The sequence below is a fragment of the Neoarius graeffei genome, chromosome 13 (assembly GCF_027579695.1).
Source record: "Neoarius graeffei isolate fNeoGra1 chromosome 13, fNeoGra1.pri, whole genome shotgun sequence".
Lineage (NCBI taxonomy): Eukaryota > Metazoa > Chordata > Actinopteri > Siluriformes > Ariidae > Neoarius > Neoarius graeffei.
The window spans coordinates 45,169,553-45,230,500 of record NC_083581.1 but is presented as its reverse complement, the minus strand read 5'-3'; the positions used below and the strand labels follow the sequence as shown (position 1 = coordinate 45,230,500).

Here is a 60,948-nt window from a genome sequence, read left to right as displayed (position 1 = left end):
ATATATCAAGTGTTGAAACTGAGAAATTTTATTGCTTTTTTTTTTAAAAATACAGTATATGCTCATTTTGAATTTGATGTCAGCAACACGTTTCAGAAAAGTTGGGACAGGGGCATGTTTACCACTGTGTTGCATCACCTCTACTTTTAACAACACTCTGTAAACGTTTGGGAGCTGAGGAGACCAATTGTTGTAGATCTGAAAGAGAAATGTTGTCCCATTCTTTGCTGATATACAATTTCAGCTGCTCAACAGTTTGGGGTCTCCTTTGTTGTATTTTGCACTTCATAATGCGCCAAACGTTTTAACTGGTAGACAGGTCTGGACTGCAGCAGGCCAGTTTAGCACCCGGACTCTTTTACTACAGAGCCATGCAGTTGTAATATGTGCAGAAAGCAGTTTGTTGTTATCTTGCTGAAAGAAGGAAGGCCTTCCCTGAAAAACATTTAGTCTGGATGGCAGCATATTGCTCTGAAACATGTTTATATCATTCAGCATTAATGATGCCTTCCCAGATGTACAAACTACCCATGTCATGTGCACTACAGTAATGTCCCCTCATACCATCACAGATGCTGCTTTTGAACTGTGCACTGATAACAAGCCGGATGGTCCCTCTCCTCTTTAGCCTGGAGGTCGTGGTGTCCATGATTTCTAAAAAGAATTTCTACTTTTGATTCGTCAGACCTCGGGACAGTTTTCCACTTTGCCTCAGTCCATCATAAAAGAGCTGTGGCCCAGAGAAGGGGGCGGTGTTTCTGGATATTGTTTATATCTGGTTTTAACTTGCATTTGTGGATGCAGGAATGAAGTGTTTTCACAGATGATGGTTTTCTGAAGTGTTCCTGAGCCCATACAGTGATTTCCACTACAGACACATGTCTGCTTTTAATGCAGTGTCTCCTGAGGGCCTGAAGATCACAGGCATCCAGTGTCAGTTTTCAGCCTTGTCTCTTGCATACAGAGATTTCTCCAGATTCTCTGAATCTTTTAATGATATTATGGACCATAGATGATGTGATCCACAAATTCTTTGTGGTTTAACATTGAGGAACATTATTCTTAAATTGTTGCGCTGTTTGCCCATGCAGTCTTTCACAGAGCGTGAACCCCACCCCATCTTTACTTCTGAGAGACTCCGCCTCTCTGGGATCCTTTTTTTATACGCAATCATCTTACTGACCTGTTGCCAATTAACCAAATTATTATTTTTTTTTACCATTATGCAACTTTTTCAGTCTTTTGTTGCCCCTGTCCCAACTTATTTGAAACTTGTTGCTGATATCAAATTCAAAATGAGCATATATTTTTTTCAAAAAACAAAATTTCTCAGTTTCAACATTTGATATGTTGTCTTTGTACTATTTTCAAAGAAATATAGAGTTTCCATGATTTGTAGATTATCTCATTCTGTTTTTATTCATGCTTTACACAGCATCCCAACTTTTTTGGAATTGGGGTTGTACAAACACATTTGATGGAGCAATTATAGGTTTTACAAAAAGTTAAGAACAGTGTTTGCAAATTGTCACAGTCGCTCGCTAGCGTGGAAGTTTCACATGCAATACGTATCTTATGGCATTTTCAATTCACTGCGACAGTTTACTGTGGGTGCCACCGGCAAACAAAGAAATCCTTCCGTGCAACGCGCAGTAGAAACTCTCTCATTGGATATTTGCATCAGCTCCAACATATGTCATGTTGCCTTGACAACCATGCAATATCGTAAACCATATTCAACGGTTATTGTCCATTTGGTAGAGTTACATAATACATGCAGAATAAGCCATATAACAATATTGAATGCTATAAAACCCAAACGAATAAAACACACTAGAAGGGAATAGAATACATTTTTATTCCATCGAAAAAGTGTCCTGTATGTATAATAATTGTTACAAAGGGCTGACCTGTGCCAGAGTACCTATTCTATTAATATTATTATTAGCCAATCAGAGAGTGCCTCCTCCCGCGCAGGCATGTGAAGGACGCCTGCCACTTTAATATTCCAGAAAAAGTTCGGGGTGAGGTCGCCATTTTAGACTGATGAGTCAGCAGTGTTTCTAGGTTTACTTAGTGCCTTGATTTATGCCATTGGTTTCTTGTGTGCATTCAGAAATAACAACCACACACACACACCCCACAAACTAATTAATGTCATTATTGAGTTCTTATTAATAAATCCCCAAGAACCTTATCTTCCACATCTTCAATTGTGCATTCTTACCGATGCCCCTCAGTGGCCACAACTTTCCGCAAAGAACATATCATTCACCAAAACAAATTGGAGGCCCCAGCGAGGATTGAGTGGTCATTGTGGATTTATTGAAGATGTTCCCAGATCAGAGAAGGAGCCCTCCGCCTGCAGATGTGCGTCCCCGCCGTGCAGTGCGGCAGCCAGCCTGGCTGGAGGACTATGCCGTCTCTCTTCCAGCCCTGCAGCGGTCCAACTACCCCCCTCATGATGCAGCTTACTTACCCGGACAACAGCGCTATCATAGCATGGAGGGAGCTTCAGAGAGATACGCCAGGATGACGCCTCTCACACCTCCAGCTCTGGGGGAAGAGCGTGGTGCAGCACAGGTAGCAGGAATTCAGTACTCAGTCTACTTACCTGAACCTGTCGCCCCCCTTTACCAGAGCACACCTGCTGTGCCACGAAGTAAGCCCATCACTGAAGCTGCGCCTGATGTCATGGCTGTTCTGCATAGGATAGTGGAGGATAACCAGAGAATGCAACAACAGATGTTAGACCTGCACAGGCGACTCGACACTAACGCTGCACTGCCACACTCACCGTCTCAACCGCCATCTGCCCCTCCTCCTTCTCTTCATATGCCTGCACCATATCCACAACTGCATCCTATTAAGCAGGAAAGGGAGTGGTCCCAGTCCTTTGGACCGCCACCGCCACCATCTGCTCAACCCAGTGCATACATGTTGCCTCCAGGAGATGACGGTGACTGGCCACTGCCTCCACCTCCCGTAGCAGAGGAAGCGGAGCAGCCAGCCTCTCTGGTAAAGGACTTAATGGAAGAGCTTACAGCATGCCTGAGGGCATTGCACCCAGTTCAGCCGCGCCCAGTGCTGCCTCAACCTCCACCGCCAGTACCCAGGGTACTAACACCAGAGTATTGTCTACCATACACGCCATCAGCGTCAGAGTTTGGTGAGCCAATATCTGCCCCCCAGAGGGAGAGAGTGTATCGTGGGCCCAAGGCAAAAATCCCTCCATTCACCAAAGGAGATCCAAGGGAGTTCGCGAGGCTGAAGGATGCACTGGAGAATCTGCTGCCAAGGGACGCAACAGAGCGCTTTAAGTTCCAGATACTGGTCGATCACCTAAAGTATGAAGACGCTCTGCTCATCGCCGATTCATACACCAACTCCCCTCAGCCCTACACCGATACAATGGCCAGCCTTACAGAGCACTACGGACAGCCACACCAGCTGGCACTCAGGTACATCGCGGACCTGATGGACGCCCAGAGCGTTGCACATGGCGACACTAAAGGTTTCAAGAGGTTCGCACTCCAAGTAAGATCACTGGTGGGCCTACTGAATCAGCTTGGGATGAGTGGACAGACCGAACTCTGTTGTGGCTCACACGTATCCCGGCTCTTGTCTAAGTTGCCCCAGGACATGAGGGCAGAGTTCAAGAGGTTCCTGTACCCACAGCGAGTCACCATACCTACCCTTCTGCACTTCTCTGACTGGCTCAATTACGAGTTGAAGATGCAGCAGTCTATGTGTGACCCTCGGGACCATGATGAGAAGAGCAAGGCAAAGTCTAGGACTGACCGTCGCCAAGACAGCAAGAGTGCCAAAGTCACTAGCATTTTGCACACTACGGATCAGCCTGAAAGTGCCCCAGTAGCAGCTACGCCACCCTCCAATGCCAAGCAGGTGGAGAAAACCTCATATTGCCCCTACTGCAACAACAACCAGCACTTCCTTGATCACTGTGCTAACTTTAAGCTGCTCACTGTGGAACAGAAGACGGCGTGGATCAAGACCAACAGAAGATGCTGGCGTTGTGGCAGACTGCACCAGGCCGCCCAGTGTCGTCTGAAGATGCTGTGCCAAAGGTGTAAAGGCAAACATCTGCATGCCTTACATGATGTGAATGCCAAGTCTGAAACCGAGACAAAGAACCTAGCCTGCTTTGTTAGCACACCCAGTGTCAATGACGTCTTGTACTTGGACAGGCGGTCAGGCTGCAATCAGGTACTCCTGAAAGTGAGTCGAGTGTTACTGCGGAATGGCCCTCACACCCTGGAGACATGTGCCATTCTCGATGATGGTTCAGAGAGGACCATTCTACTCCCAGCAGCTGCCCACAGCCTTAAGCCCACAGGCCAGCCTGAGGACCTGGCCTTGAGGACAGTCCGCCAAGATCTCAGAGTCCTACATGGCACTACCGTGTCGTTCTCCATCTCGCCAGTGGACCAGCCAAAGCAGTCCTTCAAGATACAGCGGGCCTTTACAGCTGAGCAGTTGAGTCTGGCAGAGCATTCATACCCGGTGAAGGCTCTTCAACGAAAGCACAAGCACCTGAGAGGTATCCCGTTCAAGGCTCTAGATGGAGTGCACCCGCTGCTTCTAATTGGGTCCGACCACCCTCACCTCGTCACTCCAGTGGAACCAGTGCGCCTGGGACCACCCGGAACTCCAGCAGCAGTGAAGACGAGGTTAGGCTGGACACTACAAGGGCCAGTTCTGCAGAGGAAGCCACAGCCGTCTGAACAGAGCTGCATGCATCTGTCAACCTTCTCCCCCACTGCTGAGCTCCTGCATAGTGTCGAGAGATTGTGGCAGTTGGATGTTCTCCCTTACAGGAGTGAGAAGCTGGTCACCCGCTCCAGGCAGGATCAGGATGCTATCCACCTGTTGGAAGAGAAGACCACACGCATCGATGTAGATGGTATCCAACGATACGCTGCTCCACTCCTACGGGTGAAGAATATGCCACAGCTGCATGCACCCAAAGAGGCCGTGCTGGCTAACCTCCGCAGCACAGAAAGGCGCCTACTGAAAGACACAGAGCGCGCAGTGGCATACTGTGCAGAGATCGCCAAGCTGGAGACAGCCGGCTACGCAGTCAAGGTGCCAGAAGAGGACCTCAAGAGTGCAGCAGAATCGTGGTACGTGCCGCACCACATGGTGTCCCACAACGGCAAGAACAGGATTGTCTTTAACTGTTCATTCGTGTACAAGGGAGACAACCTGAATGAGCTGCTGCTGCCAGGGCCCACTCTAAGCTCCAGCCTAATTGGTATCCTACGGCGCTTCCGAGAGCATGCCGTTGTAGTCAGCAGCGATATCAAGGGCATGTTTCATCAGGTGAGGCTACTCCCCAAAGACAAGCCCTTGCTTCGCTTTCTGTGGCGCAACCTGGAAACAGAGAAACCACCGAACACCTATGTCTGGCAAGTCTTGCCCTTCAGCACAACATGTAGCCCCTGCTGTGCTACCTTCGCACTGCAGAAGCACGTCCTTGACCACAGCCAGCAAGACGATGATGTTCGGGTGGCCATAGAGAGGTCATTCTATGTGGATAACTGCCTCCAGAGTATTGCCTCTGTGGACGAAGCTCAACAGTTCGTGAACAAGATCACCTCACTGCTGGCTTCTGGAGGATTCGAGCTGCGTCAATGGGCTAGTAACGTCCCTGACTTGATCAGCCACTTGCCAAGGGAAGCCAGGTTGGAGAGCAGCGAGCTATGGCTCAATGAGTCCAGTGCCGACCCGCAGGAGCTAGCTCTAGGGCTCCGTTGGCTCTGCAACTCGGACACCTTGAGGTACAAGTACCGGATGCCAGACCATCCCATACCCACGATGCGGAACATCTACAGAGTCCTGGCCCACTTGTATGATCCCTTGGGATTCATTGTCCCTTTCACAACACGAGCCAAAGTCCTAGTGCAGCACTTGTGGGACAAGCGAAGGGAGTGGGATGATCCCTCACTTCCGGAGGATGTGCTGCAACCCTGGCTAGCATGGGAAGAGGAGCTGCAGCATCTCTCAGAGATCTCCCTACCCCGTTGTTACGTGAGCCGTGAGCTGGACATCTCAAGCTGCCAAAGAGACCTGCATGTCTTTGTCGATGCGTCCGAAAGGGCCTACGGTTCTGTAGCCTACCTGAGAATGAAGAGTCCTGATGGCCATGTGGAGGTGTCCTTCTTGTCTGCAAGATCGCGAGTAGCCCCAAAGAAACAGCTGTCGATGCCCAGGCTCGAGTTGTGTGCTGCACTGACAGCAGCTCAGTTGGCTTCACTTCTGCAGCGAGAGCTCACATTGCCCATCAATGAAGTTGTGCTGTGGACCGATTCCACCACAGTCCTTACCTGGCTCCGTTCTGACTCCTGCCGCTACAAAGTGTTTGTGGGGACGCGGGTAGCCGAGATCCAGGACCTGACTGATGTCCATGTGTGGAGGTATGTGGACTCGGCCAATAACCCAGCTGATGACATCACGCGAGGCAAGACGCTGCTAGAGCTGAGCGGCAACAACAGATGGAGCGAAGGCCCAGGTTTCCTACAGCAGTCGGCTGACTTCTGGCCTACAACACCTGCCACAGCAGAGCTGGAAGACACTGCTGAGCTGCGGAAACCTACAGTCTGCTGCCTCAACACAACTACTCAGAGCTCATTGCCTCCGGCCGCTCGGTTCTCCTCCTTCAAAGACATGGTCGAAACTGTTGTGCGATCCTGCCATGAGGCAGCCACTGACCAGGCCAATGTCTTGGCTGAGGACTACAGGGATGCGGAGCGAGAAGTCCTGAGACAAGCCCAGCAGGAGAGCTTCCCGGAGGAGTTCGACCTACTATGTGCTGGCAAGCCAGTGTCTATGACCAGTCGGCTACGTACTCTAGCCCCAGAGTACGATGACACCGTGTGTCTCATTCGGGTTGGAGGGAGGCTTCGCCGCAGTGACCAGCTGGACCTGGATGCCATCCACCCAGTGGTCCTCGACCCCCAGCATGAAGTCACCCGCCTCATCATTCAAGACACAGACAGGAGACTGCACCACCCTGGATCAGAGCGCTTGTTTGCAGAGCTGCGTCGCAAATACTGGATCCTACAAGGCCGTGAAGCTGTCAAGCGTCATCAGCATGCCTGCACAGATTGCCAGCAGTGGAGAGCTACGCCCTCTGTGCCCAAAATGGTGGACCTCCCACCAGCAAGGCTGCGACTGATGAAGCCCCCATTCTTCTCGACGGGAATGGACTGCTTTGGCCCCTTTACAGTGAAGATGGGCCGCCGTCATGAAAAGAGGTAGGGTATCCTGTTTAAGTGCCTCACAACCCGGGCAGTACACCTGGACATCCTGTCCAGCCTCGACACAGACTCCTTCCTAATGGCCCTCCGCAGGTTCATTGCACGGAGAGGCAAGCCTGCAGAACTCCTATCGGATCAGGGGACAAACTTCCGTGGTGGGGATCGAGAGCTGCAAGAAGCCTTCAGAGCCATGCATGCCACTCTTCAAGATCACCTGAGGAAGTACCAGATCCAGTTCCAGTTCAATCCTCCCAGCGCTCCACATCTCGGAGGTGTTTGGGAGCGGGAAGTGAGATCCGTCAAGGCAGCACTATACTCCACTATTCAGCTTCAGCCTGTCCCTGAAGAGGTTCTTAGGACAGTGCTGATAGAAGTGGAGGGGGTATTGAATTCGAAGCCTCTAGGCTATGTTTCCACAGACGTAGCTGATGTGGACCCCGTGACACCCAATCTGCTCCTCATGGGGTGGCTGGATCCCTCACTCCCCCAAGCAGTCTACACAGAGTCTGATCTGCTGAGCTGCCGCCGCTGGAAGCATGCTCAGGTGTTAGCAGATCAGTTCTGGACCCACTTCATCCAGCGTTACCTCCCGTCACTGCAGACCAGGTCTAAGTGGCACAGGGACCCATTGCAGCTGCAGCCAGGAACTGTTGTGATGGTGGTGGACCCCCAACTGCCAAGGGCCCTGTGGCCTGTGGGTCGTGTCACCAGCGTCATCCCAGGCATAGACGGACAAGTCCGCACTGCTGTCGTCCAGGTGAAGGAGAAGACCTACACCAGGCCCGTGGCACGCCTCATCGCCCTCCCTGAACTTCAGGACATGGACCCTGTCAGCCCTTCCGCAAGTGACAAATTTGATGGGACAAATTTGGGGGCGGCTGTTACAAAGGGCTGACCTGTGCCAGAGTACCTATTCTATTAATATTATTATTAGCCAATCAGAGAGCGCCTCCTCCCGCACAGGCATGTGAAGGACGCCTGCCACTTTAATATTCCAGAAAAAGTTCGGGGTGAGGTCGCCATTTTAGACTGATGAGTCAGCAGTGTTTCTAGGTTTACTTAGTGCCTTGATTTATGCCATTGGTTTCTTGTGCGCGTTCAGAAATAACAACCACACACACACACCCCACAAACTAATTGTCATTATTGAGTTCTTATTAATAAATCCCCAAGAACCTTATCTTCCACATCTTCAATTGTGCATTCTTACTGATGCCCCTCAGTGGCCACAACTTTCCGCAAAGAACATATTCACCAAAACAATAATAATGAGTAATGTTGCAGTGTAGTATAGTCTCATGTGTAGTGTTGTGAAGTATTATGTATTGCTTTATAGTATTGTATTGTCCAGTGTATGTAGAATTGTAAGTGCTGTATAGTTCCTGTGTTTATTATTATGCATAGCTGTTTATTAGTATGAGGTGTTTATTTTTGCAAAGCTGCACAATTTGCAAAGTTTGCATAATTGGGGAAATATCTGCATCATCAAAAACAGTGTGACATTACCGTATGACAAAATCAGTCTGTATTCACAGCTACATAGAAAAATAGTTTATTATTTTACAGTCATAACAGGCAAAATAAACAATATTAAACTTTTACATACAGTATTAATGCAAAAGATACACACTGAAAGTAAATAAAATACAGTACGTGTTAATAAACATAAGCAGTCCTTCAGTAAGGTCAGTAAACATGCTCTCTGTGGTGATGCTAACAGCATGCAGCTGAGCCACAAACTCATAAAACAAACATCCTTCATTAAAAATAATTTATTTGCTTCTTCACCATATAGAGTCTTTAAAGCACTTAGGCACACACACACATGTACCCTCTCGGTCTGTAAAATACTGCTGTGTGTGAGCCTGAGCTGTAACATTCTATCCCAAGTGTGAAGTGTGTGCGCGTGCGCACACAAGCGTGTATCATTCGTCTCGGGTCGGCTGCACTTTGGAGTACGAGTCGCAGGGCGTAGTTAGGCAAGAAGTGGGCAGAGTAAATGGCCAGCAGAACTTGCAGGGCACCACGGAGCGAACGTTCCTTTCTAGAAAGCTAAAGCACCACCTCCACCACACATGAGAGAGATAATTCTGAGGGGAATCTCTTAGAGACTGGAGGAGAGGGAGAGAGACAGAGTTAATAATAATAATAATAATAATAATAAATGTTTTGAACGCATGCGAACTATTGAATCTGATACTGAGGGTCTTTCTATCTATTTCAATGCATTAAATATCCAATTCAACTGACCTGGCTCATTCACTGGCTAGTTCTTCAATTTTCAGTTGTTTTAGTTAAACACAGGCAAGAACAATGACAAATTCTTAAATGAATTACACCAACATTGTGTAGACAAAACACAACCACTGATTCAGGTGGATCTGCAAACTAATTTGCATGATTCATTAAAAAGCATCAGTCAAACCATGATTTGTTTACATCTGACACCAGTCATTGATTTTTAATGTGATTTCAGATAATGTCAGATGAAGTTGAGGATGGTGTAAATGTGTTAAGGATTTAATTTGAGGTTTTCACTTTTACTTGTGTTCTGTTTGTTTACAACATCGCACAGTCCCACATTGTCAAACAAGAGATTCAGATACAAATTTGACAAAAGACCTGACTGGTTTATACATGATGAAAGCTTATTTTTACAGTAATTCCCATGTTATGAACTAAAAGGACTAAGGTTTATAGTTTTAATGCTTCCTGGTTGTTAGACAGGATGTGGTACTAAAGCACAGTGGCACTCAGTTTTTTTCCCTGATATGTCTCATTCACATTGTACTGTGCTGTCAGTGTTTACCTGGTTGTTGGCCATGGTGTGGTACCAGTAGAAGAGGCGTGATGTAACGAAATACGCCACCACCACGTCCACACTGTAGTGCTCATGAGCTACAAGGATAAAGACCACACCCACTAAACTCAGCAACCAGCAGATCAGATGATACCACCACATCCAGCGGGGGGAGTCTGCAACAGAAAATAGAACAGTGCTGAGGATCAAAAACACAACATGTGCAGCTGATTAATCATAAACATGAATAACCAAGAAACCCATATCTATGAATATACACAAATATGCAAATTAGACATGAAAAACATTTTCATGGTTTTCCTGCCATTCCTTAATAGCTTCAATAACATAAGCTAATGTGAGGCACAGGTGAAACAAATGGGAATTTTCATCCTCTTGGATTATTTACCAGTCCTAAAATAAAACATTATCATGACAAACACCATTTGTTCCTTTCTAAAGGTAGCTAGCTGTTAGCTAGTTAACCTCCTCTCTGTCCAGCTCACATTAATTACAAGTGGACACATGTTCACGATCATAATTTTGATTTACATCTTCATTTCCTCTGAACAAAACACTGTCCAAAACACAACATTCACCATTTGTTGTTGTCTAGAATTAACTAGCCAGCTATCTTGGGTAATGAGATACTAGTTCACATTAAAATCACAGGTGATGATTTCAATATCAGTTTTGATTTACATCTTTTTCTTCTCTGAACATACCATTGTCCAAATATAACATTACCATGACGACCATCACTTGTTCAACGGTTAAATTAATGAGCTCTAAAGTTAGCTATCTAGCCTAGCATGCAGGTTCTATGACAGGAAATTTCTAGCCACAGCTTAGTCCTTACAATTTTGCATAACCAGTGTAATTGGCTTAACTGTTGGAACCCATGGATGCGATTTCAGAAGTCTCTCCAGTCTAATCACGGGCGCCAAAGAGGTCGACAGCCTGTTGCAACAGCTCTCTCCCTGCTCTGCTCTTTTCCTATGGATTTTGTCTGCATTTTATTTAGTTATTGTCATGTACTGCATGTTTTTTGCTGCAACATTTTAGTTGCAGTGTTTCTTCCTGTGCTTTTCTTTCATTTTATTTTGGACAATGATCACTTACACCCGCGACGAGCTCTTGTTATACTGGCATGGAACCAGTGTCCCCTCTGCTCACATACCTGAGGTGATATAGACACACCCCCATGGGTGGGTGAAGGTCTGGGAGAGGATTGAGAGGGATAGTAGAGACCCCCCCAAAAGCAGAATTCTGACCCCAGGGGACAGCCCCCCCACCCATCAGCCCCTTCCAAACCAAGATTACCATAACAGTAGACCAGGACACTCCACCACTCCTCCCATAACTACTCATCCACAAGCTAGGAACTCACAGCTCCCTGCAACCCCCCTTACCACCACTCAGGTACAGCAGAAACTCTCTAGGCTTCAGAGGAGCAAAGCCAGTAGACCTCATGACATCAACCCAAAAATGCTGAAAAAGTGTGTGCTGGGCAGCTCCTCTACAACACCTCTTCAATCCCTCTCCAAAATTGAAGAAGGTGCCCACACTCTGGAAGACCTTTTGCATTTTTCTGGTGCCAAAGAGGAACCGTCACAGCAGTCTTAATGACTATAGACCCATGGCTCCAACATCACACTTCATGAGGACCTTTGAGAGACTGGTTTTTATTATATTTGGAGCCATCCAAAACAAATCCCTCTCACCCTCCTCCATGGGGAACTGCAACAAACGGAGCGCTTCAGACACTCATTTGTGCCCACTGCCATCAGACTGTATAACAGCGGAGAACATACACTGCCATCAAACTGACCAGTGACACCCCCACCCCCCAATCAATCAATAAATAAAAATCACCCACACTTTCTCCTGCACTGAACTCGTGGAATATTGCAAAATATATCCTGTATATTTTTGTCCTTTTTCTCTATCGCCATAGTAGTATTTTTTAAGGTGCACCATTATGTATCTTATGTTGCACTATTATTATTTATAGTTCCACTACTTACATTTCAGAATACCTACCACTACCGCACTTCACTGCATCACTTTATATGGCTCTACACCACTAGTCGATGTACTGCCACTACCAATTCTTGTTGTTTGTTGCGGTCTTTTGTGAGCAATATTGTCCTTATTTAGCTCCATTTTTATTCTATTCTTTTTAACTTGGTTTACATTTATTTATATTTTACCCTGTACTTCAGCATTTCCCCCCATGGGGATTAATAAAGGAATAACTTGCCTTTATCTTAGTTTCAGCTAGGTAGTCAACTAGAATTAGCCAGGTTAAAAGAAAAGGACCATGGAAGAAAAGAAAACTAGAATGCTCAATTTGTACCCAACTGTGTGCTATAATTGTTTTAGCTGTAACAAGTGCAGAAGTGATGATGGACACACTTACATTCACTGATAAATAGATAGGTGAGTGTGAGGATGACTGTGTGACCACTGTACAGGAAATCACCACACATCATGTGTGAGCCCGTGATGGACAAACCTCCTCCTGAGACAAGCTGGAAGACACGATACACTTTCCCCACTGAGTCACCATACAACTGGAGAGACAGACAGTGAGAGAGAGATAACGAACTCAGGGCTAACTCATTACACATGAGAAAAAAGCAAAAGAAGACACACAGACACACACCAACCTTGGGAGCACAGTTCATGTGTGTACTGGGGACAGGCAATGTGGTGATGTACATGGTGATGATGCGATACAAATATAGCATCCCCATGAGAAAGAAGAACCTGCGGCCTATGATCGATCTGAAACACACACACTTTACCATTTACAATCTCATCAGCGGACAAATGCTGACCATGTGGCAGACACACAAACATTGCTCCTCTCTGTATGGACCTCAGTGGAAGTGGTGAGCATGAGGATTTATACCATGGTTTTGGAGAATACTTGTTTTTAATTGGTTGGCAGAGAGAGAGTGTGAGAGTGAGTGTGTGTCAGTGGTGGCTCATCCATCAGGGCAGGTTTTGCAGAGCCCCAGCAACTAATACCAATTTCCATGAAGACCTCATTCACAACTATATACATTTTAAATTCTGCTGAAGCATAAAGTACCACTTTTGAGTGACCAAAGATTTTAAAATGTCACTATCTGACAGATATAAGCCAATGTTCCACTGATTTCTCACATGGATGTCACCCAATCACCAAGTTGCTCACTGCTTCAATGAGCTCCAGAATTATTAGTTCGCCTAGTGGCAAAACATGGGAACTGCAACAAGCACAAACAAAAGCCCACTGGGGTAGAAATCACTCTGTATCAAGCTCATAGAGGAGTGAACAGGATGGCTAATGACAGGATTGCCAGATTGAGATATTTTGGCATCTTCTAAGAACTTGTTTTATTGCAAATCAGAAAGAAATCTAATAAGTTTTCACAAAATATAGTACAAGTGAAAATAACGTTCCTTAGTGCAACTCCCTTTTCCAGTACCTGCATATTCTGGGCTAGTTTCAGGTCTTTTGTGTGGTTTTTGTGCATTAGCATTTGTTGAAAAGCTGATATAAATTGTGGACACTCTAGATGACTGCGTGATGTTGAGTCTCAGCTGCCTATTAAAAGGGTTACTGTATAAATTCAATAGATAGTAGCTTAAAGCATGAATCAAGTGTGATAGCCTCTCCCCTTCATTTAGTCTGTGGCTACGTCGACCCTCGAGCCACTGTAGGTGTGCTATAATATATACACATGTAGGTCAGCTTTACTCTGACGTTACCATTTTACACTCTGTTGCAGTGTTCATTATTACATAAAAATGCTAATTCAAATCCAAATTCTGCACTTCAATTTGAATTAGGTCTCAAATAATGAGCACTGGGTGGCACGGTGGTGTAGTGGTTAGCGCTGTCGCCTCAGAGCAAGAAGGTCCAGGTTCGAGCCCTGTGGCCGGCAAGGGCCTTTCTGTGCGGAGTTTGCATGTTCTCCCCATGTCCGCGTGGGTTTCCTCCGGGTGCTCCGGTTTCCCCCACAGTCCAAAGATATGCAGGTTAGGTTAACTGGTGATTCTAAATTGACCGTAGGTGTGAATGAGAGTGTGAATGGTTGTCTGTGTCTGTGTGTTGGCCCTGTGATGACCTGGCGACTTGTCCAGGGTGTACCCCGCCTTTCGCCCATAGTCAGCTGGGATAGGCTCCAGCTTGCCTGCGACCCTGTAGAACAGGATAAAGCGGCTAGAGATAATGAGATGAGATGAGATAATGAACACTCACACAGGAAAATGTACCTGGAGGTACTGCACATGTATACATCTAATTAGCATAAAATTTTAATATTTAAGCACAGTTCTAATGCTGCAGTAGGTAACAATGAGAACAATTATGAATAACAAAGTTCACGTTTCACTAACATGGCTAAACAAGGAGATACAGAAGGAGACAGACACTGACAAATGACAAAGAAAAGACAAAGAAAAAAGTAAACATACATACTTTACAGACAGCCAGAGAAAGTCAGTGAGAAAGACAGCCAGGCAGAGAGAGCGAGAGAGACAGACAGACAGACAGACAGACAGAGAGAGAAAGTCAGCCAGGCAAAGAGAGAGACAAAAGAGAGAAAAAAAAAACCCCTCAGACAATCAGAAACGTAAATAAATTTGCTGACTTGTGTTTAAGAAAGAGCCACTGAGTGGTCCAGACGATCGTCAGTACGATGCCGTTGACTTCAGTGACAGTAAATGCCCACTCCACACGCGGTACATAATCGAAGAACTTATCAGGCAGTGGTGGATTCTCCGCCTTCTCCGGGACACGCTCATGCACCACCGTGATCATGACAGTGGTGCAGAAGAGCATAATCCCCGCCCACAGAAAAGACACACCTGTTTTCCACCACTCAGCCGGTAGACGGTCAACATGCAAGTGCTGAAGGCGTGTCTCAACCATGCTGATGCGGATGTAGTCCTGGTTCTTTCTCAGCAAATGTGCAAAACCTCGTGATAGACGAGACTTGGGTGTGGCATTGTCTGTGGTGTGGTCTGCAGCTCCACCATCTGTTGTAATGGCTGGGGTTAGTTCTGTGGATGGAGTCTGAGGGTTTGGGGGAGTGTCTGGAACTAATACTTCGATATGGTCAACGTTTTCACCTTCTTGCTGCAATGATTCAGGGAGCTCAGTCACTGCCATCATTAATGTACACACACCTACACACTGACACACCCTGTGTTTTGTGAATGGAAAACAAACAAACGATCTTCAGAGAAACTGAATCAAACCACAGGCTGCTGAATTTCTGCCGTTTCTTGTGTGAGTGGAGACCTGAGAGAGAGAGAGAGAGAGAGAGAGAGAGAGAGACTATTAACACTATTAGAAATGTATGTGTTTTTATACTAGAATTAAACATTGTGTCAATCTTTGGAAAAATAAAATATTACACAACTGATGTTCAAACAGGACACAAGTATCAGACCTGTGCTCAAGAGTAAGGAATTGTGGTGGATGAATTTATTATACACGAAATTGTGATTAAAGTTTTCTTTGGCTTTTCTGTTGACTTTATGCCAATTTAGTATAATAATGCATAAAAGTTATCAAGTTACATGATTACTGTAATAATTATGAGGATTACTTCCATTCCCTGAGCCCTGTCTCTAGATCCTGATAAAATTTCATCCACATGCTCTTACACTCGTAGTGAAAGATCACTGGATACTGCATCACATCCAACATGGAAATGACCTCATGACGGTGAGTAACTTCCTGTGTCTTTCCTTGGTTCAAGTTGCTTTATGCAAAAGACTGTGGCTGGATCTCAAGCCTTCATTTTGCATGCCATTCCTAATTTCTTCAAAAAGTACCCATTTTTCAGACAATCCTGAAAGTTGGCTTTGTTTAGTGTTTAAAAGGTGCAGTCTGTTATACTGACGTGTTTTTATGCCTGTAATTATCAAAATAAGTAAAAACTGCCACAGTATTCATAAGATCTGACTTGAGATTTTTCTGGCTCTGAAATGAGCCCCACTAATTGTTGGCTTGACCCTTTTTCCTTAAAAGGCAACTCACAAGATGATGTATAATTTGAACAGAGAAAGTGTGCGGGGTGTGAAGAATAAACAGAATAAAAAAGTATGATGTAGGATGAAAAATATTGCAATTGAAAAATTGCTAACATAAGAGGTATCACTTATGCTGATATCAGAAAATAATCAACTTGAGAGTGGTAACAGCAACTCTGCTTTATCACATCACCCCAGTGTTTTTTTTCCTATAATAGCATGACACAGTGCTTTATTCATTATATTGTTGTGTTGTAATAAGTGAGGGAGTCCAAGTAGTTCAAGGTTGTGTTCTCAGATTGTACATGCTGCACATTTCACTCGTTGCTTTGGTACACTAAGAACTTTAAACTGTTGTTACATTAAATCTTGATTCTACAGTGACCAGCTCTCTCTCTCTCGCTCACGCACGTACACATGCAATAAATTTATCCAGGCATCTATGACAAGGCAATTGTTTATTACCCTCCTCAAAAAAATTACACTTTAAAAATTCTAAAACACAAGTTGCTGAATCACTTATTTTGCTACACATTAGTACATCCTCAGAGTTAGCACACTAATTATTAATTTTTATATCCTTGAAAGCTATAATCCATATCAGTATATTACAACCCCGATTCCAAAAAAGTTGGGACAAAGTACAAATTGTAAATAAAAACGGAATGCAATAATTTACACCTCAAAAATTGATATTGTATTCACAATAGAACATAGACAACATATCAAATGTCAAAAGTGAGACATTTTGAAATTCCATGCCAAATATTGGCACATTTGAAATTTCATGAAAGCAACACATTTCAAAAAAAGTTGGGACAGGGGCAATAAGAGGCTGGAAAAGTTAAAGGTACAAAAAAGGAACAGCTGGAGGACCAAATTGCAACTCATTAGGTCAATTGGCAATAGGCCATTAACATGACTGGGTATAAAAAGAGCATCTTGGAGTGGCAGCGGCTCTCAGAAGTAAAGATGGGAAGAGGATCACCAATCCCCCTAATTCTGCACCGACAAATAGTGGAGCAATATCAGAAAGGAGTTCAACAGTGTAAAATTGCAAAGAGTTTGAACATATCATCTACAGTGCATATCATCATCAAAAGATTCAGAGAATCTGGAAGAATCTCTGTGCGTAAGGGTCAAGGCTGGAAAACCATACTGGGTGCCCGTGATCTTCGGGCCCTTAGACGGCACTGCATCACATACAGGCATGCTTCTGTATTGGAAATCACAAAATGGGCTCAGGAATATTTCCAGAGAACATTATCTGTGAACACAATTCACCGTGCCATCCGCCATTGCCAGCTAAAACTCTATAGTTCAAAGAAGAAGCCGTATCTAAACATGATCCAGAAGCACAGACGTCTTCTCTGGGCCAAGGCTCATTTAAAATGGACCGTGGCAAAGCGGAAAACTGTTCTGTGGTCAGATGAATCAAAATGTGAAGTTCTTTATGGAAATCAGGGACGCCGTGTCATTCGGACTAAAGAGGAGAAGGACGACCCAAGTTGTTATCAGCGCTCAGTTCAGAAGCCTGCATCTCTGATGGTATGGGGTTGCATTAGTGCGTGTGGCATGGGCAGCTTACACATCTGGAAAGACACAATCAATGCTGAAAGGTATATCCAGGTTCTAGAGCAACATATGCTCCCATCCAGACGACGTCTCTTTCAGGGAAGATCTTGCATTTTCCAACATGACAATGCCAAACCACATACTGCATCAAGGCTGCGTAGAAGAAGGGTCTGGGTACTGAACTGGCCAGCCTGCATTCCAGATCTTTCACCCATAGAAAACATTTGGTGCATCATAAAATGGAAGATACGACAAAAAAAAAAAAAAAAAAAAAAAAAGACCTAAGACAGTTCAGCAATTAGAATCCTACATTAGACAAGAATGGGTTAATATTCCTATCCCTAAACTTGAGCAACTTGTCTCCTCAGTCCCCAGACGTTTACAGACTGTTGTAAAGAGAAAAGGGGATGTCTCACAGTGGTAAACATGGCCTTGTCCCAACTTTTTTGAGATGTGTTGTCATGAAATTTAAAAATCACAATTTTTCTCTTTAAATGATACAGTATCAAATGTTTAGACTGAGAAAATGTCTGTCATCTATGTTCTATTCTGAATAAAATATGGAATTTTGAAACTTCCACATCATTGCATTCCGTTTTTATTTACAATTTGTACTTTCTCCCAACTTTTTTGGAATCGGGGTTGTACATTGGGTGGCATGGTGGTGTAGTGGTTAGCACTGTCGACTCACAGCAAGAAGGTTCTGTGGTCGAGCCCAGCAGCCAACGGGGGCCTTTCTGTGTGAAGTTTGCATGTTCTCCCTGTGTCTGTGTGGGTTTCCTCCAGGTGCTCTGGTTTCCCACACAGTCCAAAGACATGCAGGTTAGGCTAATTGGTGGCTCTAAATTGACCGTAGGTGTGAATGTGAATGGTTGTTTGTCTTTATGTGTCAGCCCTGAGATGACCTGGAGGGTTGTCCAAGATGTACCCCGCCTCTCACCCATAGTCAGCTGGGATAGGCTCCAGCTTGCCCGCGACCCTACACAGGATTAACGGCTACAGATAATGGATGGATAGATGTATTGATTATATTAAATTCCAAATAATTAACCTAATAAATTAGCCAGTGATAATGTGCTTCAAGGAACATTAACAACTGGCACATCATAAATTTCTAATATAAAAAGTTACATTAATAAAACTTGTCCACAGTAAAAACATTGTGTTGCAAAAAGTATCAAAAAACAAACAAACAAACAAACAAAAAAAAACAGCCTACACCACAGTACCTGAGTGAACTTCTGCTCCTCTATGACCCACCACGCCTACTTAGATCAAAAGGTGCAGGCTATCTGCTGGTACCTCGTATAGTGAAGGCTACATCAGGGGGCAGAGCCTTTTCTTACAAAGCCCCACAGTTATGGAACAGCCTTCCAAGTAATGTTCGGGAATCAGACACAGTCTCAGCATTTAAGTCTAGGCTGAAAACATATCTGTTTAGTCAAGCCTTTTGTTAATGGTGTTTATGAGGTAAAGGTGTAGATCTGGAGGGTCCTCAGACATAGAGTGTTTTGGTAAACTGGGATGTATGGATGCTGTCAGTCCCCACTCGCTTGCTCACTCGAGTTTGTTGACGGTGTAGTGGCTGGCTGCTTTATGTCCCGGGGCTCCCTCATGCCTGTGTTACCTTCTGGCTCTCTCCTTTTAGTTATGCTGTCATAGTTAGTTGCCGGAGTCCCTGCTTGTACTCAGTGCAATATATATACTGCTCCTACTTATTCAGGTGACATTGGGCATACCTAACAATCTGTGTTTTCTTTCCCTCCCCCTCCCACCCCAAATCTGTCCCTCTGAGTTACATGGAGTCAACAGGAAATCTTTTGGTGGAGAGGGTGGAGAACTCGACTGGCTATCGTAGCCTGCAGGGAATCGGCCGTCAGACTTTCTGTCGCATGTCCCAGACCCGGTGAAATGTAACTGAATTGTCTTGGCCAGCCCTAAGGGTCCCATCTGCATCTCATCATTGCTGAGGAGTGTGCTCCCATCACCCAATCAAGCATCTAGCCAGAACAGGTCATGATATATTTTTTACCATATTAACATGCCATTGTTGTGCGTTATGCCTGATGTAAAGACTCTCGTCTCTGCAAGCCTACCACACAGATTTAATACTTGTCATTTTTAGGGCATACCTAACATGTGTTTTCTTTCTCTCTCCCCCCCCAATCTGTCCCTCTGAGTTACATGTTGGTCCTGGGATTGAGATGCTGGCCTCTTCTGCCCCTCGGACCTGCTTGGTCCATCCTGGTGCCGTGTCTGGTCAGAGTTTTATCGCACCGCTCCTGTGAAGGACAGCCCCATGAGGATAGTTGAGGGTTATACCTGGAGGATGCTCTGGACTCTTACAGTAATGCTTTTATGGCTGAGGACTACAGTTGTCTTGCTAACTTTAGGACTGCAGTTATCATGAACAGTTTTGCACTCAAGTTTCCATCAATGAAGAGTTATAACATCAACGAAACTGTCCTCATGTTAAAACTGTTAATATTATAGTCAGGCTATCTGTTGTTGCCCAAATGAGGATGGGTTCCCTTTTGAGTCTGGTTCCTCTCGAGGTTTCTTCCTCGTGTCGTCTGAGGGAGTTTTTCCTTGCCACCGTCACCACAGGCTCTCTCATTGGGGGTAGATTAGGGATAAAATTAGCTCATGTTTTAAGTCGTTCAAATTCTGTAAAGCTGCTTTGCGACAATGTTTATTGTTAAAAGCGCTATACAAATAAACTTGACTTGACAGCCAACAATTGAGGACTAACTTCTCAACACAATGAGTCTCTATCTAAAACAGTCTAACACTGTCTTGACTTTGTATTCCATTCATTAACGCAAGTTAAATTGCATTCAGGCTAAGGTATTCCTAATGGGCAGAACCACACAGGGCATTCAACACACTGTGCAACATTAAAATGATTTAAGGTGATAACTAAAATCATAATTAGCTTTTAGAGCTTTAAAAGTATACTACATGCACCTGGGTAGGTAAAACAAAGGTACTAAAGTGGTACAAGTATTGGTACAATTTAATAGCTATTAAATATTAAATAGTTTCTTCGACCAGCACATGCCCTTTTTTAAAATTTATTCCTCTTATACAACAGCAAAATGATAAAAGAACATCATGTGTTTTATCAGTTTATAGTAACATTTAATGTCGGGGGGGGGGGGGGGGGGACGTGTTTAGTTCCTGTTCTCACTTACATTATAGGAGCTAGAAACAATCATTCCCTCACAGGTCTCTCTTTTCCATCTCTTCAAGTTAATAAGACAAAAAACAAACAAACAAAAAGCATCTTTTCATGATACCAAGAAACCACAAAGCGTAAAATTCTATGTCCTGAAGCTGTAGGAAAACTTAGTTACAACTTTACCTCTGACTGTCACAAAGTACTAACTCTTGACATTCCTTCCATACATGTAACAAATGTCTCCTTACAGAAAAATTCACACACGTTTTTAATCCATTTATTATTAGCAGTATGAACGCCATACACGTCCCTGCGAATAACTATAGAAACAGCTGTGTATTAGAACAGACGCATTAATATACTAGTGCATCTCAAAATATTGGAATACCTGTAACTCAACCCAGCAGGTTGAGTTACAGATTTAACCAAAGTATTAGGCTCCTTTAACAAGACTGTTAAGTTCAATTTACATAGTAGTTGGGTTTCTATTTCAGCCCAGTATTTTGATTATACTGACTGTAGTTCTGTGTTAAACTGATCTAATTTATGAGTTATTGGCCAGTTGCATTTGGTTTGTATTTTAACTGTCAAATGACTGTTGAATATTACAGTAATTTAGCCGGTATTTTGTGGCCAGGTAAGAGGATCCTGCAGGAAAAGTGTAGGTTTGTCTGATGTACAAAACAAATATCCATCATCAATAATTCATTACTTTTCTTTGAAATTTACCATGAGCAGGATGAACTAACATTCAGCTGCACAGAAAACTGAAGAGAAAACAAAAACAGACATCGTTTTTGAGACAACCAGCAAAGTTTCCCCACTCAGTGCCTTAAGCAGTGTTTATCTGTTTTACACTGAGAAAGAAAAAGACATTGGTGTGGTCTAATAGTCAGGGGGGCACCGCTAGAAATTTTGGGCCTGATGAAAGAATATAATATTGCCCCTTAGTTTCTCCAGTGTTATTAGTGTAATTTTCTAACAAAAAACACACGTGAATTCAAAAGTCTGAGTCTGTCAAACACCAGTAATGACCCACTGGATCTGAACACCTCTACTGAACTGATCACAAAAGACAAAGACCTGAGCTGTGTCTGAAATCACTCACTCATTCACTACTCCCTACTCATTATCTAGAGAATTCTATATACAGGACTATATAGTGAGCTTATTGGTAAAATGAACACACACTTTTGGACTCTACTCCGAGGTGCCATTATTTACGTCATTACTGTCGCACAAATAAAACGTGCCAGATCTGATGGGTTTTCAAAATAAATGCATGCATGCATGCATTTGTGTGATAAATACATATACTGAGCATATTTCCCACATTAATACATAAAGTACTTTGCATCTGCTACATCTTTCAGTTCTTTTAAATCAAGGCTGAATACTTTCTTCTTTGCCACTGCCTTTTATTAAATCAAATTTGAGGCTTTTGATTAATTCCTCGCTCTGCACTGTAACTTTTATTCTTGTATTTTATCTCTCTCTTACTATTTTTAATTGTACTTGAATGTCCGTTTATATGGTATTTCTTCCTCCGTCCATTCAACCACAACACGCTACAATATTATTGCCACTTTCGCACCACAACTTATAAATTTGTCTCATGCCCATTGTCATTAGGAAAAACAAACTACTGCTATACTCAGTCTAAAATACTTAACGGTCCTTATGAAAACAGCTTTTCTTTCAGTGCAACCGCAATACATGATGGTATGTATTGCTTGGTTAGTGACCATCAGTTGTACACTACTTTTCACGATGCATTGTGGGATACTATGAGTCTACTATATAGGGTGTAATAATTCTCACTATACATTCAGACAGCACTACAAACTGGCGACCTCACTACATAGTGAGTATTGAGTGATTTTGGACACAGGGCTTGCTTATACCCTGATATTACTTTTCATCACTAGGTGTCAGTATTTAGTTAGAGACCTACCCAGGCTGTAGCTAGGAGATAAAGCAAAGCACAACTTTATTCATCACACACTTGTGAAATTCCTCTATGCATTTAACCCATCTGAAGCAGTGAACACACACACACACACGAGCAATGAGCACACACACATACCCAGAGCAGTGAGCAGCCATGCCAACAGCGCCCAGGGAGCAGTTGGGAGTTAGGTGCCTCGCTCAAGGGCACCTCAGCCCAAGGCCGTCCCATATTAACCGCATGTCTTTTGAACTGTGGGGGAAACTGGAGCACCCGGAGGAAACCCACCACGGGGAGAACATGCAAACTCCACACAGAAAGGCCCCCGCCGGCCGCTGGGCTCGAACCCAGAACCTTCTTGCTGTGAGGACACTATGCTAACCACTACACCACCGTGCCGTCCCAAGTGAATAGATAAATATAAACTTAGTGTAAGCTGGCCTTGCCCGGTAGCACTTATGATGAATATGATGGAAGATATCGCGAAAAAACGATTTTGACCTTTTTGGTGACCTTGACTTTGTGCGTGAACATACTTTGCCAATAAACATGGTTCTGATTCTCTGCTGCTCTCAGCCAATCAGAACACACTGTACTGCTTACTGCGCTCAGCCAATCAGAACACAGTGTACTACTCTCACACCGTACTGCATGATTGTTATACTCTTACAGCACAAGGACACTGTATATGAGGCAGTAGCCACAAAAACCTTGACCAGACAAACCTCAAAATGTTGGAGGTTCTATTTGAGACCAATGCCAATCTATCCTGAAAGTTTCATGAAGATTGGTCCAGCTGTTTTCCCTGTAATATCGTTTAAAAAAAACAAACAAACAAAGAAACCCCATTGAAAACAATACCTCACCCCCTGGTGGACTCCGTCCCAGGGCGAAGTAACTAGTGCATCTCAAAATACTGGAATATTGTTAAAAAAAAAAAAGTTCATTTTTTTCATAATTTAATTCAAAAAGGTAAACTTTCATATATTCTATATTCATTACATGTAAAGTGAAATATTTCAAGGCTTTTTGCATTTTAATGCTTTTGGCTTATAGCTCATGAAAATCAGAAATCCAGTATCTCAAAATATTTGAATTTTTCATTTTGAGTTTGAGTAAAACAGTAAATACCATGCATCTCTCGGTCTAGTTCAGTAACCATAGTCATGGGAAGAATGCTGACTTGAGGGTTGTTTTACAATCAGGGTATGCAAGCTAAAAATCACATTTAACACTTATTATCTTCAATATCAAAAGGCTTGACTAAATAAACTTGGTTGTTTATTGTAGCCCTGTGATAGCTCTAAGCACTATGCAAAAAAATAAAATTGATGTTATTTTTGGTGAATGTATGGCAATATAAGTCATATTTAGCAAAATTACTCGTGTCATTTAGAAAAAGTGCTTTTTTGACCACAGGTAGCTCCAAAAGGGATGCACTTAAATTATTCTTTATACCATAAAACAAATATTTGGTTCCATATCATTAAAACTTAACTATGTTTCCAATGTTGAATGCCAGTAAGTTTTCAGACTATTTTGATCAAATTAGTATGTAATTGTGTCAAAAAAAAATGTCCTCTCCGAGACAGCTAATTTTTCAATATAAAATAACATATCTAAAATGATTATTTTCATCCTAAAATGTGGTCAAGATATTGGGACATAAATATTAGAGACAACTAACACAAAGCTTACAGCCTTATATTTAAAAGCACTATGGAAGTAGTGGATTCTGAATTGTCAAAAAAAAAAAAAAAGTCCTCTCCGAGAATCACTTCATTTGTTTCTCCCAGCCCTGCTTAAAGCTACACTTAATCTCCTTTATCTTATAGCAGATTACACAAAACTACCATACGCACGTCAAAAAATTACCTGAAATCTGTTCTTCAACTTGTCCATTTAAAAACTGGTACAAGAACCAGTTTGAATCAATTTGAATTTTGGACCCCTGTGACACAAACTTTGTACCCTGATTGTAAAACAACCCTTGACAGTTGTCCAGAAGAGGATTGACACCCTCCACAAGTACCCCTTTTCCACCAAATCAGTTCCAGGGCTGGTTCGGGGCTAGTGCTGGTGCTGGTTCACAACTCGTTCAACTTGCGAGCCAGCTGAGAACCAGTTTACTTTTCCATAGCTCGGGGCGCTAAGGGAAGCTACATCATTACGTCACTGTATACGTCAGTTACATCGCAGCATTTGCATAAACCTTGGCACGAACATCGAAGCAACAACAGAGAAGAAGAAGAAGCAGCAGCAACAACAATAATGAATGACTGCTGCTTTACTGCATCCATGATATCTCGTTGCTTATTTAAAAATGGCGACCTTTCGCAGTCTTGCTATTGTTGCTGGTCTTAACAACTCCGCCCCCCCGCTGACATAAGCAGTTCTTTCCTCTGGCCCAGCAAAGAGCTGGTGCTAGCCTGGAACCGGTTTTTCTGGCCCCAGAGCCAGTTCTTTGTCAGTGGAAACAGAAAACCCGGTTCCAAACTAAGCACTGGCCCCGAACCAGCCCAGGAACTGATTTGGTGGAAAAGGGGCAAAGGAGGGTAAGCCACAGGAAGTCACTGCTGAAAAGGCTGGCTGAAAAAGGTGCACAAGCAACAAAGATTACTGCAGCCTTGAGATGATTGTCAAGAAGGGAAAATTTTACAGTGCGTGTTTTTTTTTTTTTAATATATATATATATATATAGTGGCGTAGTGGTTAGCGCTGTCGCCTCACAGCAAGAAGGTCCTGGGTTCGAGCCCCGGGGCCGGCGAGGGCCTTTCTGTGTGGAGTTTGCATGTTCTCCCCGTGTCCGCGTGGGTTTCCTCCAGGTGCTCCGGTTTCCCCCACAGTCCAAAGACATGCAGGTTAGGTTAACTGGTGACTCTAAATTGACCGTAGGTGTGATTGTGAGTGTGAATGGTTGTCTGTGTCTATGTGTCAGCCCTGTGATGACCTGGCGACTTGTCCAGGGTGTACCCCGCCTTTCGCCCGTAGTCAGCTGGGATAGGCTCCAGCTTGCCTGCGACCCTGTAGAAGGATAAAGCGGCTAGAGATGATGAGATGATATATATATATATATATATATATATATATATATATATATATATAAAAACTTGGGAGAGCTTCACAAGGAGTGGACTGAGGCTGGTGTTGATGCATCAAGAGCCACCATGCACAGATGTCTTCCAGAAAGGGGCTACAAATGTGGCATTCATAATATCAAGCCACTCCTGAACCAGAGACAATGTCAGAAGTGTCTTACCTGGGCAAAGGAGAGAAAGAACTGGACTGTTGCTCATTGGACTTGATAAAACACAGTGGACCAACACCAGCAAATGACATGACACCCCAAATCATCAAAGACTGTGGAAACTTCCTACTGGACTTCAAACACCTTGGATTCTGTGCCTCTCCACTTTTCCTCCAGACTCTAGGACCTTGATTTCCAAATGAAATGCAAAGTTTACTTTCATCTGAAAAGAGGACTTTGGACCACTGAGCAACAGTCCAGTTCTTTCTCTCCTTAGCCCAGGTAAGATGCTTCTGATGTTGTCTCTGGTTCAGGAGTGGCTTGATATTAGGAATGCAACAATTGTGGCCCCGTTCCTGAAGACGCCTGTGTGTGGTGGCTCTTGATGTACTGACACCAGCCTCAGTCCACTCCTTGTGAAGCTCTCCCAAGTCTTTGAATCGACTTTTCTTGACAATCCTCTCAAGACTGCGGTCATCACTGTTGCTTGTGCACCTTTTCCAGCCAGCCTTTTCACCAGTGACCTTCTGTGGCTTACCCTCCTGGTGGAGGGTGTCGATAATCATCTTCTGGACAACTGTCAAGTCAGCATTCTTCCCCACGATTATGGTTACGTGTACTGAACTAGACCGAGAGATAAACAGCATTTATAGTTTTACTTAAACTCGAAATGAAATATTCTATTTTTAGATATTGGATTTCTGATTTTCATGAGGTATAAGCCATAATCAAAAAAAAAAGCCTGGAAATTTCACTTTACCTGTAATGAAATTAATTATATAACACATACATACACAAAGTTTGCCTTTTTGAATTAAATTACAAAAAAAAAAAAATATATATATATATATATATATATGGAGGATATTACACAGTAGCGCAAAAAAATGAAGTTTATCTTCAAGTGGTGAATGTATAGATCATGAATGAGCAAAGAAAAATGTTATATTTTTCAACACGAGAAGATAAACTTCATATTTTCACATCACTGTATAGACATCCACAACACCCCACCACCACCACCCAAGTTAATCAAAAGAATTTTAATTTTGAACCAGTTCACCATTGACAACGTACGTCTAGTCAGCAGGAAAACATTGGTAGTGACGTCAACAGAGTGAAAATATTGGGAAATGTCACTCAGATCCACAATGCATTTCGCATGAAAAATGCGAGTTTTTCAACACGAGAAGATAAACTTCATATCTTCAAGCCAACGTGTGATTTGCTTTTGATTATATCGCCATATTCACAAACAAGAAGTACCCAAATTTATCAAAACAATTCATCTATATCCTCATGCGTGACATATAGAGAAATGTGTCACAGTTCTGGTTCTCCATGTCCCGGATGTAGTTCATATGAAAAATACAAGTGGTGTATTTCCCAGTAAAAGAGTCATGCCTACGTAATATAAACCTGTGATTTGCAGCTACACTACTGTTAGAACTGCTGTTCTAGAACATTCAACACCTTCTGATTTGAGAATTGCGCTGTGGTATAAAATGGTACAATCAGGAGTTAAATTGTTTTGTAAGGGTCTAATAATTGTATCAACCCTGGTATGAGTGCACAGAAGCTTTCTGAAGTCAATTCTGAATTCACGTAAAAGTGTTCACAGGATTAAAAAACCACAACCTCTAATCAGCTAGAATCACAATTGATCTTTGCCGGTTTGGGTAAAGATCAACTTACAAACACCTTTTTTTGTAATTGGTACAATAAGTAATTATGAATAATTATTATTAATAAAAATAAGTAAAATATCTAGATAATTTTAATAGTTACACAGACAGTGAGTGTGAGCAGCAAACAAGGGTGTGTCTTTGCTAAGAGAAATCTTAACAAAAGGCTGAAAGGTGCTAGTGTGTGAATGTTTGACTGAAGCTCAGTAATGTTGGCACACCCTGCTGTAACTCGTCTTTCTTTACAGGGTCACATTCTTTCACTTCTAAAAAATTCTTTCACTACTTCCAAATTTTTCCTTCATGTTTTAAAGCAACATTAAACACACAAACCTTTATGTATGTATTTATGTTGGTTACTCAGTTAACCGGAACAATAGGCCGAATCTTCGAAACAAACAAACAAACAAACAAAAACCCTCAAGTTCTGAGGGAAAATGGCGGATGGTTTCGACGTTTCTTTGTTGTGAATAAACGAACGAAATTAACCCATTATGAACAACAGAAATGGCTACTTGACAGTTTTTATGTCATAAAGGTGAAAATGATAATGAAATTAGAAGAATTGCGTCACTAAAGTCACGAGACCCACGCTGTCGTGGGATAAACGCTCTGCGCATGCGCGAGGCATCACTCATCCTAAAGGAACTAAAAATAAAGACGGTGTAGCTAGTCTAAACTATTACACTACAGTATTGTACTTATTGTATTTTAAAAACGTTATATAACATGTGTGATCTCTGTTTTATAGAAAAGACACTTGTTCTATGTTATTAAAACAAATCCTGAAATTAACAAAACGTTCATCACATCAAAAATAAATCCCCCTGAAGGAACCCAACCCTCACAGCAACATGGCGCCTATTCCAGGGAAATGATGGGATTGGGATTGGGATGGGGAGGGAAACCAACCAAATAAATGTAAACACACTTGTTACTAACAATCCACTGACACCTGAACACACAAAGACACGTAAAAGTTAGGTACATTAACAGCCTGGAGGCCTGTGTGATAGTATGGAAAAGGTTATATGGATATTTGCTTATGATTTGTTAGACAGTTATCCTTCTCATATTCTATAACTGAAAACCGCGCGTACAGCCTGCTATTATATTAACCTCTTTATAACCCACACTGCTGTGTTTGTCAGAGTGAACATTTCAGCCCTACTCACTCCAAATATTGATCCTGATCATGTTATGCTATTTCAGGCTTGAAAACAACCGTTTAATAAATGAAAGTGCTCACCTGGATTTGATTTGATTCTTCACCTGAACCTGATGAATGAAACTCACAGGACTGTGTGTGTATGTATGTATATATATTAATACTCCGGGACTGATCGGTGTTTTCTTGTCCACGAAACACAGAGACTGAATCGGAAGTCTTCACCTGTTTCTAACGCCCACCTGTGTCTCAAACCACGCCTACTCGCGGTTAAACACCTCGCCCACTCGCCTATGAAGAATGTCGTTCAAGGAGACTTCAGCTGTTTGCCTCAAAAACACTCAATTAAAATGTAAAAATATGTATAAATATCTCATCTCATCTCATTATCTCTAGCCGCTTTATCCTTCTACAGGGTCGCAGGCAAGCTGGAGCCTATCCCAGCTGACTACGGGCGAAAGGCGGGGTACACCCTGGACAAGTCGCCAGGTCATCACAGGGCTGACACATAGACACAGACAACCATTCACACTCACATTCACACCTACGGTCAATTTAGAGTCACCAGTTAACCTAACCTGCATGTCTTTGGACTGTGGGGGAAACCGGAGCACCCGGAGGAAACCCACGCGGACACGGGGAGAACATGCAAACTCCGCACAGAAAGGCCCTCGCCGGCCCCGGGCTCGAACCCAGGACCTTCTTGCTGTGAGGCGACAGTGCTAACCACTACACCACCGTGCCGCCCTGTATAAATATGACATACACAAAAATAAAAATTACAAACGCATAAAACATGGACAATGCTGAATTATTAATTTCATCTTTTTGTGATAATCTTTTTTAGCTTAGATTTTTTAATTCATTTTGTTCTTTTCATGCTTGATTTTTTTTATAAATCACATTTTATTTTTTCGTTTCATTCTGTTATAATTCGTCTCAAAGTTTGTAAAAATTGTAAAATAGTATATTATTATTATTATTATTATTATTATTATTATTATTAAATACTTAGTTAGTTAGCTATTATTACCTCGCCTGCTATGGAGTAAGTGGGGTGAGGTATTGTTTTCGGTAGAGTTTCTGTGGCTTTTTTTTTTTGGTTAATGCTATGATGGTCAGCGGCACGGTGGTGTAGTGGTTAGCACTGTTGCCTCACACCAGGAAGGTCCTGGGTTCAAGCCCAGCGGCCGGAGAGGGCCTTTCTGTGTGGAGTTTGCATGTTCTCCCCGTGTCCGCATGTCCAAAGACATGCAGGTTAGGCTAATTGGTGGCTCTCAATTGGTCGTAGGTGTGAATGTGAATGGTTGTTTGTCTCTGTGTCAGCCCTGCGATGACCTGGCAACTTGCCCAGGGTGTACCCTGCCTCTCGCCCATAGTCAGCTGGGATAGGCTTCAGCTTGCCTGCGACCCTGTAGAACAGGATAAGCAGCTAGAGATAATGGATAGATGGATGGATATGACAGGAAAACGGCTGGACCAGTCTTCATGAAACTTTCAGGATAGATGGACATTGGTCTCAAATAGAACTTCCAACATTTTGGGGTTCATCCGGTCAAAGTCAAGGTTTCTGTGGCTACTGCTTCATATAGAGGCGCGAGCCACCATGTCATCATGCTGTAAGAATGTGAGGGTGTAATAATCGTGCAGTACGGTGTGTTCTGATTGGCTGAGAGCAGTAAGCAGTACAGTGTGTTCTGATTGGCTAAGTATGTTCACACACAAGGTCAAAATCAAGGCCAAGGCCACCCAAAAGGTCAAAATCGATTTTTTGTGATATCTTTCTTCATATTCATCATAAGTGCTACCGGGCGAGGTTTGTTTTGCCTGGCAACACTTGTTAGTTAATTGTTTTAATCAATCAATCAATTATACTTTTTTATTCAACCATCTCCTTTTTTCTGCACTGAAGTGTCAGCAATATCAATGAATCAGAAACTACATCAGCAAGACTGTTTAAGACTTCCAGCCTCCAGTTTGCATGATTCTAGTTGGTGGCCAGAAGCTTGTACTGCTTTGGTTAGCTAGCCTATTTTCTTGTCGTTGTTGTTGTTGTAGCTTTAAAATACAATTTAAGAAGCAACATTTGTAAACCAAACATGGCCTAGCTACATTGTCTACATTTAAGGTGAGTGGTCAGTTGCGTGGACAGTTTGCATTAGCATGACCCATTCCATAATTTAATTAAATACAGTGTAATGGCAAGTACACTCATATTAACCCCACCCACTTGCAATACACCTCAAGCAATAGAGAATGCGTCAGAGCGCATACAGTGTATCGAGATGAATCATATCCTATTCTTGAAGCAACGCACACACACAGAAAGAGAAAGAAAGAGAGAGAGAGATTGAATTGAAAATTATAAATAAGATTGCCTTCAAAACATGACTAATATTCAAGTCAGATTTACAATGTTCACAGTTAAAATATACTAAAGCCTGCTTCACAAACACAATAATCACGTACAGATAAAATAGAGAAGCTCATTAAACACACCAGAATAACATAGAGAGCAACACAAGAAATCAGATGTCAGTTAAACAATAATAACAAAAAGTGTAAATATAAATAAAAAGTAAAATAATATAAAATTAAATGTGAAGAAATGCCAGAAATATTTTTCCATGCAGTTGTGGATGATCTATTCTATTCTATTCTATTCTATTCTATTCTATTCTATTCTATTCTATTCTACTGTATTGCTTTTTAAAATCCAAATTTTCACAAAGGAGCTTTATAAAAATGTAAATGTTATGTTATTGTAATGCTAGTCTAGCCTTGAATGTTTTAGGGAGTCCATAAAAAAAGAAAAGAAAAGAATACATACCATACAACACAAACGCATAATTTTCATAACTCCTGGATCAGAGAGCAAACCTGAGGTGAGAGTGTGTAGAAACAGTTCAGTGTTAGAACACCTCATCATTTCTCTGACCGTCTGAGGTGTAAGTTTGGTTTCATCCTGTACTAGATTGTGAAACACAGTGGAACTAAAATCCTGCATCTCTAAAAGTTTCCAAACACAAGTAAGGTAGTGATGAGGCTCTGAGTCACAGTGCATGTAGCCATTTGTGGTTCCTGGAAAGACATTCTTTTTGGGTTAAAATTCCTGTCATATCTACAGACAGATAAGACTCTTTCTCCTCAATAAATACAAAATCTCTGTAGATACAGAGCAAGAATAGTCTGAATAAAAGAAAATCAACTGAGCTCCTGTCCGGTGTGCGTTTAAGGATTACACTCCCCACACCTGCTTTAAAACTTAATTAAAGACTATTTATCTTATCCATATTCTAAAAGGCTGATCTTATCACTTCTTCACACAGGCTCTGTATGAGAAATTAAACACCTCAGTGGAAATGAACATTTGTAATTTGAGTCACCTGAATCTGTATTTCCGACATTTTAATCAAAGGGTCTCTGAAAACTACGATGAAAATAAAAAAAAAAATTTGAGTGTACTGAACTGAATTACTCAATGATTTTGTCCACTGAAAAGAATAACTCAGCACATTGCTTGGTGACTTGTGTGCAGTGTTCCATCAGGGCCTGCATCTAATAAACACCAATAAATTCACATTTTAAGTCTGTATATTCATATTTTAATGGTACAAGCTTCTATCAAGACTAAGAGAGTTTTTCACTGTATCAGCTCCTGAGTTTGGCAATTACCATGGAGATGGCACTGTCAGTCATTATGCAATCTGACGCCCACATGTTTTGACAGGTGGAAACAGGTGGAAAATAGATGTTTTTAAAAAGTTAAACAAAAACTAAGACTTTCAATAATCTTGACCAGAATCTAAAAACAATTCCAGCCTCTCTCTCTCTCTCTCTCTCTCTCACACACACACACACAGACACACACACACACACACACACACACAGACAGAAACAGGAAGTCATTCCGACTGATTTTAGAATCTCTCTCTTGCTCTCAGACACACACCCCCACACACAGAAACCGGAAGTCATTCCAAATGATTTCAGTCTCTCTCTCTCACACACACACATACAGGAAGTAATTCAGACTGATTTTGGAGTCAGAGTCTCTCTCTCTCACACACACATACAGGAAGTAATTCAGACTGATTTTGGAGTCAGAGTCTCTCTCTCTCACACACACATACAGGAAGTAATTCAGACTGATTTTGGAGTCAGTCTCTCTCTCTCACACACAGTGTGTGAGTGCAGGAAAATAGCTGAGGCCAGTTTCACTGGATCAGGATGAGTTCATCTATACAATGTATCTGGATCTCCTGAAGGATCCAGTCACCACCCCATGTGGTCACAGTTTCTGTAAGGTGTGTATTAATAGACTCTGGGATCAGGAGGATGAGGCAAATGTCTACAGCTGTCCTCAATCCAGAGAGACTTTCACTCCAAGGCCTGTTTTATGCAGAAACAACATGCTGGCTGAAGTGGTGGAGAAATTGTAGAAGACTATAGTTCAAGCTGCTTCTCCTGCTCATTCTTATGCTGGACCTGGAGACATGGAGTGTGAGGGAGAAAATACAAAGCTGTAAAGTCCTGTTTGGTGTGTCTGGCCTCTTTTTGTGAAACTCATCTCAAACCTCATATTGAACATCCTGGTTTAAAACCAGTGTTGGGCACGTTACTTTCAAAAAGTAATTAGTTATAGTTACTAGTTACTTTTCCCAAAAAGTAACTGAGTTAGTAACGGAGTTACTTTGTCATAAAAGTAACTAATTACCAGGGAAAGTAATTATTCCGTTACATTTTGTTCCCCCCCCCAAAAAAAAAATCAAATTCAATTAGTGTAATCATAATAAAAGTGAATGTTAAATGTGTTTAATGACTGAAATGGACACTTAACAGAACCAGTTAGTAACATTATCTACACTATATTAATATTTCTGTGGGACAATGTGAGATAAGACATCTATCAAATGTAATATATTTTTGCAGTTATTAAAATTATGTTACTAATTACTGGCCACTGACGAGGACAAACGCTTTGTTCCTCGACATAATGTGCATTGCACGTAAACACTCTTGCCTTTTATTTCAAGTAATGAAAAGTCCTGGCTGTATTTCCAGTGTGAAAGCGCAGTGCTGGGCTGACCGCTCGCCATCGCTGGCTCTTCCGATTGAAAGCGTGCGCAGTAGTGCAGTAGGCGTGGCCTACCTACGTATGTTGTCCAAATCTACTCTGATTGGCTTACTGTGCCGTTGTCTCGCGTCTCCCCGCCCCACACTAAAGCAGAAGAAAGAAAGGCTGAACGAGCAGCGTGCCAGATGAGAACAGCTTTAATAAAGTAACGCATAGTATTTTATTGTAAGTAACGGGAACGGCGTTATAACGATGTAAAAAGTAATTAGTTAGATTACTCGTTACTAAAAAAAGTAACGCCGTTAGTAACGCCGTTTATTCTAACGCCGTTATTCCCATCACTGTTTAAAACAAACAAACAAACAAACAAACAAAAAAACACTTGATAGTCAAAGCCTCAGCACAGCTACAGGAGAAAATCTGCTCTAAACACAAAAAACGATTCAGATCTAATGCCATACTAACCAAAGATGTATTTGCTCTTTTTGCATGTTGGATAAACATAAAGGTCATGATGCTGTATCAGCTGCAGCAGGCAGAGCAGAGAAACAGGTGAGAAATAGAAATTTTTGCAAAATTCTAATTTTAATTATCCAGAACCAGCTGCTTAAAGGGGAACAGAGGGCAATATATAGAGTAAATATAACAATAAAACACACATTGATGAACCTTATTCAAGACTTACAAAAGTTTTTTGTTCTAAGATTGGAAAGTTATAGTGTTTTGAAAGTAGCTCGAGCAAACTATTTCCGCAGTTTGAACAGCCCGCCATGATATTAATTTTATCCAATCAGAATGCACGTTCATTTTCTCTGTGTAACACTCATGACGTATGTATGTGCCCAGTTGTGTTGGCTCATTGAGGTTGGGAATAGCACGTGTGAAATACCTGTTTCTGCCTCTTGTGACGATTTCGCAAGTCCACGGGTGGCGCCTATCTCATTGCAGCAAATAAATTCTGCTGGACTCGTGAGCAACTCCACGTTACATTTTCTGCACGAGCACCACGGCGTGTCACCTGCACGCAGATGCTCTGCCCCACGCTCGCCATGCCTATGGTCAGCATCAGTCTCATCCTCGCCATCATCCGAGCTTTCTTCTCTTATTTCATCACCGGAGTCGAGAGTACCTCTCCTAGGTTCAAACTGGTACCCTTCTAAGCCATAGCCTGCTTGCAGTGTGTCTTGCGGGATCTCTTCGTATGATTCGACAGAGCTGTCGCTTTCACTTGATGCGCCCGACGCCATGATTACACGCTTATCTCCTCTATTTCGGAGAGTTCCGCTAGTGCAGTGGGTAGTGCTGACGTCACGGTCTTTTAAAAATGGCGACTCTTGTGCGGTTTAGCGTATAAAGTATTATATTTACAATTACCAAGATATTTCGTTGTTTTCTAGTACATAAATTTGATAGAATACTTAAGAATACGTTACTTTGTCACATCAGCAACCGTATATATTATATTTTGTACCCCTTTAAGTCAGTAATATAATTTTAAAAAATTGTACTTGTTGTACATAATCAACTTTGGGGTGGTAACAATAAGTCTGAGTCATCAAACCACTCCATCATTGATTATTTTATTATAACAACAACCAGATTATTTTATTATAAAAACAACCAGACACAAGAACAGTCTTTTCCCTCAGGCTGTCTCTGTGATGAACAGCTAAAACCGGACTCAAATATCAGTAACATCAACTGTGAAATATCTGCACACTCATACCATCATTCTGTGCACACTGTATATTTATATTTACTAAGTCATCCTTGCACTATTCACCATTTTGGACCAAAAGATTCTACATGTACATAGCTTTTTATTTTGTTTTTTGTCTACGCTTTTTTTTATCTGTTTGTACGAAGAGAGCTAAGTAAAACCGGAGTCAAATTCCTCGTGTGTGTTCACATACCTGGCAATAAAAGTGATTCTGATAACAGCACGCGCACACACACTTCCTCCAGGTAAACTGTGGGTGGTAGAAATGGGCAACTGGACTTGATTGAAGATTCTTGAAAACGTTTCACCTCTCATCCGAAAGGCTTCCTCAGTTCTGTCTGACTAATAGGGAGTATCAGATATTTATCCTCTCCTGGATCAGAATCAGAATTCTGATGACCAGCTCATCTAAGGTGTCATTGAGGCATCATGTTGGTGTGGGTCACTGGAGGCTGGGTGTGAACGGCGAGTCATTAGGGTGATCAAAGGATTGCCCGTTAGGGTGATCAATGGCAAGCTGACACTCTCTGTCCTCCTGTGAGTCACCGAAAACAGCTGGGTCCTGGCATACACCCAGCCGTCTGGGAAGAGTGTCCAAGACCGCATTGTAGATGGTTGATAAATGATATCTTAGACCCCCACCTCTGTTCAGTGATGGCCGTTCCAGGTTGACAAAAATGGCTTCTTTAACTCCTCGATCATACCAACGATCCTCTCTGGCTAAAATGCGTACGTTACAATCCTGAAATGAGTGTCCTTTGTTGTTAAGATGAATGTAGACAGCCGAGTCCTGGCCTGAGGAGCTGGCTCTCCTGTGTTGAGCCAAGCGCCTGTATAGCGGTTGTTTTGTTTCCCCAATATATGAGTCCGTGCAATCCTCACTGCACTGAATTGCATACACTACGTTGTCCTGTTTGTGTCTGGGTATTCTGTCCTTAGGGTGGACCAGTTTCTGCTTCAGGGTGTTACTGGGTCTGAAATGTACCGGAATGTTGTGTTTGTAGAAGATCCTCCTGAGTTTCTCAGATAGACCAGAAATGTAGGGAATGACAATGTTCTTGTGTTTGTTCCTGTTATCATCCTTGTCAGTTATGTTCCTTTTTATGCTCTTTAGGAAAGCCCTAAAGTTTGATGAAAGTTTCTACAGACAGAAGCATGGATGCGCCATGGGATCACCGGTGTCCCCTATTGTGGCCAATTTATACATGGAGGAAGTGGAACATATAGCTTTGACCACTTTTGAAGGAGTTGCTCCCAGCCATTGGTTTAGATACGTGGATGATACCTAGGTTAAAATCAAAATCCATTAGGTGGAAGCTTTCTCGAAACACATCAATGCAGTGGATAGCAACATCAACTTCACTCGGGAGAATGTCAGTGGGAATAATCTAGCCTTCTTGGATTGTGATGTACACATTAGACAAGACAGAAGCCTTAGTATTGAGGTCTACTGGAAACCCCCACACACAGACCAGTACCTACTTTTCGACTCTCACCACCCACTGGAACATAAATTGGGGGTCATTAGGACCTTGCAACACAGGGCTCAGAACATTCCTACAATGTTAGAGGGAAAAGAGAAGGAGCAGAATCATATCAAGAAAGCACTTCAGAATTGTGGTTATCCCAACTGGGCTTTCCTAAAGAGCATAAAAAGGAGCATAACTGACAAGGATGATAACAGGAACAAACGCAAGAACATTGTCATTCCCTACATTTCTGGTCTATCTGAGAAACTCAGGAGGATCTTCTACAAACACAACATTCCAGTACATTTCAGACCCAGTAACACCCTGAAGCAGAAACTGGTCCACCCTAAGGACAGAATACCCAGACACAAACAGGACAACGTAGTGTATGCAATTCAGTGCAGTGAGGATTGCACGGATTCGTATATTGGGGAAACAAAATAACCGCTATACAGGCGCTTGGCTCAACACAGGAGAGCCAGCTCCTCAGGCCAGGACTCGGCTGTTTACATTCATCTTAACAACAAAGGACACTCATTTCAGGATTGTAACGTACGCATTTTAGCCAGAGAGGATTGTTGGTATGAGCGAGGAGTTAAAGAAGCCATTTTTGTCAACCTGGAATGGCCATCACTGAACAGAGGTGGAGGTCTAAGATATCATTTATCAACCATCTACAATGCGGTCTTGGACACTCTTTCCAGACGGCTGGGTGTACGCCAGGACCCAGCTGTTTTCAGTGACTCGCAGGAGGACAGAGAGAGTCAGCTTGCCATTGATCACCCTAACGGGCAATCCTTTGATCACCCTAATGACTCGCCGTTCACACCCAGCCTCCAGTGACCCACACCAACATGATGCCTCAATGACACCTTAGATGAGCTGGTCATCAGAATTCTGATTCTGATCCAGGAGAGGATAAATATCTGATACTCCCTATTAGTCAGACAGAACTGAGGAAGCCGGACGAGAGGTGAAACGTTTTCAAGAATCTTCAAGCAAGTCCAGTTGCCCATTTCTACCACCCACAGTTTACTATGACCTGGATGATTGAGAATCTTCACAGACATTCCTCCAGGTGACTACAGAGGGTGCTGTTCCTCACTGAGCTACCTGCACACAGTGATGAGGTGCCTAGTGTTACCACCAGGTATAAATGATGCCTAATGAATAAAACTCAAAGAGCGTGATGTTAAAGGAAAACAGTCTATGAATAGCTAAAGTGGAGAATCCAGGTTTACACTTGAGGCAAGAGTCTGTGCATTTCAGAGTCTCTCTCTCTCACACGCACAGGTTTGAGATGAGTTTTACAAAAAGAGGCCATACACACCAGACAGGACTTTACAGCTTTGCATTTTCGTACATGCAGAAGTAGCTGCTATGCAAGTGTCATTGTTCACACACTCACTGTGTACCTGTGTAAATCTTGTGGTTTAAATGCAACACACACCAGATGACACATCCTCAAAACATCCCTGTCCAGCAGGTTTCCAAGTTGAGCTGTAAACTGTTTAATGATTTCATTCACAGCAATGATAAACACACTGATGTGCTCTGTGTCTCTTAACTTTCCAACGCCATCGTGATTATCATGAACTGTTTCTCAAGTCAAAACCTAATGACTGACGTTATATTAAAAAGTATTTACTAATCTAGAAAATCCAGAAGGCTGGTGCACAAAACAGACCTTTCAGTAGGTTTGAAGGCAAAATGAGAGATTTTTAAAATTCAAACACTAACTGTAACAGGAAACCCGGTTAGTGTTAGTACTCAGTAATACTCTACAATAGTATATAAGTATATGATTTGAAGCACAATGCTAGTTTGTTTAGCAAAGGTATATTTGTCCATTTTTATTGCTGAACTAAACTAGTGCACCACATCAGTGGAAAGGACTAAAATAGCACATACACTCTGTTTAAATATGGATTGAATTGAATGCCACGCCCAATAACATTTAAAAATCATAACAAAATCCATCTTTGTCATTAGATCGATTTTTCTATATAATACATGAATAAAACAGAAGAGAAGTTTCTTTTGTGACTATATTTCAGTCAAGGGAAAACTCTGTTTCATTATAACAGAAGTTCAACAACATAATTTTAGAGATATAAAAATATAAGACAAAATATCTAACAACTTCAGAGGCAGGAACTTTTAAACACAAGTTGGCCATTCTGAATCTGACCCAAAGTGCCTAAATGAAACTCATTAATACGACAATAATCATGACATTTCTTTAGTCTTATTGTGTCTAAGGTCATCCATACTTTCTTAAAAGTTCCTCCTTCTTCATTCTGTTTTTTTCCTCTCTCTGTAGAGTTTCCAGTCTCTCTGTGGGTCTTCTAGATGTGAGGATTCATCCAGCATCACTGTCAGTCTCTCATTTGATAAACAGATGAGTTCTCTCTTGGATCGGAAAAACAGAGGAGAAGAATTTGGCAAGAAAATCCCTCCATATGGTAAGAGGAGCTGTTCCTGCTAAGAGACATCCTGATGAAGATCTTTCCTCACTCAGTAACACGTTCAGGAGAGACACATGATTCCCAACATACGTAGAAATGAATATGTTTATGTGAACCCACTTTTATTGCTGCTTTCTGCTGTAAAATAAACCAGGTTTTTTTTAAAGCGAGGCTGCATTTTATTTCTGCTTTCTTTCTGCAGATGGTTTGTTCACCTGACACTTTTAACTAACGAAAGACATTTACATTACAGCACAGTGAAATTCTTTTCTTTGCATATGCCATCTTGTTAGGAAGTTGGGATCAGAGCTCAGGGTCAGTCACGGTCCAGCACCCTTGAAGCAAAAATGCTGATAAATTATTTAACTGTCTACCTGATATTAAAGTGTTTCCATCTTCATTTTTGTCTCCACAGATGCAGGAGTTTAGATGATTTTATCCTCATGTATGTACAAAACATACATACAGGCACAGATATACACACACAGCTGCAAGATCTTAGCTGCTATTTTGAATTGTCTCTTACATTACTGCTCTGTCGATAAATGATAACGCTATTCCAAGATGTGCAGAATAAACACACAGTTATGATGGACACTTCATGCTCCTTTTAGGTGCGGGTATCCACATACTAGTTTACATCTTTTATTCCTTAACCCAGCTTTGCACAGTGTAATTTTTGGCCAATTTTATTGGCTCAGACAAGCTGATGTCTGGATCACATTGATTGGTAATATAATTAAGTAATGTTCTTTAATCGCAGGTTTATCATTAGAGGATCTTCATTGTAGAATGTCACATGAAGAACAGACACTGTCACAGAGTCTGTTAGAGGATTATACAGTTTATTGTACAGGATCTTGTGCAATGTGACGAGGAATCATCTTACAACACACCAGCGTAGAACTGTGCTCTACTTTGCTCCTGGGTTTTTTTTTTGGAGATGGTTTGTTCTATTGGCATTTTAAACTAAAGTTGATTTAAATAAATATGCAGACTGTAGTACTTTAAACTGTTTCCATCTTTTACACACATCATTTTAAATTATTCTTTATGCGCTTCATTTTTATTTTTGTCTCCACAGCTGCAGCAGTTCAGATGATTTCACTACCAGAGCCGAAGAACAGAGAAAAGTTTATGAAACATACACTCAAACACACATGTAAATTACACAACCTGTACATTTTTCTGCTTGTTTTTTCTTTGATTTTAGATTTCTGTTATCTGACTATAGATCCCAAGACAACACATCCTAACCTCATTCTGTCTGAGAAGAACAAAGTGGTGACATGGATGTGTGACATTTTAGTCATCCAGAGACATTTGACTAATGGGAACAGGTGATGTGTAAGGAGAGTGTGTGTGGACGGTGTTACTGGGAAGTGGAGTCGAGTGCTGTCATGTACATATTAGTCTCGTATAAAAGATCAGAAGGAAAGGATGAGGTAATGAGTGTGGGTTTGGAAACAACGATCAAGTCCTGGTATCCGTGGTGCTCTCCTTTATCTTTTCTAACATATTTTTGGCATAACAGCATGAAGACCATGCTCAACATTCCACCATCCTCCAGAATGATCACAGAACAGGAACTCTGTCTTTCTACAATGCCTCTGATACAGTGAAGCTCCTCCACAGGGTCCACGCCACATTCACTCAGCCTCTATACTGTACACAGGGTTTTGGGTTCATGGCACTATGAAATTATGCAATACAAAGTAACAATTCTGTGGTGATTTATGGTCAGTAAATAACCAGAAAAAATATTTAAGTAATGAATAATTGATTTCTCGTAGAATTCATTAAAAGCAAGCCAATATTCTATGTTTTGTTAATAATTAAATGTAAATATGATCCTCAGTTACAGTGTTATACACAAAAAAGACAAATACAAAAGGATGCAAAAGGAATTTTTCTGCTATATGAAAGAGGTGAAAGTTACCACCTCACACATTAAAAGTGAATAAAATCCCTCCACATTGTCCTTTGTATTTTACTATTTAAACTCTGCATGTTATCTAAACTCATCTAACTGGAGAAGAGGAAAATTTGACTCATTGTTTTGTCTGTTTCATAAACTCTTTGGCGCACCCTTGTGGTGAGTATATGGAACTGTAGCAGCTGTTTACTGCTCTATCCATCCATTATCGCTAGACACTTATCCTTTGCAGGGTCGCAGGCAAGCTGGAGCCTGTCCCAGATGACTATGGGCAAGAGGCGGGGTACACCCTGGACAAGTTACCAGGTCATCTCAGACAACCATTCACACCTACGGTCAGTTTAGAGCCACCAATTAGCCTAACCTGCATGCCTTTGGACTGTGGGGGAAACCGGAGCACCCGGAGGAAACCCACGCAGACATAGGGAGAACATGCAAACTCCACACAGAAAGGCCCTTGCTGGCTGCTGGGCTCGAACCCAGAACCTTCTTGCTGTGAGGCAACAGTGCTAACCACTACACCACTGTGTCGCCCATAGTTAGCTAACAAGTTTAGTTTACTTCTGTTGTTGTCAAGATCAAAAGCAAGTAGCTAGTACTATATGGGTAACGTTAGTTACCAGCAAACATGGATATCACCGGATCAGGTAACAGAAAACTAAATAGACCATATATGCATCAGCAAAACGTTTAGAAGATCACTACAAGATGTAAAAGTGATAAGAGGAGTGGATATTGCTTCTGACCACCATCTGCTAACTGCCAGAGTAAAACTGAAGTTAAGGAATACTCAGAGGGAGACATCAGGAAGCAGGCAAAAGTATAACGTGGATTTGCTAAGAGAAACAAAGATACAAAAAGAGTGCAGATTGAAACTTTCCAACAAATTTGACGTCCTCCAGGAAATGTTAGATGAGGAAATAGACATTAACAAACAGTGGCAGGGTATAAGGGACACCTTTACATCAACATGTCAGGAAGTATTGGGTTACAAGAAAACACAACACAGTATTGGTAGAGTTCAATTAATTTTTTTTCTTGGCATGGACTCAACTTATAAGCATGGTCCATGTATTTTCAATAGGGTTGAAGTCAGGACTTATTTTAAGCTTAATGCTAGCCTGTTTTATCCTCCACAACCAGCTTGGCTGCATGTTTGGGTTCATTGTCCTGTTGTAACTCCCAAGTCATGTTCAAGTTTCTGATGGTTTATGCTGAAGAATTCTGAGATGGTCCTCCTCCTTCATTATTCCATCCACTTTGTGCAATGAACCAGTTTCACTGGCAGCAAAACAGCCCCAGAGCATGATGATCCTACCCCCACCACCAGCTGGTACAATGTCCTTCTGTACATGGTGGTCATTGTGACCAAACAACTCAATCTTTCTCTCATCTGACCATACAGCTATCCTCCAGAAGACTTTTTCTTTGTCCGTGTGGTCAGCTTTAAACTTTAGTTAAGCTTGAAGGTGTCAATTTTGGAGCAGGGGGTTATTTCTTGGATAGTATCTTAGGCCATGGTGATCTGAACTGTAGACCGTGATCCATCAGTTTCCAGTTCATGGCAGGGCTGTGCCATGGTGGTTCCCAGGTTGTTCCTGACCATCCAAACCAATTTCCTTTCAGCCGAGGGTCACAGTTTGGGGTTTCTTGAAGCAAAGTGCCTTGGCAAAGTGACTGCACCTCACAATCATTTGCATACAATTGTTTGAACTGATCTTGGAATTTGCAGTTGTTTAGAAATGGCTCCAAGAGACATTCTGGAGTTGTGTATATCTGCGATCCTCTTTCTCAGATCTGCACTGAGTTCCTTGGACTTTCCCATTTTACTGTGTGTTGAGTGCTGTAAACAAACCCTTTTTATGAAGGCACAGAGAAGCTACCAGCTGTAGTCAATCATGATCATTAACAGGAAGTTAAGAGACCTTGGCAAGATAAGAGACATTCTGGAAGTTTCAGCACCTCTGAATTAATAATCTAGGTGAGCGTATGTAAATTTTTGATCCTGTATGTATAATATTGACCCTGTGTTGATTTCAGAAAACCCAAAGAAAATTAAAACTTGTGCACCAAATTCTAGTGTTTGTTTAACTGAAGATGTATGCTGTACATTCTGCCACAGAAAAAGAACAGTTCAAAGAAATTACTGAAAGCCCAAATATTGCCATGACATTCATATCCAAGATGACATTCATGTCACTGTATGTAAACTTCTGACCACAACTGTATAAAGAGGATAATTTTATTTTCCTGCCTGTGTCCCACTGAAAGAAATTACCTGTATTGTTATATAAATCTACAGTTGTGTTGGCACTGGATGGCACTTCTGAGTGACACATCTGGGTTGTATTTCCGGACTGCATTTCAGAATGCACTGTGGTCCGTAGACATGGCCGCTGTGAATAACCATATACGACCGATGTGTCCAAATCGCTTCCATGTGTCTCTATTAAATTGCTGGCAGAATACTCATTGCTGGGGCGGCACGGTGGTGTAGTGGTTAGCGCTGTCGCCTCACAGCAAGAAGGTCCTGGGTTCGAGCCCCGGGGCTGGCGAGGGCCTTTCTGTGTGGAGTTTGCATGTTCTGTCCGTGTGGGTTTCCTCCGGGTGCTCAAGATTAACGAGTGGGTAAGGCGAGGATTAACCGCCGCCTTCATTTTATGCGTTTGGCCCCGGAATAGAAACTGGACCGACACTAGAGGGTAATGGTGAACATCCCCGTGCACACACAACACCTCCAGCGCTTGTGTTCCCCCCAATGCCTCACCTTGCACCAGGCATTGGTGAATTGAGGTCTGATTGCAACCGGAATCCACCAAAGCGTGATATGTATCCCCTTGAATACTCACCGGTACACGATACATTCCAGCCCGATCAAGGGCGGTTTCTGGCGCGTCGGGGATCCGGATGACAGCCCCCACCTCCCTTGCGGGGCTCTGACTCGGGAGACGCTCCGATTCCCCGCCGCGCCAGCACACCGGCCCAGGCTTTCCCTCTGCACTGGTGTTATGGGTGTCACTCACCTGGGGGGGAGACAACACAGACACAGAAGGGGGAGATGGGAGGACACCATGGGTGCGACGGGCCGGCTGGGGAGGAGCCAGCCGCCGCCTCCGTGGCAGGGGAACAGGGTGGGGAGGGGGACAAGAGACGGGGGGAAGAGAGAGAAGAGAATCGAGGGGAGACGCCTCGTCTGCCTGCCGTCAGAGCCGCCTCCAGATGGTCCTCCGCCAGCTCGATGGCTCATTCCAGCGACGCCGGGCAGTGACACTGGACCCATTCCGCCGTTCCTTCCGGAAGTTGAGAGATGAACTGCTCCAGTGCCACCAGATCGATGATCTCATCGGCGTCGCGGTCTTCCGCCCTCAGCCACCGCCAGCAGGCGTTCCAGAGTTGCTGGCCGAATGCAAACGGCCGGCCAACCTCCTCCAGTGTCAGCATCCGGAAGCGCTGACGGTGTTGCTCCGGGGAGCGGATGAGCCGCTGCAGGATGGCTTTCCTCAGGCCCGCATAGACCAGCTGGCTGTCAGCAGGGAGCTGCTGCGCTGCGATCTGCGCCTCGCCAGTCAGGAGCAGGAGGAGGCGCGCCGCGAGCTGCTCCAGCAGCCACCCCCACGCCTTGGCTGCTTGCTCAAAGAGAGCGAGGAACGCTTCCGGATCGTCCTGCGGTCCCATCTTCGTGAGGGTGGCGGCCCTGCTGACGTGAGCCGGTGCCGGAACGCCTGGCGATCTTCCCGCTGGGCCAGCATCAAGGCTTTGAAGTGCTGCTGCTGCTCCTTCCGGAGAGTGATCAGCTCTTGATGCTGGTTCTGCTGGGCGGTAGCGAGGGCAAGGATGAGCTCTTTGAACGGGGTGGACTCCATGGGGTGGTTCCCTTCTGTGCGTCCCGGGTTTCAGCACCACTGTAGTAATACCCGATGTGGGTGGAGCACAGAAGCACGGCACGCGAAAGTTCGTGTTCACACACACGCACTTTATTGAGCTTTTCAGCTTTCTTTCTTGCATTCATTCACTCACTCATGCACGCACACATGTGTTGTGGTTGGGGAGCGAAATCCTCTTCTTTCCTCTCCCCCTCCCTTTATACTCCACCCCTGCAACACACACACACACACACACACACACACACACACACACACACACACACACAAATTGACATCAGGTGTAATGACCTAGCCACTTACCTTCCCTGACCCCACCCTCCATTCACAGACTGCTGCTTGGCCACGCCCCCGCTGCCACATGTTTTTAAGTGAAGCTGTATGTCCTATAGCACATCTCATACGCAGCAAGCTTTAAAAAGAAGAAGAAGAAAAAAAAATATGGGTATTGGTGGGGTGGGGCCTGTGCCCCAGTAGAGCTTTATTTCTAGCAATGCCCCTGTTATAGGTTGTAGTAAATGGACATGTAAAACCACATCTGGGCTTTTTTTTTTCACCCCAACCAAAGTAACATATTTAGACACCAGAGAACAATTTAAAATACTACGTAAATAAGTGTATTCTAAGGCACCTTTAAAATGGCTTACCATACCATGTTACTATTCTTACCCAGGTGCAAATTGACACTTCATTCTTTTAACCAGAGTGAGGAAAGACTACATTTTCAAAAAAATTTTATTGTTCTCCTGAATTAATATCTATGTCATGAAATTGGAGACAGCTAGAAATGCAGGTTTTTCTACAAACTAAACAGACAGCAACTAAAGACAGATAAAAACAGAACTTATGAGAACTAATCATCGCAAGACAGGTGTACACAAACCCAGGAAATGAATGGGACAATAGAGGAAGAAGTTCAAAAATACGTGAGATGACACTCTCTGGTGACTTGGCAGTGAACGGTCTATGGTGGATGTGACAATATACTGTTTGTAATAGTTTTCAAAATTTCATCTCCAATATTGCAGCCCAGTAAAAAAAATATATATGGGACTGCCTTCTCTGACAAGGACACATAACACACTTTTCATGCTAGCACACATATTGTGTTTATGCTAACGCTCATTTTATTCTGCTCATTTTACATTGCTGTGAACTTTTCACTCAGCCCTTATTAAGTCAGTTCTGCATTTTTTCTCACTGATATCACGCAGTGTGTCACCAATACGGAGCCACTGTGTGCCGTTGGGTCTTTGTTAACAATAGCATGCTAACAATAACGGATCATAATCATAAAGTAAACGCCATACTGTGATGAAATGGTATCTGGTTTTGTGAGGTAATGCTACACTGATGTGAACTCCTGTGCACGCGCACACACACACAGAAACAGACTCTTGGAGTCAGTGTGTCTTGGGCATTGTGTAGTTTACTTAGTTGCATCACTTACTGAAACACCACACTGCTGTTTGTAACACAATACTGTAATGTTTTTGTTGTACAAAATTCTCAAAAAGTGAAGTGAGTAACCTGATATATTTTAATTTCTGACTGATTTATATTCCTCTTGTCCCTTTTCCACATCATGCCACATTTCTATACAGTATTTATCTGTACAGTATTTATCATCAGCCAGTAGCATCTGTAAATAAGCAAATCAGGATAAAGTAAAAGTAAAAGAAAATATTAAAGACCAACAGCCTCAAGTAAATCAGTTACTGTCTGAATTTGGTGCTTGTATGTAAATGTGTCGGTAATTGTGTCTAAATGCATTGGGGTTTCTTTGTAAATATGTTGAAGTTTGTGTGTAAATGCATTGGGCTTATTTGTGTAAATAGGTTGGTGGAATGTGTCAGTGTTTGAGGTTAAATGTGTTTGTGTTTATAGTGGAATGTGTTGGTATTCAAGGTTAAATATTTTGGTGCTCATAGTGAAATATGTTGGTGTTTGAGGTTAAATGTTTTGGTGTTCATAGTTAAATGTTTTGGTGTTTATAGTGGAATGTGTTAGTGTTTGAGGTTAAATGTTTTGGTGTTCATAGTGATATGTGTTGGTGTTTGAGGTTAAATATTTTAGTCTTTGTAATGGAATATGTTGGTGTTTTGGTTTGCTTGTGATTATGTTTAAGCCTCAGTATACTTGAGTCAGTGATTCACCTTTATATTCGTTCTTGAATTTGTTAATATTTGAGCTTAACTATTTTGTGTTTAATCTTGAGTAGGTTTCAGGAGCAGTGGTGGCTCAACAGGTTAAAGTTCTGGGTTACTGATTGGAGAATTGGGGGATTGCACCCCAGCACTGCCAAGCTGCCACTTCTGGGCCCTTGGGCAAGGGCCTTACCACTATTGGCTCAACCCTACATAAAGTTGGGGAAAATATTTAAGAAGAAGCCTTGAGTGTGTTTGTAGTTAATGATACATAGTCACATATTTTGTCTTAATGTGCTGTTTTTAGGTTTGAATGCATAGCTTGGTTTGACTGTTGGTGTTTTCAGCTATTTTTGGTCTGCTAAGTTTACTAAAGTTTGGCTGTCAGTGTGACACTGTTCTGTTTTAAACACATTTGCTGTTTTATTTTGAATGTATAGTGTTTTGGGGTTAAAGAAACTAGTGTTTAATTTCAAATATTCCAAGCCAAAACCTCAGCACACATTTCACAAAAACAAATCAAATCTAAACACCACCACACTGAGGAGTATGTTAGTGTTTGTATTATGGTGTATCAGTTTGAGTAGGTTACTCTTTTAAACCTGACATGTTTCAGAATATTTCAGATACACAACCTGGCTGTGCTGCTGGACTGTCCAGACTGCTCCAGATATTCTCCTGCTCCTCCAGATCACATTTCTAAAGAACATCACAGTGGGTGTTCATGATTTTTTTTTTTTTTTTGTGTGTGTGTGTGTGTGTGTGTGTGTGTGCGTAAAATATTGGCACAAGGTGTCTGGATTATGTCAGTGAAGAAATCAAAGCTTTCAAACCTTCAGGCCAGGATTTACAGCCCACTGTATCTCCTGCAGTGTGGAAAGGACAAGCAACAGAAAAATCTGAAAATCATCTTCTAATCCTAAAAGATGTAAAACAAAAAACAGAGACATTTAACAATTTAATAACCAGCACCATGTTACTACAGCAACATACAACAGCCTTACTATTGACCTTTGCCTTTTGCTAGTAATAAAGTCTCACGTGTTTTCCTGACTCACCTGGTCACCTATTAACCAGTCTCACCTGTTTACTTGAAATAAGGGAGTCTGGCAGCTCGAGAATGATCCTAAAAACAAAACTTCCAGGATTATTTATCCATAATGCTCTGGGGTTTGAACAATCTGGACAGTGATGGATGGGGTGAAGGCCAGTTCACACTGTAACTGACTAGTCTCTCTCTCTCTCTCTCTCTCTCACTCACACACACACCACTAAAAATTCTGCATAACACATGCTAATAACTGTGCTGTGGGTGTTAATGCTGGTTTATACGTCTGCGTAGAATCTAGTCCATTAGTACGGCACCACCGCTTGCACAGTGTGAATTATTTATACTTGCATGTAACTTGAGCATGCCCTCTAGGATTTACTGTTGCATGGTACACACGAGAATTTAATGACATCAAAGAAGAGCGAAAACAAAGCGAGTTCAGTGTTTCAGTGTAGGAATAATAAATAGAAAATTATACAGACAAATTGTTGTTTTGGAACAAATTTACTGGGTGAAAAGAAACGTCATGTGATTAATTATAAACCAAGTGAATTCTCACTGAAAGCATTTCTGAAATGTTTTAACTCGTCTATATTCAGCAGTATGAGTGGCTCAAAGCACTTCAGTACGCCACAGACACTGTGTGTTTATTGGGAATCTGTTAGAAGAAAAAGAAAAAAGTGTGTGATCTTGCAGGATTAAACTGGCCATTACAGGCTAATGAACTATAGCCACTATAGAGCTGCGCACTTTATATAGGTATTTATATTAACACAATATCGTGAGAGTAGATTTCCAGGGAATGTGATGCTACCAAGTGGACCACTCACAGATGTTGCAGTCTGCATTACCGCCACATGTAGTTACATTTCTGGGGAGGTGCGCATCAGGCTACAGCACAGGAAACATGGTTACACCATAGAGTCTCTGCAGAAGTATACTGCCTGGCCAAAAAATAGTCACACACTCTTAACTTTGATTATAGCACACATTTACAGCAGCATTGTTTCAACAGCATTATGCAACGTCACAACATTAATTTCCATCCAGAGTTGTTTTAATTTTTCGCTGAGATCTTGTATTAATGATGAGAGAGTTGAACCACTCTGTAAAGTCTTCTCCAGCACATCCCAAAGACTTTCAATGAGGTTAAGGTCAGGACTCTGTGGTGGCCAATTCATGTGTGAAAATGATTCCTCATGCTTCCTGAACCACTATTTCACAATTTGAGCCCAGTGAGTCCTGGCACTGTTGTCCTGGGATATGCCTGTGCCATCAGGAAAGAAAAAATCCATTGATGGGATAACCTGGTCATTCAGTACATTAAGGTTGTCAGCTGACTTAATTTTATTGCCACATAATGTTTCTGAGTTTCAACCTGACCAACTGAAGCAACCCTAGATCATAACACTGCCTCCAGAGGCTTGTATGGTGGCCACTATGCATGATAGGTGCATCGCTTCATGGGCTTCCCTTCTTACCCTGATGTGCTCATCGCTCTGGAATAGGGTCAGTATGAATTCATCAACACGCATGACCTTTTTCCTTTGTTCGAGAGTCTAATCTTGATGCTCCCTAGCAAACTGAAGCATTTTCTTCTGATTAGCCTCACCAACTGTGGCGGTTTGAGCTTACATGGTGCCTTGGGTGAACCCCTAATTAAATTCAAATTCAATGGTTAACTTGATTTTTATTCATTAAAAGACACTTCATGTCTTAAAGTAATGATAGACTGTCATTTATCTTTACTTAGTTGAGTGGTTCTTGACATAATATGGATCACTGCAGTTGTTGAATAGGGCTATTTGCTGTATATTTATTATTAGCTCATCTGGCTGATAGGCGAAGAGCTTATGCCATCATGTGTTGTCCATTGTCTGTCGTCTGGTGTCCATCTGGCTTCATCCACATTTCACGAAAATCATTTCTTCTCTCTCAATTCTTCACCTATTTTTATTATTTTTGGCAGGAAGGTAGGTCTGCCTGGGGTGCATATAGCTTCTACACAAATTTGCATAATTGCAATTAATAATGAAGATATGGAGTAATTAAGCCCTAACAAGCATTTTTCACACAAATCACTTCTTCTCCCTCAGTTCTTCACTGATTTTGATTCTTTCTGGCATAAAGATAAGGGTACCTAGGGTGCATATAACTGTCATGGTCCTACCTGTGGGCTTCTCTCTTCAGGTAACATCTCCACTCAGCATTACTGGCCATGCCTGCACTCACTTCCTCTTATTCACTTTCAGTGACTGTCATTGGCTGTTGCCGATCACCTGCTTTCCCCCTGTGTGTATTTATACTGCAGTCCTCCCAAGCTTCTGTGTCAGATCGTCTGCAACTCTCAGCGTCATAACCTGCTCTGTGTTCCTACTACTCTGACTCCTGAAGATATTCTGTTCCGTCTGACTCTGTCTGCTCTCCAGCCCCGGTAACCTGATCTGCCTTCTGTCCTGTCGACTCTGCCTCTTGCCTGCCTCTCCTGTACCTTCACCTGATCTCCAGCTCGCCCAGCCCTGCTGCTCGCCTGCCTCTCCATCTGCCTGGTGTGAGCAGCCTTGCCTGGAGCCCTACTCTTCTGCCCTGGTAACCTGACCCTGCATTTCTGTCCCCTATCTTGCTACCTGATTTGTGACTCTGTGTTCCAGCCTGCTCTCTATCTCCTGCCTGCTGAGGGACTGCTTGCTGTGAGACTGCCTTGCTACTACGCCTGATCTTGTCTGATCTCAGCTGCTAAGCAGGATCAGGCCTGGTCAGTACTTGGATGGGAGACCTCAGATGTCACCACCATGCTCCCACCAGCCATCCCTGCCTCTCAGTCCTCCTGCCACTGAACTTCACACACATTCTCCCAACTCCCTTTTCCCCTGTTATTAATAAACTGTGGTTCGAGTGCATTTGATCTCCTCTCCTGTCTGGTCCTTGACAGAACGATCTGACCAACATGGAGTCAGCACCTGAACCCTCTGCCCTAGACCGGCTGCAGCGCACTGAAGGAGATGTCAGTCAGATGTCTGCTGACATTGCAGCCCTGATCCAGCTTGGGCAACAGCAACAATAACTGGACCAAGCACTCCAGCTGCGCACCCCCTGCTCCTCCGAGTCAACCACCGCTGCCCCTCGTTGAATCAGCCCCTGTCATACCAGCTGCTGATGTGCCAACTCCGGGAGGTGCTCCTGTTGCCCTCGATGCCCCGGAACCCAAGGTCAGCAGTCTGGAGCATTTGGACGGTGACCCCTCCCAAGTCTGTGCTTTCCTGACCAGCTGCCGGTTGCTGTTCGACCTGCAGCCCAGAACCTTCATGGTGAAGGTGGCCTTCGTTGTCACTCGTCTGACTGGCCACGCCCGCCTGTGAGGGACTGCGGAGTATGAACGCCGGACACCGGCGTGTGCCTCCTTCTCCCTGTTTGCAGTGGAGATGACTAAGGTCTTCGACCTGGGCTTGTCGTCAGTTGAGGCATCCGGAGGACTGATGAGTATTCGCCAAGGCAGACGAACAGTGGCTGACTACTCGATCGATTTCCGGACCTTGGCCCGGCGCAGCAAGTGGAACATGCAGGCGCTGGTGGATGCCTTTCTGCACAGCCTGGCTGACTACATGAAGGATGAACTGGTCTCGTACGAACAACCATCGACACTCGATGAGGCCATTGCCCTGGCCGTCCGCATTGACCGCCGGGTACAGACCCGTCGACGAGAGAGGGCCCACCAGACTCAGCCAGTCACTAGCGCACGGAGTAACCCAGCCCCTTCTACGTCTCCTGCTGTTTCTCCACCAAGCCTTTTGGACCATTCAGAGCTCATGGAGATCAGCCATGCTTCCCTCAGCCCGACAGAGCGCCAGCGTCGGATCACCTCCAATCTGTGCCTGTACTGTGGGGGTGACGGTCACTGTGCTGCCTCTTGCCCAGTAAAAGCCCGAGCTCACCGGACATAGGAGGGGTCTGGCTGAGCTCAATGACCATCCATTCCTCCACCAGCCAGAAACCTATGCTGCAAGTTTGTCTTCGTCTGTTGGATTCCACCCACACCCTGGCCGCCCTGGTTGACTCTGGCGCCGAGGCTAACATCATGAACACCGAGCTTGCGCGCCAGTTGGGTCTGCAAAGCCATCACTTATCCTCTCCCATTCCAGCCAGGGCGCTGGATGGCCATCTCCTTGGCACCGTCACCCACCTCACTGCCCCTGTTCCGATGACTCTATCAGGCAACCACCACGAAACCATCCAGTTTCACCTGCTCCGTTCCCCCGGCCAACCTCTCATCCTGGGCTATCCATGGCTCCGCCAGCACAGTCCTCACCTCGACTGGGCCACTGGAGCGATAAGAGAATGGGGCAAGGACTGCCACCGGACCTGCTTACGAGCCGCCACTCTACACCCCCATACTCCACCTGCCAGCTCTGCCCCCGACCTCACTAATGTCCCAGTGTGTTATCACAGCCTTCGGGAGGTATTCAGCAAAGCCAAGGCCACTTCCTTGCCTCCTCACCGGCCCTACGACTACACCATTGATCTCCTCCCAGGCACTGCACCACCCAAGGGCCGTCTCTACTCTCTGTCCGCCCCGGAAAGGAAGGCGATGGAGGACTACATCAGTGACTCTCTGGCTGCCAGCCTCATCCGTCCATCCTCCTCTCCCGCCGGCGCTGGGTTCTTCTTTGTGGGAAAGAAGGATGGATCCCTGCGGCCCTGCATCGATTACAGGGGTCTCAACGACATCACCGTCAAGAACCGATACCCTCTCCCACTGCTCACCTCCGCCTTCGAGCTGCTCCAGGGAGCCACGGTCTTCACCAAACTCGATCTCCGGAATGCCTCCCACCTGGTTCGGATAAGGGAGGGAGACGAGTGGAAGACCACATTCAACACCCCCACCGGTCATTATGAATACCGGGTGATGCCGTTTGGCCTTACCAACGCGCCAGCGGTATTCCAGGCTCTGGTGAATGATGTCCTGCGAGATATGTTGAACAAGTTCATGTTTGTTTTCCTCGATGACATCCTGATCTTCTCCCAAACCCTGTCCGAACACACCCAGCATGTCCAGCAAGTGCTCCGTCGTCTCCTTGAAAACTCCCTCTTTGTCAAGGCAGAGAAGTGTGAGTTTCATGCCAAGTCTGTGGGGTTCCTGGGGTACATCGTGGCAGAGGGGAGCATCCAGATGGACCCTGCCAAAGTCTCAGCAGTGACTTCATGGCCAGTACCAGAGAGCAGGAAAAAGCTTCAGCAGTTCCTGGGCTTCGCAAATTTCTACAGGAAATTCATTCGTAATTACAGCACCATTGCGTCACCCCTCACCGCCTTGACCAGCACCAAACAGCCCTTCACCTGGACTCCGGCTGCCAGCGAAGCCTTTGCCACCCTCAAGGCTTGGTTCACCACGGCTCCCGTCCTCCGGATGCCAGATGCGGAGCGGCAATTCATTGTAGAGGTGGACGCCTCGGATGTGGGAGTCAGGGCAGTGCTCTCACAGAGGTCAGCGGATGACAACAAACTCCACCCCTGTGCGTTCTTCTCCCGCCGGCTATCGCCGGCCGAACGCAATTATGACATAGGCAACCGGGAACTGCTGGCGGTCAAGCTCACCCTGGAGGAATGGCGTCACTGGCTGGAGGGGTGCGTAGTCCCATTCCTGGTCTGGACAGACCATAAGAATCTGGAATACATCCGCACCGCCAAACGACTCAACCCCAGACAGGCCCGCTGAGCTCTCTTTTTCACCAGATTCAATTTCACCCTTTCGTACCGGCCCGGATCTCGCAACACCAAGCCTGACGCACTCTCCCACCAGTTCCAGAAGGATGATGCCCCCTCCAAGGATCTGGCTCCCATCCTACCTGACCCCTGTATCGTTGCTGCTCTGACCTGGGACATCGAAGAACGAGTGCGGGAAGCCCTCCGTGATCAACCCAGCCCCAGTGCATGCCCCGCTAGTCGCCTCTTTGTTCCTGAAGACCTGCGATCCCAGGTTATACAATGGGGACATGACTCCAGTCTAGCCTGCCACCCTGGTTCCACTCACACCTACCACCTGCTTGCCCAACGGTTCTGGTGGCCTACTATGAGCAGGGATGTGCGAGACTTCGTCCGAGCCTGCCCTACCTGTAATCAAAATAAGTCCTCCAGCCGGCCTCCTGCCAGTTTGCTCCAGCCTCTGCCCGTGCCAATGCAACCCTGGTCCCACATTTCCCTGGATTTTGTTACGGGTCTGCCCCCTTCTAACGGGATGACGGTCATACTCACCATCGTGGACCGCTTTAGCAAGATGGCACACTTTGTTCCCCTCCCAAAACTACCGTCGGCCAAAGAGACCACCCAGATCGTCCTGCAGCATGTCTTCCGCATCCATGGGCTGCCCAAGGACATCGTTTCGGACCGGGGGCCACAATTCGCCTCCTCTTTCTGGAAGGAGTTCTGTCACCTACTCGGGGCCACTGCCAGCCTCACCTCCGGATTCCGACCCTAGTCCAATGGCCAGTCAGAGCGGACTAACCAGGAGTTGGAGAAGGCACTTCGGTTCATAGTGTCACGCAACCCTAGGGCCTGGTGCAAGCACCTGCTGTGGGTGGAATACTCTCACAACTCCCTCACCAGCTCAGCCACTGGGCTGTCCCCATTCCACTGCGTGTATGGCTACCAACCACCCCTGTTCCCCAGCCAGGAGGGAGAGGTCACCTGCCCGGCTGCCCTCACCTATGCACGCTGATGCTGCCGCACCTGGTCTCAAGCCCGTGCTGCACTCCTCAAGTCAGTCACCAGCTACTCTACTGGAGCCAACCGGCGGAGGACGCCTGAGCCCACCTACCGGGTGGGCCAGAAGGTGTGGTTATCAGCCAAGGACCTGCCCCTCCAGGTGGAGTCTCGTAAGCTGGCACCTCAGTTCGTCGGACCATTCCCGATCCAGAGGATAATCAGCCAGTCTGCTGTCTAGCTCCGACTGCCCAAGTCAATGAGAGTGCACCCCACCTTCCACGTCTCTAAGATTAAGCCAGTGCACGAGAGCCCGCTGGTCCCAGCTGCACCTTCTCCTCCTCCTCCTCGTCTCATCGATGGTGGCCCGGTCTACTCCATCCGGCGACTGCTGAAGTCACGGCGCAGGGGCAGGGGCCTCCAATACCTGGTGGATTGGGAGGGCTATGGTCCTGAGGAGAGGATGTGGGTCCCTGCTGGGAGAATCATAGACCGTACCCTCATCAGCACCTTTCATCGCCTGCATCCGGACCAGCCGGCCAACCGGAGGGGTCGACCTAAAGGTCCTTATCGGAAGGACGATGCGCCAACCGCTACTGTCCCCGAGTCTGATTCTGAACCAGATCCTGAGGCCTTGGACACTGACCGGTCAGAGGAGTTCTGACCCTCCACCGGTATTCCCCTCCTCCCACCCGTCTTTGTGGATCTGTGGCTAGGGACTTCTGGAGCCGTCCCTTGGGGGGGGGGGGGGGGGGGGGGGGTTCTGTCATGGTCCTACCTGTGGGCTTCTCTCTTCAGGTAACATCTCCACTCAGCATTACCGGCCACGCCCACACTCACTTCCTCTTATTCACTTTCAGTGACTGTCATTGGCTGTTGCCGATCACCTGCTTTCCCCCGTGTGTATTTATACTGCAGTCCTCCCAAGCTTCTGTGTCAGATCGTCTGCAACTCTCAGCGTCATAACCTGCTCTGTGTTCCTACTACTCTGACTCCTGAAGATATTCTGTTCCGTCTGACTCTGTCTGCTCTCCAGCCCCGGTAACCTGATCTGCCTTCTGTCCTGTCGACCCTGCCTCTTGCCTGCCTCTCCTGTACCTTCACCTGATCTCCAGCTCGCCCAGCCCTGCTGCTCGCCTGCCTCTCCATCTGCCTGGTGTGAGCAGCCCTACCTGGAGCCCTACTCTTTTGCCCTGGTAACCTGACCCTGCATTTCTGTCCCCTATCTTGCTACCTGATTTGTGACTCTGTGTTCCAGCCTGCTCTCTATCTCCTGCCTGCTGAGGGACTGCTTGCTGGGAGACTGCCTGAAACGCAAGAGCTGTCAGCCTACAGCCACACCTCTCTGACTACGCCTGATCTCGTCTGATCTCAGAAGCTAAACAGGGTTGGGTCTGGTCAGTACTTGGATGGGAGACCTCAGACTTCACCACCACGCTCCCACCAGCCATCCCTGCCTCTCAGTCCTCCTGCCATTGAACTTCACACACATTCTCCCAACTCCCTTTTCCCCTGTTATTAATAAACTGTGGTTCGAGTGCATTTGATCTCCTCTCCTGTCTGGTCCTTGACAATAACTTCTATCCAGATTTGCTTAATTACAATTATTAATGAAGTTATGGACTAATTAAGCCTTAATGAGCAGTTCAACAAAAATTGCTTATTCTTGGTCAATTCCTCACCGTTTTGAATTCTTTCTGGCAAATACGTAGGTTTTTCTAGGGTGTATATAGCTTCTATATATAGCTTGTACAGTATATGGTGTATATAGCTTGCAACATTTATTGCGCAAGGTGGCCCACTTTAGATTGTTCCTTCTGGACTAGACGGGGCTGGAGTGAGCTACGCCGTCATTGACGGTCTCGTTATTATTTACTATTTCCTGTTTGATGATCTCAAACACATTAAGAAGACAAGAAATTCCACTATATAACTCTTGACGAGGCACACCTGTGTTTTGAAAATCATTCTAGGTGACTACCTCATGAAGTTGGTTAAGATAATGCCAATAGTGTGCAAAGCATCATGAAGGTAAACAATGACTATATATCACAATATATCACAAATGATACAAAATATCAGCATTATATAGATGTATTTTAAGTTAGCGTACAGCATTGGAAATTCCCCTTATTGAGCTCAGGACCTACAATTATAATAGAGTCAATACAATCACAGAAAAGCTTTATAATGTCACCTCAGAGAAATTAATAATCAGTCATATGTTATGTAGGTTGTAATTGTTTTGCTGGAGACTACACACATTTTCATGATGAAACTGTGTGAAATTTTATCCAGTTTTATGTAGTCTAGTTAGACAGAAAATGGAACATTGTCACCCTAGGTGTAATCACATAAAAAGTAGGCTAACAAACATGTGTTAAACTAATTGGCCTATTTCATAACATGCACAATATTGTACTCATAAAGAGAGAACATAGCTGCATACCTTTATATTTTGCATGTTTCTCCTCTGCTTTTACTAATTGCATTAGTCCTTCAGTCATTTCTGTATGGAATTTGCATGTTTCCCTGTGTTCATGTGGGTTTCCTCCAGGTGCTCTGGTTTCCCCCACAGTCCAAAGACATGCAGTTTAGGTTAACTGGTGACTCTAAATTAACTGTGAATAGTTGTCTGTGTCTATGTGTCAGCCCTGTGATGACCTGGCGATTTGTCCAGGGTGTACCCTGCCTTTTGCCCATAGTCAGCTGGGATAGGCTCCAGCTTGCCTGCAACCCTGTAGAACAGGATAAAGCGGCTACAGATAATGAGATAAGATGAGATGAGAAGCTTCTCACAGAATTCTGGTTGGATATTTCACGACTCTTCATGGCAGAATTGGTAGAGTTCAATAATTTTTTTTTTTTGACATGGATTTGACTTGACAGCACGGTGGTGTAGTGGTTAGTGCTGTTGCCTCACAGCAAGAAGGTCCGGGTTTGAGCCCCGTGGCCGATGAGGGCCTTTCTGTGTGGAGTTTGTATGTTTCCCTGTGTTTGCGTGGGTTTCCTCCGGGTGCTCCGGTTTCCCCCACAGTCCAAAGACATGCAGTTTAGGTTAACTGGTGACTCTAAAGTGAGTGTGAATGGTTGTCTGTGTCTATGTGTCAGCCCTGTGATGACCTGGCGACTTGTCCAGGGTGTACACCGCCTCTCGCCCGTAGTCAGCTGGGATAGGCTCCAGCTTGCCTGCAACCCTGTAAAACAGGATAAAGCGGCTACAGGTAATGAGATGAGAAGTTTCTGGCAGAATTCTGGTTGGATATTTCACGACTCTTCATGGCAGAATTGGTAGCGTTCAATAAATTTTTTTTTTTTTGACATGTATTTGACTTAGTGGCATGGTGGTGTAGTGGTTAGCGCTGTTGCCTCACAGCAAGAAGATCCGGGTTCGAGCCCTGCGGCCGACGAGGGCCTTTCTGTGTGGAGTTTGCATGTTTGCATGTTTCCCCGTGTTCATGTGGGTTTCCTCTGGGTGCTCCGGTTTCTCCCACAGTCCAAAGACATGCAGGTTAGGTTAACTGGTGACTCTAAGGTGAGTGTGAATGGTTGTCTATGTGTCGGCCCTGTGATGACCTGGCGACTTGTCCAGGGCAGGGGCGCAGATAGGATTTTTGAACTGGGGGGGACTGAGCTGTCAGCAAATGATTCCATTTTGTGTGTGTGTATATATATATATATATATATACACACACTACCATTCAAAAGTTTAGGGTCACTTTGAAATGTCCTTATTTTTGAAAGAAAAGCACTGTTCTTTTCAATGAAGATCACTTTACACTAATCAGAAATACACTCTATACATTGCTAATGTGGTAAATGACTATTCTAGCTGCAAATGTCTGGTTTTTGGTGCAATATCTCCATAGTTGTATAGAGGCCCATTTCCAGCAACTATCACTCCAGTGTTCTAATGGTACAATGTGTTTGCTCATTGCCTTAGAAGGCTAATGGATGATTAGAAAACCCTTGTACAATCATGTTAGCACAGCTGAAAACAATTTAGCTCTTTAGAGAAGCTATAAAACTGACCTTCCTTTGAGCAGATTGAGTTTCTGGAGCATCACGTTTGTGGGGTCGATTAAATGCTCAAAATGGCCAGAAAAATGTCTTGACTATATTTTCTATTCATTTTACAACTTATGGTGGGAAATAAAAGTGTGACTTTTCATGGAAAACACAAAATTGTCTGGGTGACCCCAAACTTTTGAACGGTAGTGTGTATACATGTTATTTCACCTCCCTCACTGCCATCACCAGGAACTACCTGCAGGCCAGGACAATGATAACATTTTAACATAGCCAATGGAAATCCAAAGTTTACACATTATCATCACGCACAGAAATTGCAAAACTGCAAAACTAGTTTTAAAACCGCTAAGTTCCAACTGTTAAACATAGCGAGAGGCTGGGCTATGTGTGTGTATGTAAAGTGTAAACCAGTGCATCCTGACTTTCTAACTATGCCTGTGTGTTGCGTGAGTGGCAGTCAGTCAACAACTCTTCGCAAAATTTCCTTATGAAACAATATGCTCGCTGAAATTATGGCAGGGAACACCAGATTAAACATTAAAACTGCCTTCTGAGCACTGTATCTACAGGCTACCACCAAAAGAAGGAGGCTACCAGAAAGGCATCTCTACTCCGTACGATTTACTTTACTTTCACTGCGACATTACTTTGAACAGACTATCAAAAAATTGCAAGGTGATATGATAAAGTAAGGCACAGTTTACTTACAGCCGTTTTTTTTTTTTGAAAAAACGATGCAATCGTTTTCTGCCTTTTGGCACCCTTCATCATGCCGTGTTGGGGTCCTGAATTAGGAGGAGCTGTCCCTGATATGCCTGTCAAACTTGTTGTGGGTAACCATAGCAACCAAGCTCGAGCTCGCAACCCGTGCAGTCTGCGCAGTTGCAACTTTGTCTGTACTGCTGTCAGGCCTGGCGCCACACTCTAAAAAATAATGGGGCCAGTACCGGTTCTTTAGGGTGATGCCATAGAAGAACCTTTTTTCGGGGCTTCAAAGAACCGTTCATGCAACAGTTCTTTAAAGAACCATTTAAACCATTTGTTTGAGCAGTGAAGACAAATTTGTGTAAACATAGTCTATGTGCATTGACCAGCAAATGGTAAGAGAATGCCAGGCTCTGAAGAACCATTTCCAATGTGAAGAACCTTTCGCATAATGTAATGGTTCATCACAGAGTTTTGACTCTCCATGGAACCATCCAGAGATTTGAAGAACCACTGAAGCACCTTTATTTTGTAGAGTGCAGGAACAGTTTACTAAGGGGGCAATTAGAAATCGCAAGGGGGCAAATATTTTTCATATACACTCTCAGAAATAAAGGTACACAGTGGTACAAATATGACACATTAAGGTACACAAATGTACCTTTCAGTTTGATGTACCTTAAATGGTACAAAACTGGACCTTTGTGGTACGACACTGTACCTTTCAAGGTACAAAATTGGAGAAGGTACATGTTTGTACCTTAGGGCATGGTACTTTGAGCTGCTAGGGGGAGGAGTCCAAAAAGCAACTAACGGTCCTGCTCTAGATGCTAGCGCAAGACAAAA

General features: G+C 43.8%; 1 protein-coding gene across 3 annotated transcripts; it reads right to left on the bottom strand.

Moving 5' to 3' along the window:
- Window positions 1-8,816: 8,816 nt before the first annotated feature.
- On the bottom strand, window positions 8,817-31,772 carry sgms2b (sphingomyelin synthase 2b). Of its 3 annotated transcripts, XM_060937819.1 has the most exons (7): window positions 29,002-29,139; window positions 19,824-19,973; window positions 14,727-15,379; window positions 12,753-12,870; window positions 12,503-12,656; window positions 10,090-10,256; window positions 8,817-9,391 (listed from the first exon to the last, which is right to left on the bottom strand). In XM_060937819.1, the coding sequence occupies exons 3-7, from the start codon at window positions 15,248-15,250 to the stop codon at window positions 9,206-9,208; spliced, it is 1,149 nt and encodes a 382-aa protein (XP_060793802.1). In that variant the 5' UTR covers window positions 15,251-15,379; window positions 19,824-19,973; window positions 29,002-29,139; the 3' UTR covers window positions 8,817-9,205. The 3 variants fall into 3 exon arrangements, with proteins under 3 accessions (XP_060793802.1, XP_060793803.1, XP_060793801.1); XM_060937820.1 differs by lacking the exons at window positions 19,824-19,973; window positions 29,002-29,139 and adding an exon at window positions 31,751-31,772; XM_060937818.1 differs by lacking the exon at window positions 19,824-19,973.
- Window positions 31,773-60,948: the final 29,176 nt, after the last annotated feature.

Coding starts and splice junctions, on each gene's coding strand:
- sgms2b (XM_060937820.1), bottom strand. CDS start 15,250: ATGATGGCAGTGACTGAGCTCCCTGAATCATTGCAGCAAGAAGGTGAA. Junction 12,871..14,726: donor TGGCTCTTTCTTAAACACAA/GTCAGCAAATTT, acceptor TGTGTGTTTCAG/ATCGATCATAGGCCGCAGGT. Junction 9,392..10,089: donor ACACCATGGCCAACAACCAG/GTAAACACTGAC, acceptor CCTCTCCTCCAG/TCTCTAAGAGATTCCCCTCA.